A 72,089-nucleotide genomic window follows, 5' to 3' on the forward strand; every position below is an offset into this window, starting at 1 on the left:
TTGTTGACCGCAACGAGCACTACGAGGCAGCCCCTCAACAGCTTGCGTCTAACATTAGCCGTTGAATGTTCGGATGACGCTGCTGTTTGTACGAAAATTTGTCGAGCAAATTTGCGTGCTGAAACTCAACTTACCCATAGTGACGGTGCACAGGCAGTCTATGCTTAAAATAATCGCTGGAGGCAAGGAAACAGACTAAACACTGTAAGCAAGCCACATTGTCCTGTTCAGAATAGGAGACTCAGGGAGAAGTACTTAACAGCACAGGTAACACAGGTTTTATTTTACTAGAAGTGTCAATTTGTAGCAATTTTCTATGGTCAAAGGAGAACTGAGAAAGAAGATATAAAAATACAGTGTCAGTGGAGTCACGTAAAAAGTGTTTGGAGAAGTTTTTCTATATGTGACATGGAGTAGTAGAGGATGTTATATGAAAAAGTATACAGATGTGTTCGCGCAAAGAAACTGAGAAATGGAATGTAGATGTTAGTCAATGCATTTAGGTAACACAGGGTTCGAGTCTTCATCTGTGATGGGAATATTAGTTTAGGATCACAGCATGCCAGAAATACTTAATTATTCACACATATGTAATTTTACATTGATATAAGCCTTATCATCTTAATACGATAGACTTCCTTAACCTAACCGTCGTAGAAAGAGATGTGTCAAATGCTTCGGGCATCCTTCTTCGCTGGACAGCCATCCACTGAACTGGGTAGGCCTTTTACATCCGGCCATGTGTCATCATCATCGTCATCATCATCAGGCACTGTGCAAAGTAATTGTCGGCACTTTCCGTATCCCCTAGGCCTGCGTGAAACGAAACGGACAGATACTCTCAATTTTAAACTAAAAAACATATCGTAATATAATAAACTAATAGTTTTATATGTTATGATAGTGAGGCACTTTAGCTGCCTCATAAACTATTTCCTCTAGAGATTGTATACCTCTCAAACTATACCTCCAGTTAATCATACCTCATATTGCAGACGCTCGATAATAAATTAGCCTTCTTTATTTAAGAAAATTATTTAAAGAAAGTAGTTCACAGTGACTGAGTGTGAACCCACGATCAACCAAAAAGAACAGACTCGTCGCTTGCTCACAGCAAAACGAAGAATAAGCAGTAGTTTACAGGTGAATCATTTCATCTTCAGTCGATTGTGTGCTGTTACGGAACTTTCTGTCGGGATTAGGTCTATATGATGGCCTGTAACCTGAACCCAGAAAATTGACTGTAGTGAACTTTTCCCCTACCAGCTGAGCTACACAGAGACATCTCACGGACCACCACCACCACCATCTGTCTCCCGGCAAGTTACCCCCACATCTTTCTGGACCAGTGCAATTTCTGGACTAGTACAATTATTTCTTGGTACCTCCTCTTATTGTGCCCGAATTTTTCTGAATATTCATGTCACTGCCTCCTGTCTTATTACACTGTGTCCTGTTACAGACAGAGCGGTGACAGCACTGCAGTTAACTTCAGCCTTTCTTCATGACATACAATTTCTTAAAAGATATCGTCTTTTCTTCTGGAAAATTTAGATATTAAAAGTAGGCCGAAATTAAATGGGCATGATTCATTTTGCTTTCATACGATTTTACTTGTGCTGAACGTCGACATGCTTCCTTTATTTCCAATAATTGTAAGTTGCATTCAGTCTGAGCAGGTGCGTCGTCTGCAGCAAACGCACCAGCGACGAGGTGTAGTGCGCTAGCCATAGAATATGTCAAGAGGCAGCAAAAGTAGAGAAGACAAAGGACGGCGGTAAAGCCAAGCGTGAGCTATTCGCACACTATAAGAGCCTACCCCTGTCACAGGAACATAACTGCGTAAACTGTATATGTTTATGCAACCCGGATCACATTGTTCCCATCACCTGTTATAACTGGCGCCAAAGCACATGAGGGCTTTACATGGATCATGTATGACAGGTATATAATATTCGTCACAGCCCCTGCACATATATCATTCACTGGAGTAAAAGATAAAACGTTTGATTTATCCGAGCTCGGAAAAAAAGATACACATCGGCTATCTGGCAAAGGATTAGAGTATTACTAATTAACCCGTTTGCCAGTTGATGGGATGGAATCGTGTACTGAAAGAATCAAAATAGCGGTACCTTGAATAAGTGATGTGCGAGGTACAAAACTTACCAGTAAATTTGCGAGATGCAACCCTATTTATTTATTTATTCGTTATCAAAACGTGCAGTCAGGGTGAAAATTTGTCGGCTTTGTAGCGAAAGTGTTTTTGTGGGTTAAAAGTTGAGTTTTTTTCAACGTATTTCACTTTTGCGTCGATTCACTTAATCCAAAATTCTTCCTAGTGAATAAATGTCTTTTCTGAAAATTTCTAATAGTCTTCCATAGTGCAACGGTATTATCTTCCAATGAAATCAAAAACAACTTCGAGCTAAAAATATCGTTAAATGTAGCGGTACTTGGAAGTATCTGCTGAATCTAATTGGCAGTCTGGGAGTTTACCAGTTGGCGCTGAAAATCCTTCAGCTTCCATGTTGTCAAAGAACATTTGTCGGCATCTACTTTTTTTTTGTGGTTTTAGGGCGCACAACTTCAATGGTCATTAGCGCCCTGACTACTCTAATAATGCACCGCGAGGCACAAGTGGACAACAACCACTAAAATGGAAAACACGATAAAAGAGACTGACAGGCATAGGATTAAAAAACAGCGTCATCAAATGTCCTGAGAGTGGTTTGTCAAATTGATAAAACGAAGAACACGAGCAACTGCTCGTGGGTCATCCGCTAAAATGGCATCGAAAGTACTTGGCAGGTTAAGATCTAGACGCACTGTGTTAAAATATGGACAGGACATTAAAATGTGTCGAACCGTCAGCAAGTACCCACACGGGCAGAACGGCGCTAGCGCAGCCGTCAGCAGATGGCGATGGTTGAACCGGCAGTGTCCAATTCTTAACCGGGCCAAAACTACCTCCTCCCGCCGAGAAGGGCGTGAGGAGGACGTCCAAGCCACGGGAAGAGGTTTTAAGGCCCGAAGCTTGTTGTCTGTAAGTGCAGCCCAATCGGCATGCCACAGCGACACAATGCGCCGACAAATGACCCTGCTAAAATCGGACGAAGGGACACAACAAGAAGCTGTCCGAGGCTGGAGGACCGCAGCCTTGGCCGCGGCATCTGCAGCTTCGTTCCCAGGGATACCGACATGGCCAGGAACCCACATAAAGCTAACCGGAGAACCGACGTCCACCAGCTGCTGAAGAGAGCGTTGGATCCGGTGTACGAAAGGGTGAACCGGGTACGGATCACTGAGGCTCTGGATGGCGCTCAGGGAGTCGGAGCAGATGACATAAGCAGAATGTCGGTGGCGGCAGATGTAAAGAACAGCCTGGTAGAGGGCAAAGAGCTCAGCTGTGAAGACCGAACAATGGCCATGGAGCCGGTATTTAAAACTTTGTGCCCCGACAATAAAGGAACACCAGACCCCGTCATTGGTCTTAGAGCCATCTGTATAAATGAAAGTCATGTTGATGAACTTCGAACGAAGTTCCAAAAAACGGGAGTGGTAGACCGAACCGGGGGTAACCTCTATTGGGAGCGAGCTGAGGTCAAGGTGAACGCGGACCTGAGCCTGGAGCCAAGGTGGCGTGTGGCTCTCTCCCACTCGAAAGGTTGCAGGGAGTGAAAAATTAAGGTATTGAAGAAGGCGACGAAAGCGAACTCCAGGGGGTAGCAGGGCAGAGACATACAACCCGTATTGACGGTCGAGAGAGTCGTCAAAAAAGGAACGATAAGACGGATGGTCGGGCATTGACAGTAGCCGACAGGCATACCGACAAAGCAGTATATCGCGCCGGTAGGTGAGTGGCAATTCGCCAGCGTCAGAATGAAGACTCTCTACGGGACTAGTATAAAATGCTCCGATCGCAAGTCGTAAACCCCGATGTTGTATGGAGTTGAGGCGGCGTAAGATGGATGGCCGTGCAGAGGAGTATACGAAGCTCCCATAATCCAGCTTGGAGCGGACGATCGACCGATATAGACGAAGTAGGACAGTTCGATCCGCTCCCCACGACATACCACTGAGAACACGGAGGACATTTAAAGAACGGGTACAACGGGCGGCCAAATACGACACATGTGGAGACCAGCTAAGTTTCCTGTCAAATGTAAGGCCTAAAAATTTGGTTGTCTCCACGATTGGGAGAGCAACGGGACCGAGTCGTAAGGACGGTGGGAGAAACTCTTTGTAGCGCCAGAAGTTAATACAGACCGTCTTCTCGGCAGAAAAACGGAAGCCATTGGCGACACTCCAGGAGTAAAGACGGTCAAGAGAACGCTGAAGACAGCGCTCCAGGACACGTGTACACTGCGCGCTGCAATAGATGGTAAAATCGTCCACAAAAAGGGAGCCTGATACATCAGCTGGGAGGCAATCCATTATTGGATTGATCGCGATGGCGAAGAGAGCGACGCTCAAAACTGAGCCCTGTGGCACCCCATTCTCCTGGCGAAAGGTGTCGGACAGGACAGAACCCACACGTACCCTGAACTGTCGATCCATTAAAAAGGAACGAATAAAAAGAGGGAGGCGACCGCGAAGGCCCCATGTATGCATGGTGCGGAGAATGCCCTCCCTCCAACAGGTGTCGTAAGCCTTCTCCAAATCAAAGAACACAGCCGCGGTCGGGCGCTTCCGCAAGAAGTTATTCATAATGAAGGTCGACAAGGTAACCAGATGGTCAACAGCAGAGCGGCGCCTACGAACCCCACATTGTACATTGGTAAGTAGGCGTCGAGACTCTAGCAGCCAAACCAATCGAGAGTTAACCATTCGCTCCATCACTTTACAGACACAGCTGGTAAGCGAGATAGGTCGATAACTGGAAGGCAAGTGCTTGTCCTTCCCCGGCTTAGGAATCGGGACAACAATAGACTCGCGCCAGCATGCGGGAACATGTCCCTCAATCCAGATGCGATTGTATGTACGAAGAAGAAAACCTTTACCCGCAGGAGAAAGGTTCTTCAGCATCTGAATATGAATAGAATCAGGCCCTGGAGCGGAGGACCGTGATCGGCCAAGTGCGTTTTCGAGTTCCCGCATGGTGAATGGGGCATTATAACTTTCACAATTCGAGGAGCGGAAGTCAGGTGGCCTAGCCTCCTCTGCCTGTTTGCGGGGGAGGAAGGCAGGGTGGTAATGAGCGGAGCTCGAAACCTCTGCGAAAAAGCGGCCGAAGGCATTGGAGACAGCCTCAGGGGCCACAAGGACGTCATTCGCGACCTTCAAGCCAGAAACTGGGGAGTGGACCTTAGTGCCAGATAGCCGGCGCAGGCTACCCCAGACAACAGAAGAAGGAGTAAAACTGTTGAAGGTGCTTGTGAAAGCAGCCCAGCTGGCTTTCTTGCTTTCTTTAATAATACGACGACACTGAGCACGTAATCGTTTATAATTAATACAATTCGCCACCGTAGGGTGGCGTTTAAAGGTGCGTAAAGCACGTCGACGAGCACGTAAAGCGTCTCTACATGCTGCGGTCCACCAGGGGACCGGTACGCGACGTGGAGAAGAAGTAGGGTGAGGGATGGAATATTCAGCAGCAGCGAGAATGACTTCCGTGAGGTGTGCGACCTGACGATCGCAGCTTGTGAAGGTTTGATCCTGAAAGGTCGCCCTGGAAGAGAAGAGCCCCCAGTCTGCCTTGGAGATGGTCCAACTAGAGGAGCACGGAGAGGGAGTATGCTGCAGGAGATGGATAACACACGGGAAGTGATCGCTCGAATATGTATCAGCAAGTGCATACCACTCAAACCGGCGTGCAAGTTGGGGAGTACATATAGAGAGGTCTAAATGGGAATAGGTGTGAGATGTGTCCGAAAGAAAAGTAGGGGCGCCAGTATTGAGGCAGACAAGATTGAGCTGGTTGAAAAGGTCTGCTAACAAGGAGCCCCTTGGGCAGGATGCTGGAGAGCCCCAAAGGGGATGGTGGACATTGAAGTCTCCAGTTAACAAAAATGGTGCAGGTAGTTGAGCAATAAGTTGCATCATGTCTGCCCTGGCAACGGCAGATGACGATGGAGTGTAAACGGTACAAAAGGAAAACGTAAAAGTGGGGAGAGTAATGCGGATGGCAGCTGCCTGCAGGCCGGTGTGCAACGTGATGGGATCGTAGTAAATATCATCCCGGACCAGCAACATAACCCCTCCATGAGCTGGGACACCTACCACAGGGGGTAGGTCAAAACGCACAGAGGTGGAGTGTGCCAAGGCAATTTGATCGCATGGGCGTAGCTTCGTTTCCTGGAGGGCTACGACGAGCGGACGGTGCAAGCGGAGCAGCAACTTCAAGTCCTCTCGGTTGGAGCGAATGCTGCGAATATTCCAGTGAATAAGTGCCATCGTAAGAAAAGGAAGATGAAAAAAGGGGTCACCTCGAAGGCCGCTGAGGGCATGGCTTCGAGCGAGCACCGCCGCCGCTATCAGTAGGCGGACAGTCATCGTCCATTGGGTCCATAGGTTCATCGGCCATCTCGGGAGAATGGCCGGGAGGGGGAGCTTCCTCCGCCGGTGAACGGCCAGATGTACGGCTACCAGCGGTGCGGCCAGGCGAAACGGATGACGGCCTGGGGCGGCAACCGCTGGGTGGCGCAGGAGAAGAAATGCGCCGTGGCGGAGAAGGAGAACTGTGCTTCCTATGAGCCTTTTTGGAAGGACGTTTGGTGGAAGTACCGGTCGAAGGCTGGGAGGTCGAGGAACGTAGGAAGTCTGCACGGGATGGTTCCTTCTTGAAGGCCCGTGCATCTGACTTCGGGGTCTTCTTCTTAGCAGAAGCTGATGAAGGGGCTGGTGTCTGTGGGGTGATGGGAGGAAGAGGAGACGTCGACCGCGCGATCTTAGCACTGGCCGAACGGACGACCGTGGTGCTGAAGGTCAGATCGCATGTCTGGGTTGCTACCTCCCTGGTAGTCCGAGGAGAGGCGAGGACAGTACTGTATTTCCCCGCTGGGAGCAGCGCGGGCTTCCTACTAGCCAATAGCTTGCGAGCAGCCGAGGTGGACACTTTCTCTTTGACCCGAATTTCTTGGATACAGCGTTCTTCCTTATAGACAGGACAGTCGCGGGAGGATGCGGCATGGTCATCCTGACAGTTCACATAACGAGGAGACGGAGGTGGACAGTCACCCTCATGGGCATCCCTGCCACAAGTGACACATTTAGCCGCATTGGAACAAGACTGTCGAGTGTGATTGAAACGCTGACACTGGTAGCAGCGCGTAGGTGTCGGGACATAGGGGCGAACAGAAATAACCTCGTAGCCCGCCTTGATGCGCGATGGCAGCTTAACACTGTCGAAGGTCAAGAAAAGTGTCCGGGTCGGTACAAGGTCATTGTTGACCTTTTTCATGACCCTATGGACAGCCGTCACGCCCTGCTCAGCGAGGAAAGATTGAATCTCCTCGTCAGTCAATCCGTCGAGGGAGCTAGTATAGACTACACCACGAGACGAATTCAAAGTTCGGTGGGCCTCCACCCGGACAGGGAACGTGTACAGGAGTGTGGCCCGAAGCAGTTTTTGTGCCTGAAAGGCACTCTCAGTTTCTAGTAATAAGGTACCGTTACGCAACCTGGTACAAGATTTGACAGATCCGGCTATGGCATCTACGCCCTTCTGGATAACGAAAGGGTTGACAGAGGAAAAATCCTTTCCGTCCTCAGATCGAGAAACGACGAGGAACTGTGGGGCAGGCGGTAGTACTTTTGTCACTGGTGGCTGGTCACGTTTCCGTTTTTGGGCAGAAGTCGAAAGCGATGGAGTAGAATCCATTGCGGAGGAATCCCCCATGATTGCCAGCGTCTCCGATGGCGCGCTCCTTCCTTGTGGGGACCCTCTCAGAGGGCACTCCCGCCTTAGGTGAATGTTTACACCTCAGGTCACACCTCCCGAGAAACAGACGGAGGGACCAATCGGCATGGTCAGAAGGTATCAGCTCAGGCAATCACCCCTCCCGGGGCCTGGCCTTTACCAGGGGGTACACGCGTGCCTTACATGTCTACCCAGGGCGGGGACTTAAGCGTTACCCCGTCACCGGCTACGCGTGCGAACGCGTGGGTCGGCCTTCAGGCACGCACAGGGAGGAAGGAAGAAGAGGAAAAAGAAGAGAGAGAGGGAGAAAGAGGACAGACTGTCTCAAACGCCGAGGCGGAGACCAGAGAAGGCAAGGAGAAGAAGGCAATGAGAAGGCAAGGAGAAGAAGGCAATGAGAAGGCAAGGAGAAGAAGGCAATGAGAAGGCAAGGAGAAAAAGGCAATGAGAAGGCAAGGAGAAGTCAAGGGAAAGAGTAAGGAAGACAGTGAGGTGGAGAAGAGCAAAGAAAGGAACCAACAAAAGGAAGGAAGAAACGAGAAGTGAAAAACCAGAAAGACCACAATTATAGGTCGTGGAACCGTCCGTCTCCGGACGCAGGCGCTAACTACCCCAGTGAGGGGGATGGACTCCTTTTAGTGGCCTCTTACGGCAGGCAGGAATACCTCGGGCCTATTCTAATCCCCGGACCCGCAGGGGGAGTCGGCATCTACATCCCATAAAAAGTGGTGTTCAAACTGTAAGTTGCTTACATTTCTGAAGTGATGTGGCGCATTAAGATCTGATAAGCAGTATTCAAGTGGCGATAAGAATTAGTTGGATACTTTTTCAAATGCACTGTACGTTTCTGAGAAACTCGTTTTCAATGAATGCAACACGCATACTATGCACAGCATTCGCTATGTTGATAATTCGTGTGAAGTGTTGCGTAACTTTTTCCCGATATGCGTAAGGTGTCAGCTATTTCTGTAACTTCCAAGTGTAGCTCACCCAACACCATTTTGTTAACTTTCGACATGTTTTAGTCATGATTGCAACTTTTGGGACATCGTCCACGTGGATCATCATCATGATACGTATGAATTCAGTCTTCCATTCCATAGCTGTTGAAACAAAGGAAGAGACTAATTTTGAAAGATACTATGTTGCCGATAAATCGCCAAAACAAAAAAAAGAAAATTTATGACGCTACGGTACTTCGCTTTATTCACGTAAATGAAACACACACACACACATAAGCACACATTACAAATGATTTAAGAAGTAAAACAAACGTATTATACCTCAGTGGACAGTGGTTTTGCGTTATGGTATATCATGTACAACCATAAGAACGATAAATTTTCTTTTATACCTAGGACATTCCTGTGCAACACTGGAAAACTTTCACTTAGCACTCTCAGGTTCCAATAGACTCAATACCTCCAAGCACTTTCAAAACCATACATTAAGCGATTTATTCCAAGGGTCTTCTGGGAGAAGGGTAGGAGCACGTACTGAAACGCAGTTGTTCAGGCATATTTACTTTTGAGAAATTAAACAAAAGATGAGACTTTTACGGTTGATGCTGTTGCATGTAGACAGTGGGCACAAGTTTTCGGCCAGTGATTACCCTCACCTCCTGTGCTACTTGAGGCAGGCTTTTCGCCTTGAGAGTTATTTGGAAAAGTAATAAAGGGAATGTATTCTCGTGTTAACGCGACCTTGTAAAATGAGTTGAATGGCATGTCCCATCCAGCCTGAGGATTCCTCTGTCTGGTGCTAAAATCAAAATTCGTCATAGCACATACAATTCTGAGGCAGTACATACATCAGGAAGATTTAACAAATGTCCGAGAATAATTTATATCTAGCTTCTCATGTAACCGATTAGCTGACAAGACTGAGTGCCTGGGGTGCAACTAAAAGATGGATAAATACCTTTATTTGGATGTTGTTATTAAAGATCTTCGAGAGTAACATTTGAAACGCAGTTACTAGTGACAAAAGCAATTACTTATTAATGATTAAACATTGATCGCAATAACTGCTTGCAAACACTTAAAACATGATGAAGATAAACGAAAATATTACAGTTATATTTCTCTTCTAGAAACAAGTAAAAGTACATGTTGACACGATATACTTCCCTATCTTTCAAGCCGACTTAAATTTTAAATGTATTTTAAAATTATTTATGTTCTACTTCTCTAAATTATAACTTTTTGACAAATCTGACAGTATCTAAAGAGTGGCATAAAAACACAGAAGTACAGAAATAACACTAAGTCACGACAATCATGTGCTACAGGGTTGTCCACGAAAATTTTCCCAAGAGGGATCGAAATTCTGAATTCGGTTTTTTTTTCTTTTGTAACTAATCTTTTGAATTTGAACAGTGTCGTACCCCAGGAACTAAATTTGACAAGAATTACACTAAAGTTATTGTACCTCATATAACTCATAGTTGTCCAGTTATTATGCCTACTTTTAACATACATTACTTTGACACCATTACGGTAAGCATATTCTGTTGTACACGAAGAGTACATCTTTCTACGTTATGAATATGAATGTCACCTTTCTGAGTCAACAAGATAAAATTTTTCCTCACGTGATTAAAGCCAGTGTATCCAACGAGTTATGAAATGAACATGGAATATATTTATAAAAAATTATTTGTTGCTACTTAGGTGGTATGAAACTCAAATTAAGACTTTGAGACAGAACAAAGTCAGGAAGACTGACAAAAACCTTTTGGTTTAAAAAAACCTACGTTAATACGTGATCAGGTGTGTTTACAAGCAAGAAAATGTTGTAGATGGCATCAAATCCAGTAAGTCTTTTTCACTGCTCCACTTCGAGGAGTGGAGCAGTGGAGCAGTGAAAAAGACTTACTAGATTTGATGCCATCTACAACATTTTCTTGCTTGTAAACACACCTGATCACGTTAATTGACTTCTTTTTTCACTTTAAAGCTTTCTATTTTTTTATGTTGACTGGCGTAACTGGAACTGAACAAAATATGTTTTGAAAACTACATCTTTTGGCTACAGTACGTAAAGCGTAGCCTTGGGTCTGTAACCGACTAGATGAATGTGAGAAACAGCCCAAAACTACCCTGGAATTAGCCGGTAAAATCGACTTTTAACAGCCTAGGACTGAACCAAATCAGTCCTCGTCTCTCCAATTTCTCATATTGTCGAGCAGCCATACCAAGTCAACGACTGCTCCGTAGCACTATAATTGCATCTAGCGCTGTGCTACGACCCATGGAGTTGGGAAGGTTCCAGTTCCTGGAGAAGACATCTTTTCGACCTCGAAATTTCTCATTTTTTCCGTCTTTTCTAGCTCATGAAGCAGGATTTTCTGGTTCGACTGAAACATTTAGAGTCGTAGATTAGGTACAGTCGGCAGTGTTCTTCAGTGTCTACGGCAATAGTTCTGTTGTGCAAAACTGAATGTTTAATTTGAAAGCTATTACCGGTCTTCTTTGTCCACGGACAAACGGCAAACTACTATTGAGGACCAAGGGGTAGAGTCATTCTTAAGGAAATTTGGGACGGATGGTGGACACGTGTATACTGCTGAAATCTTTACTTTGTGCGAGGAATCCCCGCATAAGAGTTTTTGACCAGTTCCTTCCTGCAGTACGCAAAGGGCTATACGAGAAAGAGACGGAGGAAAGATTGAGGACACTATGCCAGCACTGTTCTGTAAAGGTTTTCATCTAACTTAATTGCAAAATAGCGCCAAAATCGCCACAGAATCAAGGAATCGGCATAGTTTCTCGTGAACGACATGAAAATCAAAAAATAACAAGATAGGTAGCCATTGCTTAGGTCACGGTATTTCCCGTTGCGCAATGTAGTGTTAAATTGTTGTTGATACCGTCGTAGACAATCAGTGCTAGCAATGCGACAGAATTCTATGATGTGTAAGAAGCCTGTGCCCAGGTATCAGGAGGGGGCAAGGAACCCCTCTTGGCCCTTCTTGCCGAGGCTTATGATGTCCTATTTAAACCTTGTGGAACGCTCCCTCAGGACCGGAGATCTGATTCTAGGAAAACGACAGCGCAATAGGTTCGATGTGGGATGAAAAGTCGCTGCAGCTGTACAGTTATCACTGACTTGGTCTATTAAGAGCAGATCGAGTGGATTGTCTACCACGTGCTTTCTTCCATAAGGAAAGTTATCAATGTTTCACGAACTGTTACTAACGAGATTACTGTTGGTCCTGTCACAGAAGACACAGCTGCCGTAACGCTAGTATTTCTCAACATGACAGGCAGCAAAACCCTTACGTATTACACTTGTAATGACTGCTTGAGTAATATCGGATATTTTCGCTTCGATATTCCTGCCAATTAATTACCAGTTCTTTATAAATTCCTCCATTTTATCAATTGAAGGATTCAGTCCCACTATGCCACTTAAAAATCTGTCCCACTATGCCACTTAAAAATCTGTTATGACATATTTTCTAATTTCCTAAACAGAATTTTTGTTAGTACATTCCAGTACTGTAACGATACAGTCGAACGCGATGACAGACAATATACCAAGCATGTACTACAATACGGGGACATTCACGTCTAGTAATAATGTCCAGTCCGTATTACGGTAGCAGTATAGTAAGACAAAAACGCTCTTTGTTGCAGTACTACCTATGAATGGAAGGCACGGGACCTAGTAGTAATCCTTCCACAGCAAGCCTAGTCTCGTAGCCTGCAAAGTGGTCTATCGAGTTGTTGGCACACGTAAATGCACGTGCGGTAGTCATTATGCCCTCCCACTCTCCCGTGTGACGAATCGTTGAAACGGCTCTGGATACTAATTAAAGGACATCACTAGCAGAGGAGAGGAATCTATTTAACTTCCTTGTCTGTCGAACTCCTTTCATCGTATATGCGCGCGGGTCGGCAAACTTATTTCTCTAGCGATTGGATTTCCCTTTCCTTTTCTTAGCGCCGACCGACTCACCACTTAGTTGATTGTGGAACAGAAAGAGCTAGAAAGGGAGACAGTGGCAGATTCTCCATCATTATTGCACCTTGGCCAACGGCCTTGCCGCAGTGATAACACTAGTTCCACCAGACTTAAGTGCTGTCAAGCTGAGCTAGCACCTGGATGGCTGACCGTCCGGTCTGCTGAGCGCTGTTGTCGAGCAGTCCATGTGACGCCAATTGAGGAGCTGCTTGAGTAGGAAGTAGTGGCTCCGATCACGAAAGTTAACAACGCCCGGGAGAGCAGTGTGCTGACCACATGTCCCCCCCCCCCCCCCCCCCCCCCCACATCTGCATACAGTGATTCCTGTGAGCTGACGATGACACGACGGTCGGTCGGTACCGTTGGGCCTTCATGGCCTGTTCGGATGGAGTTCAGTTTTTTTTATTATACCTTGGTCTTAGTTACCTAAAATTTACAGACTTTTCTTGCAGCATCTGCCTTATTCTCCTCTTTTTCCAGAAATGAAGAAGCCGTTGCGTGGTCGCCAATTTAACAACACAAATGACGTCGTTAATGAAGTGGAAGAACGTATAAGGCAGCGTTACTGACTTCTACAGTCAAGGAATTCCTAAGCTGAAGAACAAAATATTCATAGATAACATGTGAGGAATAACCACATCTCAAAATTGCTTCCAGTTTGAGAAGGAATACTGATTACGAAAAGGTGACCTACCAGTGGCATTCCCAATGTCAGGAACACGCAATTGCAGTCATTAACCACATAGAAATGAAATCTTTGATACAATAATAACAAAGACAAGATACAAACATGCTTAATAGTACAAATTTGTGCATGATATTGTACAAACCCTATGATAGCTGAATCAATAGTTAAACATAAATCAACTTTATGCTGACACTAACAGTACAGATAAAAATATCTATTTCACTAAAGGAAAAGAAATGCAAACCAAATACACTTCTTTGATGTAACAATAAAGAGAGACAATAATACGCACAAAGCTACATTTTCAGAAAGCTGACAGCAATTTACAGGCTTTTCGTTTACGACACATTTATATTGAAGGGTACTTTATTTGTCACGGATGATACTCGGGCAGCCTGCAGAGTTAAGGGCTGGGCTTGACACAATTCCTGTTCTGAATACTCATTGCTGTGATTTCTGCGAGGTCTTCTGGTACTCAGATTCCTAAAACTTATGCGTAATTTTTCTGCGCTGTCTGAACCACGTTCTACCCATTATGTACTCGTATATCAAGTTATTTACAATGAGATGTAAAAAATCATGGGATATCTCTTAATATCGTGTCGGACTTCCTTCTGCCCGTCATGGTGCAGTAACTCGACTTGGCATGGACCCAACAAGTGGTTACAAGTCCCCTGCAGAAATACTGAGCCTCTATAACCGTCACAAAGTGCTAAAGTGTTGCTAGTGATTTTGCCGGTGCAAGATTTTGTGCACTAACTGACCTCTCGATTATGTCCCACAAATGTTCTCTGGGTTTAATGTCGGGCGATCTGGATGGCCAAATCATTCCCTCGAATTGCCAAAAAAGTTCTTCAAACCAATATCGAACATAGCGGCCTGGTGACATGTTTATGTTTTCTTTATGTAAGTAGGCTGTTTATGTTTTCTTATTGGCAACGTTACGTAGCGCTCCATATGAAAATCACTGGCTGTGCTGTGTGCAGTCTGTGGCTAGTTTGCATTGTTGTCTGCCATTGTAGTGTTGGGCAGCGGCAGCTGGATGTGAACAGCGCGTAGCGTTGCGCAGTTAGAGGTGGGCCGCCAGAAGTGGTGGATGTGGGGAGAGAGATGGCGGAGTTTTGAAATTACATATATTATGACTTGTGATGATATTAAGACTCTTCGATGGTGATTGTGCACCTGCACAGTCGCAGCAGATGGCTGCTGGCCATCTCTACAAGGACTACAGTGGGTCTACACCTTTGATGACCCACCAATGTCATCATTTCTACAAGGACTGCAGTGGGTCTGCACCTCTGGTGGCCCACCAATACCACAATCTCTACCAGGACTACAGTGGGTCTACTCTGTGATGTCCTGCCTACCAATATTCTTCAAAGCGTCGAATGACATTGCTGTGGGTTTGCTCTGTTGTGGCCCATTACCTGTCTGCATGTCAAGAGTCAGCACTGTCTTTCCGTTGGAAGGACAACACTACTTCTTCAAGATTCCATGGAAATCCACTATTTCCGTGTGCATTTTCTTTTACTGCTCAGACTTTGAGAAAAACACTGCAATGTTACCATGATGAATGATCAGGACTGTCTTTATGGACTGTGAGAAAATTTTAGCTTTTGACCAACATTGTATTAATAAGTGTGTGCATTTGATTTCTTTGCTATTGTAATTACGATTACGAAAAATTTTAACAAATATGTATTGCCTACTGCCCAAAACAATTTGTAAAATTTTTTGTGGGGAGCATGGAGGCTGTTTATGTTTTCTTTATGTAAGTAGGCTGTTTATGTTTTCTTTATGTAAGTAGGCTGTTTATGTTTTCTTATTGGCAACGTTACGTAGCGCTCTATATGAAAATTACTGGCTGTGCTGTGTGCAGTCTGTGGCTAGTTTGCATTGTTGTCTGCCATTGTAGTGTTGGGCAGCGGCAGCTGGATGTGAACAGCGCGTACCGTTGGGCAGTTGGAGGTGAGCCGCCAGCAGTGGTGGACGTGGGGAGAGAGATGGCGGAGTTTTGAAGTTTGTAATACTGGATATCATATATTATGACTATTAAGGTAAATACATTGTTTGTTCTCTATTAAAATCTTTCATTTGCTAACTATCCCTATCAGTAGTTAGTGCCTTCTGTAGTTTGAATCTTTTATTTAGCTGGCAATAGTGGCGCTCGCTGTATTGCAGTAGTTCGAGTAATGAAGATTTTTGTGAAGTAATTGATTTGTGAAAGGTATAGATTAATGTTAGTCAGGGCCATTCTTTTGTACGGAATTTTGAAAGTCAGATTGCGTTGCGCTAAAAATATTGTGTGTCAGTTTAAGCGCAGTCGTGTATAAATGTTCTAAGGGGACGTTTCACATGGCACGTTGTCACCTGTAATAATTCCAACGTTGTTTGGAAAAGTGAAGTCCATGAATGTCTGCAAATGGTCTCCAAGAAGCCGAACATAACCATTTCCAGTCAATAATTAGTTAAGTTGTACCAGATAAGCCACTCCATTCGTCGTGAACACAGCTCACACCATTATGAGGCCACCACCATCTTCCACAGTGCCTTGCTGACAAATTGGATCCATGGATTCGTGGGGACTGCGCACACTCATACCCTACCATGAGCTCTGAACAACAGAAATCTGGACTCAGCCGACCAGGTCACGGTTTTCCAGTCGTCTAGTGTCCAACCGATATGGTCACGAACCCATGGGAAGTGCTACAGGCGATGTTGTGCTGTTAACAAAGGGACTCGCATCGGTCGTCTGCTGCCACATTACATTAACGCCAAATCTCGAACCGCTGTCCTAACGGATACGTTCGTTGTTCGTCAAACATTGATGTCTGAAATTTGGTATTCTCGTCACACTCTTGACACAGTAGATCTCGGGATACTGAATTCCCTAACCATTTCCGAAATGGACTGTTCCACTCGTCTAGCTCCAACTACTGTTCCGCGTTCAAAGTCTGTCAGTTTCCATCGTGCCGCCATAGTCACGTCGGAAACATTTCATACGATTACTGTAGTACAGATGACAGCTCCGCCAACGCACTGTCCTTTTATACCTTACTTACGCAATACTACCGGCGTCTGTACATGTGCATATCGCTATCCTATGACTTTTGTCACCTCAGTGTACATAAGTGTATCAGTCATGCGTCGGTACGCAGCCATATGATGCACAGATGAAACGCATCCCATTGCTGACGTGGAATATCGTGTTGTCTCGTCAAGTCTTCTGGTTTGTCCTGACACAGCCGCTGCTGCTGAAAATGAGCTGAGGCACGATATTCCACTTCACCAATGTGCTCCGCCATGTTATTTTGACTCCTCTATCGGTCAACTACATTTTTATGCTCTTCACGGGTATGCTGCTGCATATGATCGTCTTCTCTACGCGATATTTCGACGATCCATCTGGCCGCCATCTTCAAGTGAAGACGAGCATAAACATGTAAGACGCCGGGAAAATCTACGGAATCACGGTCTACTACATTATTTGCTGCACGTATTTCAATGTGTAGCTTGACTACAGATATGTGTCAGCAAACAAACAAAACGCAGTTACGAAACTTTATTTTTTCGAGTTATTAATAAAGCTTTATGACTTCCTCTCGTTGATGTAATCTTTCCTTTTAATATATACAGGAAGCTTAGTTTTGAAAAGCCTTTTTCGTTTACAAAAAGCGTAGCAAACCTATTTTTTTACTATTCTATTTTTTCCCGGTCCATTCAATTTTCAACTACACTAAATATAAAAAAGACTGTTATAATCTTTTAATACGAGTGGGTATCGTAAAGTGCTAATTATCACCCAGAAATTATGATGCTATATTGATGAAATTTTATCACTCTTATCATTGGTCCCTCAGCGTATGATGTTGAAAATTTCAGTTAACTGTGTCCATATTTTTTTACAGGAAGTGCCAGTAGTGACTGAGGTGTAAGATGGAGAAAACTAAGACTTTATCGCACTACGAAGGGTAAAAGTGCCTGGGAAATCCATGATGAGATGTCGGCTGTTTATAGAAATGCTTGTCCATCTCATAGCGCTATTGTGAGGTGGAAAAGAAATTTCCAAAGTGGTCACATGTCTCTGACAGACGAGCCAAAATCTACCAGACCGTCAATGTTAGACGATGCGGTTACTGAGAAGAAAGTGGAATGCTTCATCCTGGAAAACAGACGAGCAACCATCCAGATGATCATGAATGATCTCCGCTATGGTAGTATGTGTAAAATTGTTCGCGATGATTTGGACATATCTAAAGTGTCTGCATAAGACGTTGTATGTTTGCTAACCCCTTTCCACAAGCAAACATGGTGTGCCCTTTGAAGACGACGTTGATGCTGCTGGAGAGGATGAAGATTATTTTGCCGGCCGTGGTGGCCGAGGGGTTCTAGGCACTTCAGTCCGGAACTGCGCTACTGCTACGGGCGCAGGTTCGAATCCTGCATCGGGCATGGATGTGTGTGATGTCCTTAGGTTAGTTAGTGTGGCGTCCCCGCACTCCAACCGCGTGCTGATATTGTCGACGCCGTAGAGCTGCTATTGCCGCAGCTCTCGCAGTGGAGTTGAGAGACACGATGCGCGATGACGTAGGTCCCCGTTGGTGAACGGGAGACAGAAATGCGAACCCGTACGGTGAATGCTTCTTCTGATTTAAGCTGGTCATTGTTTCCCCAGAGTCGGATGTAGTCAGCAGTTTGTAACGCCGGAAATGCATATCCTCCTATTTCCATCTATTGTACTATAATTTTTTTTCCTTGTTTTGTTACCTCAAGATATGACATTTCTGTCTCTTTATATATTGTAATTGTTTTACTGTTTGTATATATATATATATATATATATATTTATGCATTTATGTCGATGTATAATTGGTTGTTTTGTAAATATTATTTGTATTTTTACGCTGGGTCTTGCCTAGGGAAAACTATGCTATCGAACGAATATGTCGAGAGGTCGTGTGGAGAACCAAAGTGTTTAGGATCTTTGGTAGTGTTAACTCTGTCGCGTGGAGCGCGGGCAGAGAGGGGGAGTCTGGCTGGGGTGGTGCAGTGGAGCAGGTGTGTTGTGTGAAGCTCCCGCGAGTTGCCGCGCTTTCGGGGTTGGGCAGCATGTAATTGCGCTCGACTTGCTATGATAGTTTCTGACACGGTGTCGCGGACGGGAAGCATTAGCTGGCGCACATCAAGAGCCCGTTTCGCCTGGTGACCGTGTCGAGAAGAAGGCGCGCCAACATCCAGCTTCTGCAACAGCGACGGCCGACAATGAGTGACTGTCGCCACTTCCTCGATCGACGGCTTCAAACCTTCAATCAACCAACAAGGAAGACTGGAAGCACGTAAAGTTTTAGAACTGTATGGCAGACCTCAGCTTTTCAAACTGTACCATTTTCGTAACTATAATTACAGCAACTTAGTATGAATATTTGTTGCTCATTGTCCCAATTGCATTACCAAGCAGGGTCCCTTCCTTTTCCAGAATGAACCCGAGTGTCGTTGAAATTCAAACGCCAGCATCATTCGATTTCACTGCTTTAATTTCAAAGTTCAGTTAAGCTACAATATTCAGATTACACAAGCACAAATTAAGAGTGTGAGTTTTGTTACCGTATTTTAGCTTACCTGTGACTGCAGCTCAGCTTGGTACGTACTAAATTTTACTACTGTTAGTTGTTCAGAATCATTTAATTCAAGTTCAAAGTTAAATCCCTTATTTCTAAATTGCGTAGATTCAAGTAGCTTTTGAAATGATTGTTGAGGTAGTCCAAGACTAACCGTATTTTACTGAATTTCGATGTGCTTCAGAAAGAGAGCTCACTATTAACTTCAGTCACTAAATTAACTTTCGATTTTCCTGTTTTATTAATTCTTTTGCTAAATTAAGTCAGAGTGTAGCGAAATTTATTACTTCTGAGAAATTTTCAGTTTTCACACTGCACGTGTCAACCTTCAGTTGCCACGCTTCTAGTGATAATTATATGTGTAATAACCTTTCTTTTTCAGTTACTATAGTAATTGTCCTTAGGACTGGCGACCGTAAATTCCCCCAAATCTCAAATATCTAATTACCGCTAGTTAATTGCTAACATAACGGCCGCACATTTACTTTCTTTATTAACTTTACCCCTTTTCAAAATTAATTTCCACCAGTTTCATTTGCATTTTTCCTTTCATTTAGATGTAACCCTTTCCTCCCTCTTTACCGACAGATTAACTTCGGTGACGATTGCTTTTCCCAAATTTCTATTAGGTACACGCGGTTTAATTTTTCACTGTCATTAAGGACGATAAGTGAGGGGGAGGTTACAAGATTTCACAAGTGAGTCTTGAATGTTCTGACGATCTGTTCAGCTTCTGAACTGGACGTGGGATGGAAAGGGGAGGTGGTCAGGTGCTCAGTGTCACCGACAAAAATCCTGAAACACAGATGCCGTTGATTGAGGACTGTTGTCTAAAATCACGGTGGCAGGCACCCCCTCTATTGTAAATATAATAGACAGGGCACAAATAGTAGCTGCTGTAGTGGTTGCAGCCACTCGTGCGACATATATAAAGTTAGAGAGGAAATCAACTTCAAGCAACTACATCGCTCCCCGAAATGGACGAACGACATTCACATGCATCCTTCGTCAGATGTAGGCAGCGCTTAGCGAAGGGTTCAACAGCTGCGCTGGGGTTGACTGGTTGTGGGCACAGGCATGGCAATTCTGGATGGTACGTTCAGTGACTGTCAAACCCAGGCCAATACAGATAACGTCGCGCTATTGCCTTCACTCTACGCTTTCTTCAATCTGGGGTGTGGAAGAGGTACGGTATTCGGAAGTAGAGTGTGGGTGGAAGTACCACCCAGCTTTCAGCATCATCCTTAGCCAACAAAACGACCCCCTGCAGTGACTTTAAGTCTGTACCATACGGAAAAATAGGTCCGCCATTCCGGTTTGGCATTCTTAGGCAAGTGCTCCAGCCAACACCGCCTTACAGTAGACAGCACTCTGAGGAGGAGCAGATCCTGGGCAGTTTCTGCTGCTACACGCGTACTTGGAAATTCGGCAAGGGTGTGACGCTGGCAAAACACAGGCCTTGTGTCTATTAGATTCGGACTCTGGGTCACACGGAAACAGCACTGGCGGTGCTGATATACCGATAATGGCTTTCATAGGTATAGTTACCGATGAACAACGTCCATAGTTGCGCTGTTTTATCGGGAATTTCGACTGAGGGCTGAAAAATGAAGTATGAGGCTCGTGATCGGCGATCAAATGAAACTTAGCACCGTAGAGGAAATCATGATACTTCTGAACGCCATATACAATAGCCAACTCTTCCGTCTCAATTTGCGAATAATTCCTCAGCGCCGCGTTTATTGTTTTAGATGCAAATGCAGTGGGATGTTCCGCACCATCGTTGTACACTCCTGGAAATTGAAATAAGAACACCGTGAATTCATTGTCCCAGGAAGGGGAAACTTTATTGACACAGATACGTCACATGATCACACTGACAGAACCACAGGCACATAGACACAGGCAACAGAGCATGCACAATGTCGGCACTAGTACAGTGTATATCCACCTTTCGCAGCAATGCAGGCTGCTATTCTCCCATGGAGATCGTAGAGATGCTGGATGTAGTCCTGTGGAACGGCTTGCCATGCCATTTCCACCTGGCGCCTCAGTTGGACCAGCGTTCGTGCTGGACGTGCAGACCGCGTGAGACGACGCTTCATCCAGTCCCAAACATGCTCAATGGGGGACAGATCCGGAGATCTTGCTGGCCAGGGTAGTTGACTTACACCTTCTAGAGCACGTTGGGTGGCACGGGATACATGCGGACGTGCATTGTCCTGTTGGAACAGCAAGTTCCCTTGCCGGTCTAGGAATGGTAGAACGATGGGTTCGATGACGGTTTGGATGTACCGTGCACTATTCAGTGTCCCCTCGACGATCACCAGTGGTGTACGGCCAGTGTAGGAGATCGCTCCCCACACCATGATGCCGGGTGTTGGCCCTGTGTGCCTCGGTCGTATGCAGTCCTGATTGTGGCGCTCACCTGCACGGCGCCAAACACGCATACGACCATCATTGGCACCAAGGCAGAAGCGACTCTCATCGCTGAAGACGACACGTCTCCATTCGTCCCTCCATTCACGCCTGTCGCGACACCACTGGAGGCGGGCTGCACGATGTTGGGGCGTGAGCGGAAGACGGCCTAACGGTGTGCGGGACCGTAGCCCAGCTTCATGGAGACGGTTGCGAATGGTCCTCGCCGATACCCCAGGAGCAACAGTGTCCCTAATTTGCTGGGAAGTGGCGGTGCGGTCCCCTACGGCACTGTGTAGGATCCTACGGTCTTGGCGTGCATCCGTGCGTCGCTGCGGTCCGGTCCCAGGTCGACGGGCACGTGCACCTTACGCCGACCACTGGCGACAACATCGATGTACTGTGGAGACCTCACGCCCCACGTGTTGAGCAATTCGGCGGTACGTCCACCCGGCCTCCCGCATGCCCACTATACGCCCTCGCTCAAAGTCCGTCAACTGCACATACGGTTCACGTCCACGCTGTCGCGGCATGCTACCAGTGTTAAAGACTGCGATGGAGCTCCGTATGCCACGGCAAACTGGCTGACACTGACGGCGGCGGTGCACAAATGCTGCGCAGCTAGCGCCATTCGACGGCCAACACCGCGGTTCCTGGTGTGTCCGCTGTGCCGTGCGTGTGATCATTGCTTGTACAGCCCTCTCGCAGTGTCCGGAGCAAGTATGGTGGGTCTGACACACCGGTGTCAATGTGTTCTTTTTTCCATTTCCAGGAGTGTATTTATTGGACAGCACGACACCAACGCTACAATCCGCAACATCGGTGGCAAGTCAAATAGGGGCTGCGACGGAAAGTTGCTAAACAAGGAGCTGACCTAAGGCACTTTATAATGCATAGCAGCCTTCTGACACGTGCCTGACCACACAAATTTAATACCTTTTTTACACAAATAATTAAGTAGATGGGAACTGTGGGCAGCATTTGGAATTAACTCGGTGTAATAATTTATTTTGCCAAGGTAGTTCTTTGAGGTTCCTAAGAGCTGATAAGTGAGTTATTTCTGCCATATGTTCCTGCATGGGCGTGAGCCCATTTCGGCTTAATATGTGACCCAAGTACTTGAAACTCGGTGGCTCGAAGAAACTACATTTGCCGAGGCGACAGCACACACTTATAGCACAGGCTTATAGACTCTCAGACAACATCTGTAAAGCGCACAGGTGCTGCTCCTGCGTGGTTATGATAATTAACAACTAATTTAAATAATAAATCATCGAAATAATAATCACAGTTCAGGTGTTGGATGACTTGCTCAGTACATCTCTGAACCATCGCAGGAGAGCTTGCAACCCCTAACGGCAACCTGCTTTAACAAAACCTGCCGATTGGCGCATTAAGCACTAAGAACTGTTCTTCTGATCATCTGCAGGCAATTTAAAGTAGGAATCAGCGGGATCTATCTTTGACAAATATAGCCCACCAGCCAATTTAACCAATTCCTCCTGACGAGGAAGTGGATAATTGCTTGAGTATTAACAGATCACCACAAATGCGAAGCGATGCATTAGGCTTCTGAACTAAAACCACGGGCTTAGACCACTGGCTAGACTTTACTGTTGATGGAACACTGACGCTTTGCAATCTATCTAGAGCTGTTTTAGCTTGCTTGCGCGTGGCGAAAGGCACCTCACGAGCTCTACAAAACATAGGCACTGCCTAAAGCTTTAAGTAAATATGGGCCTTGAGCCCTGTTGCAGAACCTAATGTAGGTTCAAACAGCTGCTTCAAATGCGCACACAGCATACCAAGTTCCGTGAACGGGATCGCGGTTGAAACCAAATTAACCTGGTCCTGAATTCGAAAATCAAAAATTGCAAGAGTGTCTAAACCAAATATGTTATTTGTCGTCCAAGAATTCAATAAAAGCAAGGTTAGTTGCCGGGTTGCATTTTTATAGTTAGCTTGGACGACGACCTGACTCCGCACACTGCACTGAGGAGACTACAGCTGCTGGGAGCCAATACGACGGTTTATTTCCTCATTAATCAAAGACACGATCGCGCCTGTGTCGAACTGGAAATCCCCCGTTGTTCCACGAATTTCCAGATGGAGCACGAGACGCTGCATCTCACCTGATGCTGCCATAGGCATCGGAGTGATAGCGTGCAACATGCTGACGGCAGACACTCACGAGGTGCCACGTTTGTGGCTATGTGCCGCAATCTGGAGACGTTTTGACGGCACGAACGCTTTTGAGACCCTTCGACAACTGCCGGGTTGTGGGGGGGAGGGGAGGGAGGGACGTTGTACGAGCCTCTGCTCGCTTTGGGGCACGCTGACAGCGAACAGAGGTCTTCTGTGTCGCCGAACTATCGGACCATCGGGTACTCGGTAATCGGATGATGACGTCGGCTGGAAGTCACCAGTCGATAGTGGAACATGACGGTGAGTAATAACACTAACAACGTTGACACCAGAGGACTCCTGAAATATGTTTGTACTGACGTATCTACTTCGTGAGCTACAGCAGTTGTTAACACAACACCCGATTTGGGATCAGACGCCTAACACCTCGATCCGGAGCGAGACGGATAATAACATCAATGATTAAGGGGTCCGAGCACTGCTTATGTTGCTTAACACGTTGATTAAATTTGAGCCTAGCTACTACGACGTGAGTTTGGTGACTGTAATAGTTATTCGAGCTCTAAGAGAGCTTATGTTAAAAGTTAGGAGACGAGGTACTGGCAGAAGTAAATCTGTGAGGACGGATCCTGAGTCGTGCTTGGGTAGCTCAGTTGGTAGAGCACTTGCCCGCGAAAAGCAAAGGTCCCGAGTTCGTGTCTCGGTCCGGCACACAGTTTTAATCTGCCAGGAAGTTTCATATCAGCGCACACTCCGCTGCAGAGTGAAAATCTCATTCTGGAAGTATAAGCCTTCTTTATCAATCTGTTTTGCATGGTGGCAAATATCCCCTGATGCGTACGCTGCCGTGTATGGCAGGTGTATTGGAGGATTAGTATTGACCCACTTAATTGAACAATGTTGAAGAAGCTACAAGTGTCAATGACCATCGCTGGGGACAGATAGACGAGGGGATGGACAGAGTGAGGAGAGGAGGAAATGGAACGACAGAGGGGAGGTGTGAGAGATGCGTGTGACAGACGGAACGTGAAAGGTGAAGAGGGGTGGTGGGCAGATGGGAAAGGAAGAGGGGGAGGCGAATATGAAAAGATAAAGGAGGATGTGGTCAGAGAGTGGGGTGGAGGAAATTGATAGAGACATGGGGAGGAAGAGATGAAGAAAGAAAGAAAGTGGAGAGGAGCAGATGGACAGATAGTGGTGGGAGGATGAGGTGAACAGACAGGGGAAGGAAGAGGTGGGGACAGAGAGGGGGAGGAAGATGTGTGTACAATACATATGTTGAACACATACGCTGGCAAAGCTGCGAGGAAAAGGCTCTACACAATATGTATGAGAACTAAAAGGAACAAGCCCGCATCTCGTGGTCGTGCGGTAGCGTTCTCGCTTCCCACGCCCGGGTTCCCGGGTTCGATTCCCGGCGGGGTCAGGGATTTTCTCTCTGCCTCGTGATGGCTGGGTGTTGTGTGCTGTCCTTAGGTTAGTTAGGTTTAAGTAGTTCTAAGTTCTAGGGGACTGATGACCATAGATGTTAAGTCCCATAGTGCTCACAGCCCTTTAAAAGGAACAAATAATATCAAACGAGAAGTTTTCGAAGTAAACAAGGTTTACAACAGGGATACAGTTAACTTCCCCTACTGTTCAGTCTTTACATCGAACAAGCACTGACGGAAACGTAAGAAAGATCTAGAAGCGTAAATTCAAGGGAAAAAAGATATCGATGAAAAGATTCACCGATGACATTACAATCCTCAGAGTAGCGAGAAAGAATTTCATGACCTATTGAATGCACTGAGCAGTCTACTGATGATATATTATGGATTAGAGATAAGCTTAACATTAAGCTTAAGGAGACATATTAGATGAAGCGAAGCTATCTACTACACTGGAAGGCAATAACGCATGATGAATGATGCAAAGAGAATATAATCAGCAGACTACCATAGGCAAAGAGAGCATTCTTCGCTAAAAACGTCTCCCAGCATCAAACATAGACTTTCATTTCAAGTATAAATTTCTGAGAAAGAACATGTGCAGCGCAGCATTATGTGGAAACGTATCATGGACTATGTCAACGTCAGAAAAGATAAAATTCGAACCATCTGAGATGTTGTCTCACAGAAAGATGCTGAAAATTAAGTTGTCTAATAAGATAACAAATAGGTGAGGAAAGGAAGACCTGTAAAACATCGACTGGAAGAAGGGACGAAATAATAGCAAATAACTACCATGACACTAAAGAGAGCCAAAGAGCACAAAAATTGTTTGGGAAGATAGAGATTAGTATAACTTATTTACAACAAGCAATCGAGAACATTGAGTATAGGTAGTACACCGCTATGAAGGCACTGGCACAAAGGAATAAATCTACTCGGGACATTATGTCTGCTACAAGTCGATGATGGATACCACTTTGGTAGTAACACAAAGGCGCCACACGTTCGCTCCACGATGAAATTGGTCTGATAGTGGTTGTTAAATAACCAAAACAATATCGATCAATGAAATGTAAGCGATTTGGACTGGATGATCGGTGATCAGATGAAACTGATTTTACGGCAGCGTTGAGCTGCTCTGGCTTCAGGTTTTGGTGCATACCTTAGTAAGAAATGAATTTTTATGCGGATCTATCTTCTTAAGAATTTTCACGTTGCCACATTTTCTTCTGCGATCTGGAGAGTTAACATTCCATAGAACAGGTAACCACTGATTGAGAGAAGTTCTGACAGCGCTAGTAATGGTCGTCATGACCCCATTTAGACGTACATTGTAGTTGTATGTATGCTGTTTTCCCGCGCAGGGACACAGAATTCACCAGTCAAGTACAAAAGTGATATTTCGGCATTACGTATCGTATTTGTAGTTGCTCCGCAGCTGTTTCTCGTTAATGTATGGAGAAGATTTACCCTTTTGCCAAGCTTCTTTGACAGATTCATGCTGTGTTGCTTAAATGACAGTGTCCAATCGAGAATGATACTTAGGTATTCAAGTATATAGTTTTGGATACTTCGACCGTGTCATATAACTCCTGCAGCTTCCTGTGTGCCTCTTTATTATGGAGACAGAATGTTGTTTCATCTGTTTTACTTGAGTTTGGCTGGCGTCTCCATTTCCAAAGTACTCGATTAGTGTCTTGTGGTCACTTGAGAGAGTGCTTTCACAATGCTCGATATCTTTGTTCTGACATATTAATGCCAGGTCATCTATATACTGAATTTGCTTTGAGCTAGCCAGTGGAGTGTCATGGACATACAAATTAGAACGAGAGCCAGGACCGATCCTTCAAGTGGGCCATTTCATAGGGTTCTCTTGTGCTAGTGTCTCCATTCAGAGAAAATGAAAGCCTTAAGCCAGACAGCATGTTGCTAAGTAAACTTGCCAGCTTCTGACATGGAATTACATCAAAAAAATTGTACATCGATCCTTCTCTCTAACGTGTATCGTAAGCTGTCATCAAGTGGACGAGAGCTGCAGCCGATTTGAGGTCTCTCTGAAATCCGGTTTCAGCCAATATTATGAGCGTTAACACTTCATTGGAGCAACTCCAAATTTTTCCAACGGCGCCTTGCTCAACTGGTATTCGATTTCACCTAGAAGTGGAAAGAACGCTGTAATGAACATGCACCCAGAACGTCCACTAAAACAAAACCCAGCGACCAAGGGTGCAGAGTTTGATCTTCCCTGTAGAGTATGGTCGAGGCTAAACGGCATCCGAACGAGCCGAGATAGATGTGGGGTTATTATGGAAGTGCTGCATGTGAATGTAATTCGGAAGAACGGAAAATACATACGTATTACGGAGAACTGCCCTGTCCACGCTAGTAAAGGTAATCTGAAAGATTGACATAAAGTGACACCAAGTACTGTGGTTGTTAACTTTAAACATTGATCTGTAAATTCAGTGCGTGTATTCTTGTATATGGTCTGTTATGTCTTAAAGGGCACTCACACGCTCAATAATATTATCAAACCGTCAATATAATGACTGTCTGAGGACGAGCACGGTCAATAGCTACTAGAAATTTTGGCAAGCATTATTGACAGCCCTCAAAATACTCTTAGTATTGTCAATACACACCGAATGTGAGATCAAGTGTTGACTGGTTGACAACATCCTCTACTCAGAGGTTGACAGAACTTTATGAACCAGCCACTCTTTATGTTTTCAATTCTACTTTGTGCGTGTCATACCTCAGATGCAATTTTTCAAGTAGTCTGTTATCAAAACTTTAATAGGCCTATGTGATTGTAATTATTGTCTTTAGGATGGTCAACTGCAAACTTTGTTAATTTGAAAATGTGGTATGGGTTGGTGAATTGCATAACTGTTTGGAAAACCGCTTTCACTTGGAAAAATACGTCATATACCTGCAAAAAAATGTTCATATGTGTGTGAAATCTTATGGGACTTAACTGCTAAGGTCATCAGTCCCTAAGCTTACACACTACTTAACCTAAAGTATCCTAAGGACAAACACACACACCCATGCCCGAGGGAGGACTCGAACCTCCGCCGGGACCAGCCACACAGTCTATGACTGCAGCGCCTCAGACCGCCCGGCTAATCCCGCGCGGCCATATATCTGCAATGACTAGTAGGAGGCTTGCGAAATGCATGTCAGTTTCATGAAATTATCAAAAAACGCAAAAAAATGTTTTACTTTAATTACTTGAACATATCCTTGTCAGACAGATATAATTGCTTCACATTTTTCCATACATTTTTACTAATTGTGTATGCTGACATTACAGAACTAAACTTCAAATGTTCAAACAACTCCCAAGTTATTCCTAATCTCTCGTTGACTGCGACTGATCCCCCGTTAACGTACTTTCTTTTCTGTTTTATTACGTATCTACGTTAACCCTAGATTACTGAACCCTCGTAAAATTTACCATTGCATTTGGTATATCTTCGTGGTTCCCGCCAATTTGGACACTTGAGCGACACTTGCTCTTGACTAATTTCATAACAAATACTGTTCTGAAGACTGAATGAAATATTTATTGCCTGAGTCCAGTGGTTTCTGACACTGCCGCTCTTGTCCTAAATATTACGAATGTTTAATAATGGTTTGCCTATTTTCTAATAGTCGGCATATATGTTTTATCGCTTATAATTTATCTTATTATGACTACCCATGTGAAATATAAAGCAGTCACACATTGGCCATCTTCAGTGCTGAACTTGTCATTTGCTAGTTAATTTGGCACAATACGAATGGTGCCGAGTTTGATTTTGACACGAACATACTAGGTGATTTTTTTGAAAATTTCACCTGAGCAGCATCTGAAAAACCTACAACAACCATAAGGGAGAAAAGTATGCTCATTTTGTCCTACGAGTAAACGAAGAATGACGACGACATCTTGTAACCACTGCTCAAACGTAATTTGTGGAGAACACCGAGCTAGGTCTTGCTTAGGCTGCATTAATTGCAACTAAAGCAAAAGCCTCTCTACTCATTTTGTGTGTAAAATTCTCTTGGAGCTATAACAATTATATAAATTACGACTTACCCGATAATATTTTGAGTAGTAAAACTGTCGCAGTAAGGTATAAAAAGGACATTTTGTACTTATTTTGTGTAACATATCACTGGAATAAAATTTGTAGTAATAAAATTTACGATGGTATAGTGGCAATTACTTCCCCCCCCCCCCCCCCTTAGTGCGCAAGGGCTAATTGTCATGCGACACAGGAGTGATCTGAAAATAGTTTGAAATCTGTTGAGAACGTGATTAACGCTAGTAATTAACATGTGATAAGTTCCTCCTCTTTTCCAGTCATTTTCCTTCCAGTCTGCTCCTTTTCGTTGTTTTCAGTTGTTACAAGTAGTATAATTACGACATACGCCTTCCTTATGGTGACCCACGTCTTAACTTCATACAGTTACGTTGAAAACTGACAATACTGACACTAATATACGTGAGCTGCTTTAGTAGGTTAAAGACCTGGCAAACTAGTAGTGTCAATAAATACTGAAGTTGTCCAGGCACCGTTAACAATAATACAGATAGATACACTAACGAAACAAAATTAATACGATAAGATTCCTTTAATTTACGTCTATGGTCACGTACTTCTTGTTAACAGATTACCGGTTTCGGTATATAATGACCATCATCAGATCCGTTTTATAAAAACAAAGTCCTAATGTACTGCAGCCATAGTGCAATTGTCAAATGTTAAATGCAAAATCAGCACCAGCATCGTCTAATATATATATAAATAACATCATATGCACGAGTCATGTTGTCAGTGCTATGTGACCATAGACGTAAACTAAAGGAAACTTATTGTATATACGGGTCACTGTTTTGTTCGCAACAATGTCGCAGCTTGTGAAAAATTAATACACCTGGAAAGACGAGTCGATTTTGATCTCAAGATCGCATATGCCACCTGCGGGGTAGTAGATGTATTGGTAATGGTTTCAACGTCGTCCGGCAACAGATAACGTAGTGTCATAGCTAATAGAGCACTATCTGTGTCTACCCTTTAGTAAAATTTGGAAATTTGTGGTAAGATCTTATGGGACCAAACTACTGAGGTCATCGGTCCCTATGCTTACATTCTACTTAATGTAACTTAAACCAACTTACGTTAAGGACAACACACACGCCCATGCCCGAGGAAGGACTCGAACCTCCGACGGGGCAAGGCGCACAGAACGTGACAAGGCGCCCGAGACCGCGCGGCCACCCTTTAGTAGGGAACACTCAAAACCAGAAGACTTAGTGTGGTGCAAACGTGTAAAGCAAGCAGGCAACTATACCACGAAGACACACTCGTGTTTCCGGCAGCCAGTCGAGTAAATTTGAAGGAGGTCAAAGAGCGGCCTCCCGAGTGGCGGGATTGTCCTTCCGGTGCATTGCCTCACAAGCTGGTCGTGTTACGTCAGCTGTGCGATGCTGATATAGGTAGTCACGTGAATATTCTCACACACGTGGACGAGGTTCTGTACGTCCACGCAGCACAGACGCGGGTAGTCGTAGTGTAAGGGCAGCAGTGGCAGATCATACAGCTAACACAGTACAGATGAGAGGGAGTGTGAGCCCAGTCATATAAGATGAACTGTTGCGAACCTTTTATTAGCAGTGGGAATACGGGCACGGTTCCGTCAGAGGGTCACTTGGAAGATGGAATGGCGCACTATGGTCTTCAGCGATGAAAGCAGATTCTGCCTGCATGCAAGTGACAGTCGTTTGCGCTCACGATGTAGACCTGGTGAGTGCTATTTAGTAGAGTGCGTTCGTCCAAGACAAACTGGTTCCACCCCAGGTCTTATTGTACGGGATGCGATAAGCTACTACTATCGATCAAGAATTTTTAACATTGTGCAGCCCTGTCAGCAACTGTGATAATTGAACATGTAACACGTCAGCCTCAGTTGCAAATAGAACCCAGACTTTACCTAGGTTTCGGCCAAACTTTGGCATGCTGTAGTTTAGTGTCACTCGATGTTCAACTATCGTTCACCTTTGGTGTTTCTGCAGGGGACGCTAGCCAATGCTCAGTACGTGCAGAATGTTGTTAGACTCGTTATTTTGCCGTTCTTGCAACAGGATTATGATGTGTTGTTCCAACAAGATAATGCTCGCCAACACACAGCCCTTGAAACTCAACGTGCTCCGCAAGAGGTGCAACAACCCCCTGGCCAACACATAATCCGGACTTGTCTCAAGCGATCACGTGTAGGATATGATGGGACCAGAAGTGACATGTCACTCGTCAACCAACATCTCTTACAGAACTAGGTGAACAGGCTGAACCGGTTGGCATAACGTATCCCAGGATAGTAATCACCATCTGTTCCATCGATTGGATGCCAGGGTCAGCGCCTGCACTGCCGCCCGTGAACGGTACATCACGCACTACTCTGAAGCGCCAAAGAACCTGGTGTAGGCATGCGTATTCAAACACAGAGATATGTAAACAGGCAGAGTACGGCGCTGCGGCCGGCAACGCCTATATAAGACAACAAGTGAGTGGCGCAGTTGTTACATCGGTTACTGCTGCTACAATAGCAGGTTATCAAGATTTAACTGAGTTTGAACGCGGTGTTATGGTCGGCGAACGAGCGATGCGACGCAGCTTCTCCGAGGTATCGATGAAGCTGTGATTTTCCCGTACGACCATTTCACGACTGTACCGTGAATATCAGAAATCTGGTAAAACATCAAATCTCCGACATCGCTGCGACCGGAGAAAGATCCTGCAAGAATGGGACCAACGACGACTGATGAAAATCGTTCAGCGTGACAGAAGTACAACCCTTCCGCAAACTGCTGCAGATTTCAATGCTGGGCCATCAACAAGTGTCAACGTGCAAACCATTCAACGAAACATCATCTATATGGGCTTTCGGAGCCGAAGGCTCACTCGTGTACGCTTTATGCCTCGTCTGGGCCCGTCCACACCAACATTTGACTGTTGATGTCTGGAAACATGTGGCCTGGTCGGACGAATCTCGTTTAAAATTGTATCGAGCAGATGGACAAAACCTCATGATTCCATGCACCCTGCATATCGGCAGGGGACTGTTCAAGACTGGAGGCTCTGTAATGGTATGGGGCATGTGCAATTGGAGTGATATGGGACCCCTGATACATCCAGATACGACTCCGACAGGTGACACGTACGTAAGCATCCATTCATGTCCATTGTCATTCCGACGGACTTGGGCAATCCAGCAGGACAATGCGACAGTCCACAAATCCAAAATTGCTACAGAGTTGCTCCTGGAATACTATTCTGACTTTAACCATTTCCGCTGGCCACCAAACTCGCCAGACATGAACACTGTTGAGCAAATCTGGGATGCCTTGCAACGCGCAGTTCAGAAGAGATCCCCACTCTCTCGTACTCTTACGGATTTATGGACAGCCTATCATGATTCAAGGTATCAGTTCCCTTTAGCAGTACTTCACACATTAATCGAGTCCTTGGCACGTCGTGCTACGGCTCGCGGGGACCCTACACGATATAAGGCAGATGTACCAGTTTCTTTGGCTCTTCAGTGTAAAGACGATCGTGTCAAACCCAGCTCGCGCTATTCGTCCACGAGACTCAGAGGGCCATAGACAAGGGTTACCAGGTAGATGCCGTGTTTCTTGACTTCCGCAAGGCGTTCGATACAGTTCCCCACAGTCGTTTAATGAACAAAGTAAGAGCATATGGACTATCAGACCAATTGTGTGATTGGATGGAAGAGTTCCTAGATAACAGAACGCAGCATGTCATTCTCAATGGAGAGAAGTAAGAGTGATTTCAGGTTTGCCTCAGGGGAGTGTCATAGGACCGTTGCTATTCACAATATACATAAATGACCTTGTGGATAACATCGGAAGTTCACTGAGGCTTTTTGCGGATGATGCTGTGGTATATCGAGAGGTTGTAACAATGGAAAATTGTGCAGAAATGCAGGAGGATCTGCAACGAATTGACGCATGGTGCAGGGAATCGCAATTGAATCTCAATGTAGACAAGTGTAATGTGCTGCGAATATATAAAAAGAGAGATCCTTTATCATTTAGTTACAATATAGCAGGTCAGCAACTGGAAGCAGTTAATTCCATAAATTATCTGGGAGTAGGCATTGGGAGTGATTTAAAATGGAATGATCATGTAAAGTTGATGGTCGGTAAAGCAGATGCCAGACTGAGATTCATTGGAAGAATCCTAAAGAAATGCAATCCGAAAACAAAGGAAGTAGGTTACAGTACACTTGTTCGCCCACTGCTTGAATATTGCTCACCAGTGTGGGATCCGTACCAGATAGGGTTGATAGCTTCGATAGAGAAGATCCAACGGAGAGCAGCGCGCTTCGTTACAGGAACATTTAGTCATCGCGAAAGCGTTACGGAGATGTTAGATAAACTCCAGTGGAAGAATTGCAGGAGAGACGCTCAGGAGCTCGGTACGGGCTTTTGTGGAAGTTTGGAGAACATACCTTCACCGAGGAGTCATGCAGTATATTGCTCCCTCCTACGTATATCTCGCGAAGAGACCATGAGGATAAAATCAGAGATTTTAGAGCCCACACAGAGGCATACCGAGAATCTTTCTTTCCACGAACAATACGAGACTGGAATAGAAGGGAGAACCGATAGAGGTACTCAAGGTACCCTCCACCACACACCGTCAGGTGGCTTGCGGAGTATGGATGAAGATGTAGATACGGCTGTTTCAGCGTGGATCCACACCTGGTACCTCAGAACCGTTTGCGCTATTGATCTGTAAGTGTAATCGTTTCTTTACTCCATACGCCCTTTTGCAATAATAAATTTTGAGTGTCTTGGAAATCTCTGAAAGGGCGCAATAATTTTTTTTTCCATTGTATTTGCCCTGGCAGTCTCTGAAAGAGAAACCAGCGCCAACTGAAGCGAGATGAAGGGGCGCGGTGGCAGCTGTCCACAAATGGGCACAGGCTGGAGGGGACCCGGGTTGCCGGCGCTGCAGTGGGAGCGCGCCGCGGCGTCGCATAAATTGGGCGCTGCTGGCAGGGCCGGGGCGTTGGCACCGAGCCGGTTTGCGGGCGCATTCCTGTCCTGCTCAAGATGGCGCCGCGCGCGCTGGTCAGTGCTCAAGGGCACGGCCCGGCCCGGGCCAGCGGACGCCGCGACCTTGGCGGCCCGCACCTCCGGGAGGACGCGTCAGCTGCGCTCTGCAGCCGGCCCTCGCCTCACAAAAGAAAGCGCTCCGTCTGCACTTCGCCGAGTTCAGCGAATATCCCAAAATGTGCAGAAAACAACATTACCAAAAATTACTGGCGCCAAAGTTGAGAACGTTGTTACTACGGCAGCGATACACAAAAATACGTGTGCGAAAGAGCGGCGCTGTAGTGCGACATCTTACGACCGGTCCCACTGAGGTGACCTCGTGGTACGGCTGCTAGGGGCCGTTATGGCGGCAAAAGTGTCTACACGTGTGCCACCCGAACACAAGGGAAGGCGACGTCAGCTTACTTCACTAGACTGTCGTATCTCTCTAAGGCCCTTATAGGGCCAACTGGAGTAACAGTACTAGATACCCTCCATGTAGCAGGCAGCTAAAGACACTTAATAAACACAAGGCCTCCTGTCCAGATTGTACACCAGTCAGATTCCTTTCAGAGTTGTTGTTGTCTTCAGTCCTGAGACTGGTTTGATGCAGCTCTCCATGCTACTCTATCCTGTGCAAGCTTCTTCATCTCCCAGTACTTACTGCAACCTACATCCTTCTGAATCTGATTAGTGTATTCATCTTTTGGTCTCCCTCTACGATTTTTACCCTCCACGCTGCCCTCCAATGCTAAATTTGTGATCCCTTGATGCCTCAGAACATGTCCTACCAACCAGTCCCTTCTTCTTGTCAAGTTGTGCCACAAACTTCTCTTCTCCCCAATCCTATTCAATACTTCACCATTAGTTATGTGATCTACCCATATAATCTTCAGCATTCTTCTGTAGCATCACATTTCGAAAGCTTCTATTCTCTTCTTGTCCAAACTATTTATCGTCCATGTTTCACTTCCATACATGGCTACACTCCATACAAATACTTTCAGAAACGACTTCCTGACACTTAAATCTATACTCGATGTTCACAAATTTCTCTTCTTCAGAAACACTTTCCTTGCCATTGCCAGTCTACATTTTATATCCTCCCTACTTCGACCATCATCAGTTATTTTGCTCCCAGAATAGCAAAAATCCTTTACTACTTTAAGTGTCTCATTTCCTAATCTAATTCCCTCAGCATCACCCGACTTAATTCGACTACATTCCATTATCCTCGTTTTGATTTTGTTGATGTTCATCTTATATCCTCCTTTCAAGACACTGTCCGTTCTGTTCAACTGCTCTTCCAAGTCCTTTGCTGTCTCTGACAGAATTACAATGTCATCGGCGAACCTCAATGTTTTTATTTCTTCTCCATGGACTTTAATACCTACTTCGAATTTTTCTTTTGTTTCCTTTACTGCTTGCTCAATATACAGATTGAATAACATCTGGGACAGACTACATCCCTGTCTCACTCCCTTCCCAACCGCTGCCTCCCTTTCATGTCCCTCGACTCTTATATGTGCCATCTGGTTTCTGTACAAATTGTAAATAGCCTTTTGCTCCCTGTATTTTACCCCTGCCACCTTTAGAATTTGAAAGAGGGTATTCCCGTCAACATTGTCAAAAGCTTTCTCTAAGTCCACAAATGCTAGAGACATAGGTTTGCCTTTCCTTAATCTATTTTCTAAGATAAGTCGTAGGGTCAGTATTGCCTCACGTGTTCCAACATTCCTGCGGAATCCTAACTGATCTCCGCCGAGGTCGGCATCTACCAGTTTTTCCATTCATCTGTAAAGAATTCGCGTTAGTATTTTGCCGCTGTGACTTATTAAACTGATAGTTCGGTAATTTTCATATCTGTCAACACCTGCTTTCTTTGCGATTGGAATTATTATGTTCTTCTTGAAATGGTTCAAATGGCTCTGAGCACTATGGGACTTAACATCTGTGGTCATCAGTCCCCTAGACTTAGAACTACTTAAACCTAAGGACATCACACACATCCATGCCCGAGGCAGGATTCGAACCTGCGACCGTAGTGGTCGCGCGGTTCCAGACTGAAGCGCCTAGAACCGCTCGGCCACCACGGCCGGCTGTTCTTCTTGAAGTCTGAGGGTATTTCGCCTGTCTCATACATCTTGCTCACCAGATGGTAGAGATTTGTCAGGACTGGCTGTCCTAAGGCCGTCAGTAGTTCCAATGGAATGTTGTCTACTCTCGGGGCCTTGTTTCGACTCAGGTCTTTCAGTGCTCTGTCAAACTCTTCACGCAGTATCGTATCTCCCATTTCATCTTCATCTACATCCTCTTCCATTTCCATAATATTGTCCTCAAGTACATCGCCCTTGTATAGACCCTCTATATACTCCTTCCACCTTTCTGCCTTCCCTTCCTTGCTTAGAACTGGGTTTCCATCTGAGCTCTTGATATTCATACAAGTGGCTCTCTTTTCTCCAAAGGTATCTTTAATTTTCCTGTAGGCAGTATCTATCTTACCCCTAGTGAGATAAGCCTCTATATCCTTACATTTGTCCTCTAGCCATCCCTGCTTAGCCATTTTGCACTTACTGTCGATCTCATTTTTGAGACGTTTGTATTCCCTTTTGTCTGCTTCATTTACTGCGTTTTTATATTTTCTCCTTTCATTAATTAAATTCAGTATTTCTTCTGTTACCCAAGGATTTCTACTAGCCCTCGTCTTTTTACCTACTTGATCCTCTGCTGCCTTCACTTCTTCATCCCTCAGAGCTACCCATTCTTCTTCTACTGTATTTCTTTCCTCCATTCCTGTCAATTGTTCCCTTATGCTCTCCCTGAAACTCTGTACAACCTCTGGATCTTTCAGTTTATCCAGGTCCCATCTCCTTAAATTCCCACCTTTTTGCAATTTCTTCAGTTTCAATCTACAGTTCATAACCAATAGATTGTGGTCAGAGTCCACACCTGACCCTGGAAATGTCTTACAATTTAAAACCTGGTTCCTAAATCTCTGTCTTTCCATTGTATAATCTATCTGATACCTTCTAGTATCTCCAGGATTCTTCCATGTATACAACCTTCTTTTATGATTCTTGAACCAAGTGTTAGCTATGATTAAGTTATGCCTTTCAGAGTATGCTGATAAAATAGCTCCGTACTTAGCAGTCACATACAATACCTCGCTCGTCAAAAGATCCGTACCTAATTTTGTATCCCGCCTGGAAGGCGGCGCGTGGGTCTGCTCCTGTAAACTGAAAGGTAGGCCGAATGTAGGAAGTGAGTAGGAGCAGGAAAAGGTGAAAATCTCTCGGTACTGCTCTTAGAAATGGTTTTACTGTATCACAATATTAACTGAATACATGACTTTACACTGAGGTGCGAAGCGTTAGCCCGTCGTAAGTAGTACATAGTCTCAATAGCAAGTTGAGGTTGAAGCGATCTTTCCAGGCCGTCTGCTCTTGATGAAATGGGGAGAATCTGCAGCGGAGCTCGTAGATCTGGACAGCGCCTGCTAGAGGGCGCTGTCGTCGGTGTCGGTGTCGTAGTGCCAACCTACCACGTGGCATCGTAGCTATCGATACCACACCTAAAGGCTCTAAAGACACACTAACATCCAAGAAAGATAAAGGAGTAATCCGCTCAATTCCAGACCCATATCACTGACGTAGATTTGCTGTAGGATTTTGGAACATTATGAATTACCTCGAAGAAAGCGATTTATTGACAAACAGCCAATGCGGTATCAGAAAGTATCGTTATTGTGAAACACAACTAACTCTTTATTCTCACGAAGTAATGAGCGCTATCGACAGAAGAGTTCCCCATAAGCGACTTCCAATCAAACTGCTTGCCTGTGGATTATTGTCTTAGTGGTGTGACTGGCTTTTTGATTTCCTCTCATAAAGGTCACAGGTCGTAATAATTGACGCAAAGTCATCGAGTAAAACAGAAGTAATCACCGAGCGAGGTGGCGCCGTGGTGAGCACACTGGACTCGCATTCGGGAGGACGACGGTTCAATCCCGCGTCCGACCATCCTGATGTAGGTTTTCCGTGATTTCCCTAAATCGCTCCAGGCAAATGCCGGGATAGTTCCTTTGAAAGGGCACGGCCGACTTCCTTCCCCGTCCTTCCCTAATCCGATGAGACCGATGACCTCGCTGTTTGGCTTCTTTCCCCAAACAACCCAACCCAACCCAGAAGTAACCTCTGGCGTTTCCCAAGGATGTGTTTCAAGCCCACTGCTGTTCCTGACCTACATTAACGACTTAAGAGACCATCTGAAGACTCACTTAGGCTATTTGCAAACGAGGCTCTCGTTTACCTCCTTGTAAAGTCATCAGATGACCAAAGCAAATTGCAAAATTATTTAGACAAGATATCTGTAAGGCGCAAAAGGTGACTACCGACTCTAAGTAATGAACAGTGTGAAGCCGTCCAAATGAGTACTAACAGGAACCCGCTAAATTTCAGTTACACGATATCTCACAAAGATCTAAAGGCTGTCAATTCAACTAAATATTTAGGATGTACAAAGAAGAACAATTTAAATTGGAACGACCACATAGACAATGTTGTGGGGAGGGCGAATCAAAGACTGAGATTTATTGACAGAACACTTAGAAGATGCAAGAGGTCTACTTAAGAGACAGCCCACACCACACTTTTCTGTCCTCTTCTGCAGTAGTGCTGCGCGGAATGGGATCCATACCAGATAGGATTGACGCAGGAAGTCGAGAAATTTAAAAGAAGGGCAGCTCGTTTTGATTATCGCGAAATAGGAGAGGAGGTGCCACGGGTATAACACACAAACATTGAGACAAGGGCGTTTTTCGCTGCGGCGGGACCTTCTCTTGAAATTTCAATCACCTACTTCCTCCTCAGAGCATGAAAATGTTTTGTTGGCGCCCACCTACTTAGGAAGTATCTTCATAATGACATAAGAGCAATGATAGCTCGCTCGGAAAGATTTAAGTATTCGTTTGTGCTTCGCGCTTTTCGAGAGTCGAACGGTAGAGAAACAGGGTGTAGGTGGTTCGTTGAACCCTGTGCCAGGCATTTGTGGATTCCAGAATAATCATGTAGATGTAGACAGCAAGAAGTTCAGTGCCCTGATATTGGTGAACTTATTTACGTGTGCAACGATAAGAATGTGGCGGAAACTACGAACATCATCTGTTGAACGAAACCTATAAAAACAAATACTTCCAACCGACATTTCATGTAAGTCACATACCAATGCAAGTCTGTAACTCAACCATTTGTGTGGCGTGCTTATAATTTTGTATTATTTATATTTTAGGACAACTAATCAATGAAAAACGCACCACATGTTCTAATGAAAGCATGGAAGCCGTCTGACAATGAATTGTAATGATTCGAAACCGGTAACAGTACCTTTTGAATATAGGAACTTAAAATAAATTTGTGGCTGGTTGCTGTCTCAATACCATCAAAATTTGTCTTCAAATAACAACCACTGTCTCCAGTCATGTCATCATATGACAAAATTGCACTTAAACATTGACTTAAAGGGACAACATAGCACCGATTCTACGAAGGATAGGCATACTTGTAACTAACTCCTAAAAGAAATAAAATTGCGCAATTATTTGAAGAACTGTGATGTAAACTATGGTAAGGGACAAATTGGTTGCTTTGAGGAATTGTGCAGTAGAATTTCAATAGAATGTCATAAATAAGATATTTCACGCGCTTCCACTGTGATTTTTTAATTCAGAGATGTCATTCTTTTCAAGTATTTCTAGATAACTCACATATTTTTAAAATAGTAAATTCTATCCAAAATCTTTTTCTTAAAAATACGTCTATGGGTACTTGGCATTGTTTACTTGCAAACTGAGTATCCTTAGTATGGGTTACCATTGACTTATCACTGTTGGCTTGCTGGAGGAGTTAGCAAAGCATCGCAGTGAAATTTCTCAAAAGTGCAAATTTAAGAAGTCCAAATTGTTTCAGTTTGTCATGCTAAGATTTGCATTACCAGTTTTTGCAGTAATAATCAAACATCCCCAAAAATTAATCTATGATTCGTTTCAATACCAAATTATACCCTTAACATTTATGTCATGTAAATTCACCTATACAACGGTAAAGGACACAACATTTTTTACATGCTTCAGTAATTTTTCACATTTACCTGATTAGCAACAACTTCGGAAGCGCATTTGCGTTCAGAAACATATCCAGAATCTTTATCTGAGTCGTAAGTATTCACATCATCCCCGAAAAACATCTTCCTGGGACAAACACAGCATACGTTACTACTACCGGTAGCCAGTTTCCATTAATTGCATGCACGCATTCGGATAAAGTCGCCATTAGTGAGATTTTGAAATCAGAGATAGGGCTGTCATTTCTCTGTTTATCGTGGAAATGTCAACTAATATGGATAAAGCACATTAAGTAGCATGTTTTACATGCAGCAGCTCTGTTTCTCATCGACTGTTGCTTACCATGGTTTATAGACGAGGACTTGAATTGTTTGTTTCTTTGCTGGTACATAAATTCGGTCCTGGTACACACTGGAACCTCCGCGGTTCAAATGGTTCAAATGGCTCTGAGCACTATTGGACTTAACATCTGAGGTCATCAGTCCCCTGGAACTTAGAACTACTTAAACCTAACTAACTTCAGGACATCATACACATCCATGCCCGAGGCAGGATTCGAACCTGCGACCGTAGCAGTCGCGCGGTTGCGGACTGAAGCGCCTACAACCGCTCGGCCACCGCGGTCGGCCACCTCCGCGGTACAGTGCTGCAGTATGTCACAAGAGGAGATAAAGCAACCTAGTACAGCACACTGGTAATGTGGACATCGTGTGGTAATTTGTCTTCTGCATTTGAAGGTGGCAACGCTGTAACAGTCAATACTAAGTTGGGTCACAAGAGGAGATAAAGCAACCTAGTACAGCCCACTGGTAATGTGGACATCGTGTGGTAATTTGTCTTCTGCATTTGAAGGTGGCAACGCTGTAACAGTCAATACTAAGTTGGGTCACAAGAGGAGATAAAGCAACCTAGTACAGCCCACTGGTAATGTGGACATCGTGTAGTAATTTGTCTTCTGCATTTGAAGGTGGCAACGCTGTGACAGTCAATACTAAGTTGGGTCACAAGAGTAGATAAAGCAACCTAGTACAGCCCACTGGTAATGTGGACATCGTGTGGTAATTTGTCTTCTGCATTTGAAGGTGGCAATGCTGTAACAGTCAATACTAAGTTGGGTCACAAGAGTAGATAAAGCAACCTAGTACAGCCCACTGGTAATGTGGGCATCGTGTGGTAATTTGTCTTCTGCATTTGAAGGTGGCAACGCTGTAACAGTCAATACTAAGTTGGGTCACGAGAGGAGATAAAGCAACCTAATACAGCCCACTGGTAATGTGGACATCGTGTGGTAATAAGTCCTCTGCATTTGAAGATGGCAACGCTGTAACAGTCAATACTAAGTTGGGTCACAAGAGGAGATAAAGCAACCTAGTACAGCCCACTGGTAATGTGGACATCGTGTGGTAATTTGTCTTCTGCATTTGAAGGTGGCAACGCTGTAACAGTCAATACTAAGTTGGGTCACAAGAGGAGATAAAGCAACCTAGTACAGCCCACTGGTAATGTGGACATCGTGTGGTAATTTGTCTTCTGCATTTGAAGGTGGCAACGCTGTAACAGTCAATACTAAGTTGGGTCACAAGAGGAGATAAAGCAACCTAGTACAGCCCACTGGTAATGTGGACATCGTGTGGTAATTTGTCTTCTGCATTTGAAGGTGGCAACGCTGTAACAGTCAATACTAAGTTGGGTCACAAGAGTAGATAAAGCAACTTAGTACAGCCCACTGGTAATGTGGACATCGTGTGGTAATTTGTCTTCTGCATTTGAAGGTGGCAACGCTGTAACAGTCAATACTAAGTTGGGTCACAAGAGGAGATAAAGCAACCTAGTACAGCCCACTGGTAATGTGGACATCGTGTGGTAATTTGTCTTCTGCATTTGAAGGTGGCAACGCTGTAACAGTCAATACTAAGTTGGGTCACAAGAGGAGATAAAGCAACCTAGTACAGCCCACTGGTAATGTGGACATCGTGTGGTAATTTGTCTTCTGCATTTGAAGGTGGCAATGCTGTAACAGTCAATACTAAGTTGGGTCACAAGAGGAGATAAAGCAACCTAGTACAGCCCACTGGTAATGTGGACATCGTGTGGTAATTTGTCTTCTGCATTTGAAGGTGGCAACGCTGTAACAGTCAATACTAAGTTGGGTCACAAGAGGAGATAAAGCAACCTAGTACAGCCCACTGGTAATGTGGACATCGTGTGGTAATTTGTCTTCTGCATTTGAAGGTGGCAACGCTGTAACAGTCAATACTAAGTTGGGTCACAAGAGTAGATAAAGCAACCTAGTACAGCCCACTGGTAATGTGGACATCGTGTGGTAATTTGTCTTCTGCATTTGAAGGTGGCAACGCTGTAACAGTCAATACTAAGTTGGGTCACAAGAGGAGATAAAGCAACCTAGTACAGCCCACTGGTAATGTGGACATCGTGTGGTAATTTGTCTTCTGCATTTGAAGGTGGCAACGCTGTAACAGTTAATACTAAGTTGGGTCACAAGAGTAGATAAAGCAACCTAGTACAGCCCACTGGTAATGTGGACATCGTGTGGTAATTTGTCTTCTGCATTTGAAGGTGGCAACGCTGTAACAGTCAATACTAAGTTGGGTCACAAGAGTAGATAAAGCAACCTAGTACAGCCCACTGGCAATGTGGACATCGTGTGGTAATTTGTCTTCTGCATTTGAAGGTGGCAACGCTGTAACAGTCAATACTAAATTGGGTCACAAGAGGAGATAAAGCAACCTAGTACAGCCCACTGGTAATGTGGACATCGTGTGGTAATTTGTCTTCTGCATTTGAAGGTGGCAACGCTGTAACAGTCAATACTAAGTTGGGTCACAAGAGGAGATAAAGCAACCTAGTACAGCCCACTGGTAATGTGGACATCGTGTGGTAATTTGTCTTCTGCATTTGAAGGTGGCAACGCTGTAACAGTCAATACTAAGTTGGGTCACAAGAGTAGATAAAGCAACCTAGTACAGCCCACTGGTAATGTGGACATCGTGTGGTAATTTGTCTTCTGCATTTGAAGGTGGCAACGCTGTAACAGTCAATACTAAGTTGGGTCACAAGAGGAGATAAAGCAACCTAGTACAGCCCACTGGTAATGTGGACATCGTGTGGTAATTTGTCTTCTGCATTTGAAGGTGGCAACGCTGTAACAGTCAATACTAAGTTGGGTCACAAGAGGAGATAAAGCAACCTAGTACAGCCCACTGGTAATGTGGACATCGTGTGATAATTTGTCTTCTGCATTTGAAGGTGGCAATGCTGTAACAGTCAATACTAAGTTGGGTCACAAGAGGAGATAAAGCAACCTAGTACAGCCCACTGGTAATGTGGACATCGTGTGGTAATTTCTCTTCTGCATTTGAAGGTGGCAACGCTGTAACAGTCAATACTAAGTTGGGTCACAAGAGGAGATAAAGCAACCTAGTACAGCCCACTGGTAATGTGGACATCGTGTGGTAATTTGTCTTCTGCATTTGAAGGTGGCAACGCTGTAACAGTCAATACTAAGTTGGGTCACAAGAGGAGATAAAGCAACCTAGTACAGCCCACTGGTAATGTGGACATCGTGTGGTAATTTGTCTTCTGCATTTGAAGGTGGCAACGCTGTAACAGTCAATACTAAGTTGGGTCACAAGAGGGGATAAAGCAACCTAGTACAGCCCACTGGTAATGTGGACATCGTGTAGTAATTTGTCTTCTGCATTTGAAGGTGGCAACGCTGTGACAGTCAATACTAAGTTGGGTCACAAGAGTAGATAAAGCAACCTAGTACAGCCCACTGGTAATGTGGACATCGTGTGGTAATTTGTCTTCTGCATTTGAAGGTGGCAACGCTGTAACAGTCAATACTAAGTTGGGTCACAAGAGTAGATAAAGCAACCTAGTACAGCCCACTGGTAATGTGGGCATCGTGTGGTAATTTGTCTTCTGCATTTGAAGGTGGCAACGCTGTAACAGTCAATACTAAGTTGGGTCACAAGAGGAGATAAAGCAACCTAATACAGCCCACTGGTAATGTGGACATCGTGTGGTAATTTGTCTTCTGCATTTGAAGGTGGCAACGCTGTAACAGTCAATACTAAGTTGGGTCACAAGAGTAGATAAAGCAACCTAGTACAGCCCACTGGTAATGTGGACATCGTGTGGTAATTTGTCTTCTGCATTTGAAGGTGGCAACGCTGTAACAGTCAATACTAAGTTGGGTCACAAGAGGAGATAAAGCAACCTAGTACAGCCCACTGGTAATGTGGACATCGTGTGGTAATTTGTCTTCTGCATTTGAAGGTGGCAACGCTGTAACAGTCAATACTAAGTTGGGTCACAAGAGGAGATAAAGCAACCTAGTACAGCCCACTGGTAATGTGGACATCGTGTGGTAATTTGTCTTCTGCATTTGAAGGTGGCAACGCTGTAACAGTCAATACTAAGTTGGGTCACAAGAGGAGATAAAGCAACCTAGTACAGCCCACTGGTAATGTGGACATCGTGTGGTAATTTGACTTCTGCATTTGAAGGTGGCAACGCTGTAACAGTCAATACTAAGTTGGGTCACAAGAGGAGATAAAGCAGCCTAGTACAGCCCACTGGTAATGTGGACATCTTGTGGTAATTTGTCTTCTGCATTTGAAGGTGGCAACGCTGTAACAGTCAATACTAAGTTGGGTCACAAGAGGAGATAAAGCAACCTAGTACAGCCCACTGGTAATGTGGACATCGTGTGGTAATTTGTCTTCTGCATTTGAAGGTGGCAACGCTGTAACAGTCAATACTAAGTTGGGTCACAAGAGGAGATAAAGCAACCTAGTACAGCCCACTGGTAATGTGGACATCGTGTAGTAATTTGTCTTCTGCATTTGAAGGTGGCAACGCTGTAACAGTCAATACTAAGTTGGGTCACAAGAGGAGATAAAGCTACCTAGTACAGCCCACTGGTAATGTGGACATCGTGTAGTAATTTGTCTTCTGCATTTGAAGGTGGCAACGCTGTAACAGTCAATACTAAATTGGGTCACAAGAGGAGATAAAGCAACCTAGTACAGCCCACTGGTAATGTGGACATCGTGTGGTAATTTGTCTTCTGCATTTGGAGGTGGCAACGCTGTAACAGTCAATACTAAGTTGGGTCACAAGAGGAGATAAAGCAACCTAGTACAGCCCACTGGTAATGTGGACATCGTGTAGTAATTTGTCTTCTGCATTTGAAGGTGGCAACGCTGTAACAGTCAATACTAAGTTGGGTCACAAGAGGAGATAAAGCAACCTAGTACAGCCCACTGGTAATGTGGACATCGTGTAGTAATTTGTCTTCTGCATTTGAAGGTGGCAACGCTGTAACAGTCAATACTAAGTTGGGTCACAAGAGGAGATAAAGCAACCTAGTACAGCCCACTGGTAATGTGGACATCGTGTGGTAATTTGTCTTCTGCATTTGGAGGTGGCAACGCTGTAACAGTCAATACTAAGTTGGGTCACAAGAGGAGATAAAGCAACCTAGTACAGCCCACTGGTAATGTGGACATCGTGTGGTAATTTGTCTTCTGCATTTGAAGGTGGCAACGCTGTAACAGTCAATACTAAGTTGGGTCACAAGAGGAGATAAAGCAACCTAGTACAGCCCACTGGTAATGTGGACATCGTGTAGTAATTTGTCTTCTGCATTTGAAGGTGGCAACGCTGTAACAGTCAATACTAAGTTGGGTCACAAGAGGAGATAAAGCAACCTAGTACAGCCCACTGGTAATGTGGACATCGTGTAGTAATTTGTCTTCTGCATTTGAAGGTGGCAACGCTGTAACAGTCAATACTAAGTTGGGTCACAAGAGGAGATAAAGCAACCTAGTACAGCCCACTGGTAATGTGGACATCGTGTGGTAATTTGTCTTCTGCATTTGAAGGTGGCAACGCTGTAACAGTCAATACTAAGTTGGGTCACAAGAGGAGATAAAGCAACCTAGTACAGCTTACTCGTAATGTGGACATCGTGTAGTAATTTGTCTTCTGCATTTGAAGGTGGCAACGCTGTAACAGTCAATACTAAGTTGGGTCACAAGAGGAGATAAAGCAACCTAGTACAGCCCACTGGTAATGTGGACATTGTGTGGTAATTTGTCTTCTGCATTTGAAGTTGGCAACGCTGTAACAGTCAATACTAAGTTGGGTCACAAGAGGAGATAAAGCAACCTAGTACAGCCCACTGGTAATGTGGACATCGTGTGGTAATTTGTCTTCTGCATTTGAAGGTGGCAACGCTGTAACAGTCAATACTAAGTTGGGTCACAAGAGGAGATAAAGCAACCTAGTACAGCCCACTGGTAATGTGGACATCGTGTGGTAATTTGTCTTCTGCATTTGAAGGTGGCAACGCTGTAACAGTGAATACTAAGTTGGTGAAAGTGAACAACAACAATGCACCATCATATCGCATCCCGGAAAGATACCGCAATTTTTAGTTTATGACACCGAAAAATACGTGTGAATTGTCCCATCGTGCAAGAAAAACGTCACGTCTCTATCTCACAGTTTGTCCACTTCAGGGCAGTTGTATCAGTTTTGTTGTAGACTACTTCACGATTTGCCCTGGTAAGAATAGTGTCGCTTCAGCGTGCCTACTGGTACGTGTGCATTGCTCACTCAAGTAGAGCTGCACATCCGATGTTGTGACACTTCTAATTGAGTTTAACCTAATATACATCACTGATTATTACAATGTCTGGTTTTATGTAGTGTCCATATCACACGTGCAGACATGCGTACATTTACTTCTACATCTACATCGACACTCTGGAGTGCACCCCGTATACCACTACCAGTCACTTCCTTTCCTGTTCCACTCGCAAACAGAAGAGGGAAAAAGACTGTATCAGTGCCTGCATATGAGCCCTAATTTCTCGTATCTTAATTCGGTGGCCCTTACGCGCAGGAGGCTACAGAATCGTTCTGCAGCCAACTTCAAATGCCAGTTCTCCAAATTGTTTCAACAGTGTTCTTCGAAAAGAATGTTACCTTCGCTCCAGGGATTCACATTTGAGTTCCCGAAGAACCTCCGCAGCATCTGCGTGTTATTCGAACATACCAGTAACAAATCTAGCAACCCGCGTCTGAATCTCTTCGATGTATTCCTTTAATCCGACCTGGTATGGATCCGAAACACTCGAGCAGTACTCAAGAATAGGTCGCACCAGCGACCTATATGCGGTCTATTTTACAGGTGAACCACGCTTGCCTAGAATTCTCCCAAATAACCTAGGTCGACCATTCGGATTTCTTACCGCAATCCGCACGTGTTCATTCCATTTCATATCGCTTTGAAAAGCTACGTCCAACGTGACTGTGTCAAGCAGGACACAACTAATGGTGTATCCGATCATAAGGGGTTTGTTTTTCGTACCCATGCGGTTTAACTTACTTTTTTCTTTCGTTAGAGCTGAAAGAGCACGCCCTGTACAGACGATTTTGTGCACTGCAACATACACGAAAAAGTGGAAGTTTCTGCTATCAAGAAAGTTCATACTGAATTCCTTTTCTCGGCGAAAAGTATCCCTACGTTATAAAAGCCCATTTATGATTCTATGATTTGGTAAATTGTTTTCCTTAAATTGTTCCTAATTGATATCCCTTATTAACTGTATTACTTATCATAAATTATAATTTTGCGTTTTGTATTTTTCTAATAAAACAATTTCAGTTTCCTTTTAACTTTTTACTGTAACTAAAGTACTAATTTTGTCTGATGAATGTTGGAATGCCGTATTACATTACAGTAGGTAAACATATAAATATATATAACTTGGGGGCGGAAAAATGGCAAAAGTATTACATGTGGGATCATAAGAAAAACAAAAATGAAGTTTTTAGAAAAGCAAGATGAGTTACACTATTCAGAGAAATGATTTAACAATTACATAATAACTCCTCAGATTTGACAAGAACAGAACTACATGTCCGTATTACTGTTATGTAAATATGATGGAATTTACTGCAGGGAATACTTACTTGAAATCTAAAAAAAGCTTATACTATTTCACTAAAGGTTTAAGCTGATTTTTCTAAAATATTGCATTTTTTAGCTGTGTCTCTGTTCTTGCCGGCGAGCGATATGACACAGTGGTTAGATGGTCACGTACATCCATTTATGTCCAACAAGCCAACAGAACCAAGGCAGCAGCAGTTGTGTCAGGACAATCCAGGTGACTGCTCTACCAATGTCACCCCTGTGGACTTGTGCTGAGGTGTATCTCCGCCACCCAGATACAAAGGGCAAAGCAAGCACTGAAAACATGTGGATTCACCACCGCCGAAAAAGGCGAACATACGGCCGCCATCGGATAAGGTGGTGTTGGGAGTTGGTGCGACTGCTATGGTGTGGTGCTAACAGGTTACGCGTGTAAGGGCCAGAGCGTTACAGGAGCATACTACAGGGCTCTTTTCACGTGGTTAGGTAGCTTTCACAGTGGCACCGACAACAGTCGTCAGATGCTTCCGCCAGATGTCCCGGATAACATCGGTCGGCATCTTCGTTATAGCGCGTCCGAATCCTCTTCATTAGTTTTTAGCGGGGTCCAGGAGGTTGGGTTAGATTAGGTTAGAATCTATTCCGTGTATGAAGTATGGTTGATTTTAACCTTCTAGAGTGGGATGTATACCAAGACACCTCAGCGCTTAGAGACGAGAGCTACGTTGCTGCTTTTGCCATTAAAAAGACGCTGAATGCATGTGAATCAGCAATATCTTTCTTGAAAATGAAGTGGCGAGTGCTGTACACTTCGTTCTCAGTTATAGGAATAACCAGACAGGTTTTAATAGTATGTGAAATGAAGGAAGAAACGTTCTGTTCCATACTCGACAGCTCAGTTGGTAGAGCACTTGTCTGCGAGAAACAAAGGTCCCCGAGTTCGAGTCTCGGTACGGCATACTGTTTTAATCTGCCAGGAAGTTTCATATCAGCGCCCACTCCGCTGCAGAGTGAAAATATCATTCTGGAAACATCCCCCAGGCTGTGGCTAAGCTATGTCTCCGCAATATCCTTTCTTTCAGGAGTGCTAGTTCTGCAAGGTTCGCAGGAGAGCTTGAAAGGTCTCTGTTGCATTCCTTTCATGTTAATTTCTTAAATCTGTTGTCATTTACGGCATAAATTCCTCTTCTAAATTTACTGTGGCGTTTCTGACTGTCTGGGAGGAGACTGAGTAGTGGAACGTGTTACTTTTACACATAAACAAGAACGATCTATCACACTACTACACTTTAAAACACAGTTTATATGTAATTCATGTCACACAGCCTCATACGGAACCTACATCCGCTTTCTTTTATATGCTGTATATGATAAGATACTGTCATCCCCCTTCCCTACTGTGTGAGAGGATGAATGAGCAAATGTATTTCTAGTTGCATGCTTGAGGGTAGCAGACAAGCCTGTCTGCTAGAGAACAGTAGGACCAACGTCGGAACAGGTAGCTACGCTTTCTAAAAGCAAAGAGGTTTCTATCCTTAGTATGGTCCTGTCCGTCTCTTGTCATGTTGGTATAGGAAGCTGCCCCTCTGGCCACTTCCGTTTGTATTTGTGAGCCACCCTCAGAAAGGGACCAGGTCAGTCTGTCCGTGGCGAGCGTCTGAAGTGGTAAGATCTCCGGCTAAGCGCGTGTCTGCTAAGTCTGTAGGACAATGGATTTCTTAAGTTCAGCCTAACTGAAAATTTAATCACCTTTATTTCAGGTTTAGCTCTAAAATATCTAATGTTATCTTAAATTGCAGCGCAGTGTAATTCTCGTGTGAAGTTCAGAATATATTCCGGTAGTTGCTTTGTCACTACTTTGTGAGTAAAGTGGAACCACGTGTTGATCAGTAACTCTAACTAAGTTCATCAATCTTAAATGCGAATGTGCGTGAGATTATAACGTCTCGTCTTGACAATATTTTTCAATATAGCAACTTTTCTTTATGTTCAACGCACGTGGGGTGTACTTTGTGAAACCAGTACCACGTGCTTATACAATTGTTTGACCCATCAGGTTAATAGTAAGACGATAGTAACCAGTTCGAGGTTTTTCTTTTGTAAATTGCTTTTCGATCTCATTTATTTTAATTATCAAAATTATTGTGGAGTTACACTCTTTGTGTAAACCAATTTGACCACGTGAAGCATCAAAGTAGCCCTCAGCTATTGTTTTCGGGAAGATTTCACAAAGAGTTAATATGAATTTAGTATACCAGTGTGTGGTAATCACATGACGGACAGGATTGTGCTACGAACGTAACTTCTTTGGGTGAAAATTGAATCGGTTGGTAGTGGTTAATTTTCTCTTGCATATGTTTCAACGTTCTTTGTGTGTTGTTTTATGAATGCAGTGTTGTATGCAGTCTCCCAATCTTGGCTCCATATTTGATGTGTTCCGTAAGATTACAATCTCACATTTTCACAATCCTAAACAAGGCACCAGTTTATTTATGAATCAAATTTAATATGCTGAAATTTCAATGATCAATGTTAAAATAAATTTCCAAATATAAACTGATTTATTTCTTTTTATTTAAATTCTCTTTTTTTATGTATATATCACCGGTTTTCGTATGACTATCAAAAGATTATAATTAATGTTAGTCTGGTTGGGAATTTGGTAAGCTAGACTGGATACCTGGTGAAACAGTTGCGCAGTAATGCAAGGTTAACTTCCCCAGACAGCTCACAGCTTCTAACCCGCTTTTATTGGCTATCAGCTGCGGTCACACTACAAATAAAGCAACAACGTTATAAGCTTCTGTAAAGTTTGGAAAGTGGGAGACGAGGTACTGGCTGAAGTAAAGCTGTGAGGACGGGGCGTGAGTCGTGCTTGGGTAGCTCAGATGGTAGAGCACTTGCCCTCGAAAGGCAAATGTCCCGAGTTCGAGTCTCGGTCCAGCACACAGTTTTAATCTGTCGTTTTCTTATTTTTAGTCACAATCCTCTTCAATGACTGTCTATCACGATCACTCGACCCACACTTTCGCTCACTTTCTGACTTAGCGGATCATGTTTTCCCCTTTCCTTGTATGCGGTAGGGCTCTTTGACACGGTGCCTCTTGAAACACCAAACACTTCGACTACCTTGGTTATGGAAGCACCATCATCAGCAAACTAGCACAAACCACTTGCCCTCATTCGAAACCACTTTCCTCCGACGTAATGCACTCACAACTACACAGAAAGTTGTTCTCTACCACGGCTCACACATGCAACGTATTATGGGCATTGCACAGGTACCGTACTGGTTAAATACAACACCGCAGCCTGCAGGCTTGATTAGTATCACCAGTTATGTTGAAGAGTGCTTTTCCCGCGGTGTTTCCATATTTTTGAGAAACCACGGTATATTGATGTAAGGTGCGCAATAGAGATTTCCTTTCTTCATCTATTGTTGAATTGTAGAGGTCTCACATACCTGTCATCAACCACATCTTAGTCAGGCAGCAGAAGCCGACCCGAGACAGACACAGCAACGGGGAAGTAACTGCTTTTGCGACATTTACGAGTTTCTAACCAGGAGCGAATTTTATTGTATCATCTGTGTGCTTTAATAGTTTAGTTTCTTGAGTTTCTGCGTGTAAATTTAATATCTAATAGCCGCAGTTGTCGTGTTTCCGTTTGCGTCGGAAAGTAAACCGATTTTGTGACATATTACAAGTTCCTAATCGGGGCAAATTATTTAGTTTCACCTAAGTGCTTCGGTAGTTAGGTTTTTGAATATCTGCATATTACTAGACACAGTTCGTGCGATTTCGTCAGGGTCTACAGTAGAGTTGCGCAGCACGTGCCGCTAATCCGTTTATCTGCATAGTTCAGTTTTCCACGGTCTTTAGTATGGACAGGGACTGCGGTTGTTGTTTGCAGATGCGAGCCGAGTTGGTGACACTTTGCTCTCAGCTTCAGGCTGTGATGGCTTCGGTTACACAGCTTGAGGCTGCAGTCGATGGGCACCACTGTTGTGGGCCGGCAGTGGGGATCCAACGGACGTCCAGCACGTCCGAGTCCTCCGATCGGTCCTCACCGGTGGCCAACCCAGTTACTGCTCGCACTGGGGCTGACCCCTCACCTGTGGTCGAGTGGGAGGTCGCCCAGGGACGAAGTAGGCGGCGAAAGACTTCCCAGGCGGCCACACGTAAGGCCTCCCCGGTTTGTCTGACAAACAGTTTCCAGTTGCTGTCTGTGGCTGAACTGTCGCTGAGCCAGATGCTGTCACCTGTCCTGTTTCAGAGGAAACCACTCAGCCTGCAAGATCCGAGCAATCGCAGTGGGTGGAATTATTGGTAGTTGGGAGCTCCAACGTTAGGTGCGTTATGGTGCCCCTTAGGGACTTGGCTGAGAAGAGGGGTAAGAAATCCAACGTGCACTCCGTGTGCATACCGGGTGGAGTCATTCCAGATGTGGAAAGGGTCCTCCCGGATGCCATGAAGAGCACAGGGTGCAGCCAATTGCAGGTGGTGGCTCACGTCGGTACCAATGATGTGTGTCACTGTGGATCAGAAGAGATCCTCCCTGGTTTCGAGCGGCCAACGGAAGTGGTAAACGCTGCCAGTCATGTTTGCAAGATGAAAGCAGAGCTTACCATTTGCAGCATAGTCGACAGGACCGGCTTTGGACCTCTGGTACAGAGCCGAGTGGAGGGTCTGAATCAGAGGCTCAGACCGTTCTGCGACCGTGTAGGCTGGAGATTCCTCGACTTGCGCCAAAGGGTGGTTGGGTTTCGGGTTCCACAGAATAGGTCAGGTGTCCACTATACGCAAGAGACAGCTACACGGATAGCAGGGGCTGTGTGGAATGGACTGGGCGGTTTTTTTAGGTTAGAGGGTATCGGGAAAACACAAGAAGGGCTTCAGTCACAAAGGATGCAGGCTGAACACAGAAAGAACGTAGATACAGGAACCATTGGTATAACAGTTGTAAACTGTCGTAGCTGTGTTGGGAAAGTACTAGAGCTCCAAGCGCTAATAGAAAGCACTAATGCTCAAAACGTTATACGCACTGAAAGCTGGCTAAAGCCGGATATAAGCTCAGCCGAAATTTTTGCGAAGAAGCTAACGGTGTTCCGAAAGGATAGGCTAAACACGGTTGGCGGCGGCGTGTTTGTTGCTGTCAGAAGTAGTTTACCTTGTCGCGAAATCGAAGTAGATACTTCCTGTGAGTTGGTATGGGCAGAGGTTATTGTTGGCAACCGAAATAAAATAATAATTGGATCCTTTTACCGACCTCCCAATTCAAATGATAAGTTGATGAAAGGTTCAAAGAAAACTTGAGTTTGATTTCAAACACGTACAACACTCATACGATAATAGTCGGTGGTGACTTTAATTTACCCTCGAGACGTTGGCGAAAATACGTACATGTTTATTTCCGGAGGTAAGCATAAAATATCATCCGAAATTGTGCTAAACGCATTCTCTGAAAATTATTTCGAGCAGTTATCTCATGATCCCACGCGAATAGTAAACGGCTGTGAAAACACACTTGATCTCTTAGCAACAAATAATCCTGAGTTAATGACGAGCATCAAAACTGATTCAGGGATTAGTGAACACAGGGTTGTAGTAGCGAGATTGAATACTGTAATCCCCAAATCCTCGAAAAATATACCTATTCAAAAAAGCAGATAAAAATTCACTTGTCGCCTTCCTGAGAGACCATCTCCACTCATTCCAAATTGATAATATAAGTGTAGACCAGATGTGGCTTAAATTAAAAGAAATAGTATCGGCAGCAATTGAGAGATTTATACCAAATAAATTGACAAACGACGGAGCTAATCCTCCTTGGTACACAAAACGGGTTACAACACTGTTGCAGAAACAACGAAACAAACATGCCAAATTTAAACAGGCGCAAAATCCGCAAGATTTGCGATCTTTTACAGTAGCTCTAAATTTAGTGCGGATTTCAATGCGAGATGCCTGTAACAGTTTCCACAACGAAACTTTGTATCGAAACCTGTCAGAAAATCCAAAGAGATTCTGGTCGTGTGTGAAGTATGTTAGCGGCAGGAAATAATCAATGCCTTCTCTCCGCGATAGCAATGGAGATACCATTGAAGACAGTGCTGCCAAAACAGTGTTACTAAACACAGCCTTCCGAAATTCCTTCACAAAAGAAGACGAAGTAAATATTCCAGTATTCGAATCGAGAACAGCTGCCAACATGAGTAACGTAGAAGTAAATATCCTCGGAGTAGTGAAGCAACTTAAATCACTTAATAAAAGCAAGTCCTCTGGTCCGGACTGTATACCAATTAGGTTCCTTTCGGAGTATGCTAATGCATTAGCTCCATACTTAACAATCATATACAACCGTCCGCTCGACGAAAGATCCGTACCCAAAGACTGGAAAGTTGCACAGGTCACACCAATATTCAAGAAACGTAGTAGGAGTAATCCACTAAATTACAGGCCCCGTATCATTAACGTCGACATGCAGCAGGATTTTAGAGCATATATTGTGTTCGAACATTATGAATTACCTCGAAGAAAACGGTATATTGACACACAGTCAACATGGGTTTAGAAAACAGCGTTCCTGTGAAACACAACTACCTCTTTATTCACATGAAGTGTTCAGTGCTATTGACAAGGGATTTCAGATCGATTCCGTATTTCTGGATTCCCGGAAGGCTTTTGACACTGTACCACACAAGCGGCTCGTAGTGAAATTGCGTGCTTATTGAATATCGTCTCAGTTATGTGATTAGATTTGTGATTTCCTGTCAGAGAGGTCACAGTTCGTAATAATTGACGGAAAGTCATCGGGTAAACCAGAAGTGATTTCTGGCGTTCCCCAATGTAGTGTTGTAGGCTCATTTGCTGATCCTTATCTATATAAACGATTTGGGAGACAATGTGAGCAGCCGTCTTCGGTTGCTTGCAGATGACGCTGTCGTTTATCGACTAATAAAGTCATCAGAAGATCAAAACAAATTGCAAAACGATTTAGAAAAGATATCTGAATGGTGCGAAAAGTGGCAGTTGACCCTAAATAGCGAAAACTGTGAGGTCATCCACATGAGTTCTAAAAGGAATCCGTTAAGCTTCGGCTACACGATAAATCAGTCTAATCTAAAAGCCGTAAATTCAACTAAATACCTAGGTATTACAATTACGAACAACTAAAATTGGAATGAACTCACGGAAATGTGAGGAAGGCAAACCATAGACTGCGTTTTATTGGCAGGACACTTAGGAAACATAACAGACCTACTAAGGAGACTGCCTACACTACGCATGTCCGTCCTCTTTTAGAATACTGCTGTGCGGTGTGGGATCCTTACCAGATAGGACTGACGGAGTACATCGAAAAAGTTCGAAGAAAGGCAGCACGTTTTGTATTATCGCGAAATATGGGAGAGAGTGTCACGGAAATGATACAGGATTTGGACTGGAAATCATTAAAAGAAAGGCGTTTTTCGTTGCGATGGAATCTTCTCGCGAAATTTCAATCACCAACTTTCTCCTCCGAATGCGAAAATATTTTGTTGACATCGACCTACATAGGGAGGAACGATCACCACGAAAAAGTAAGGGAAATCAGAGCTCGTACGGAAAGATATAGGTGTTCATTCTTTCCGCGCGCTATACGAGATTGGAATAATAGAGAATTGTGAAGGTGGTTCGATGAACCCTCTGCCAGGCACTTAAATGTGATTTGCAGAGTATCCATTTAGATGTAGATGTAGACTGGTTTCTTGGCAGCTGCCAAAGATGCTGCTAATAATAGTCGTGTAATTGTCTAATTATATGACAGTTTTAATCAATTTGTAATTGTCAACGTGACGTGCTTTACATCCACAGACGTAAAAGTGATATTTTTCCGACATCTGCAAGCTGCAGAGCACTGCATGTACAAGACATTCCTCGTACGTGTGTTTTCAAAGCCGGGTGGCTGGCGTTAGCTATGCTTTTAGCACCGACAAGGTAACCTGACACATTAATTTCTTGGCGTTGCTAACGCTGAACTCTATTACATGGAGGATTGTCAATACGCTTGTTCCACAGTGCCCATGTTCTTCATAACTCCTGACTGTGTTTGTGTAAATTTCTCTCAACTAGTTACTAAATACCAAAGCTGTCGTCAACCCGAATGTTTGTTTGAATACGACGATGTTTTGTCAGTCGTGGTCTTATTGCGTTCTTCCAACCTGAACTAACCCCTGAACTAACCTGTTCAGTTATTTACAAGGGGATCTACCAGTTAACGTATGGTCCACACTTCCGAATTTCTTACACATATAAATTATTGCCAGCGGTGAGAGAAGTGTTGTGACAGCTAAAAGTTCTGCGCTTACCGATTATTGAACCCTGACAATTTGAAATTGTTGTGTGAGAATTTTTTAATTATTTCAAATCTGTTATTTATTCAGACGCTTCATTTTTACGATATTAATGCCACATCTAAAAAATTTACGAGGTTCATATTTTCAGTGACAAAAATGCTCAATTAAAGCACATTAAACACACGTTGCTACACATAATTCCTGGCTACAACTGTGCATTCCTCTTTCTACATCCACAAGACTATTTTGATTCTAGAGTAGCACAGAGGATAAATCAATACACAAATATTTCCATGTGATCTCTGATATGTCTTATTTTAATCCGCTGAGGCTTTTGCAAGTAAGAGGAAATGGCTGGGCCTATTAAAAGGTAACTCAGTCACAAGCACTCGTGTGTATCAGTTTTTACAAAATATTTCCAACCTGACTTCAAACTTAATTACCACACAAAATTTTGAACTGTAGGTAAATGTGGAGCTCGCAGTAACTGTATTGAAACTAAACAGTAAAATTATTTAAGTGAAACTTGAGAAACATAGTCCGTAACTAAGTACTACTGCGGCTTACGACGTCTGCCATTAAGCTCTGCTTGGGTCTGAAGATCTTCAAACTTATAAACTATGGCGTGCCTTTATGGCGTGTTGAAAATCTGTTTATAAAAATTTTACCTTCCCAGAAATGAGACATAAGAGAAACTGAAATACGAAATTCCCTTGACTGTGGAACATCTAACAGTATGAATTCAGATTCACGAGAGTACAGAGGATCCGGTTCTGCAATTCCATCTTCTCGAGACTGTGTGTGACCTGAACATCTAAGTCTGTATTAAGGGAGCGAAGTTTCATTTACTCCTGTTTGTATGAAATCTCGAAAGGCTGTTAGACCCAAGCTGTATGATCCAAGCCTATGGACCTTGGGTTCTTGATCTGTTCCAGACTTGAAGGTAAGTACCTGGAATCACAAGAACATGTCTGCTCTTAAATTTGGATGGAGGATGACGTGTTTCCGTATGCATAATCTCTTGAAGTGATCCTAAACAATGTATCTATTCCGACGGACCCGACATGATCTGTGACTATGTACACCGTCTCACGTGGCTGTCGCCGGTCTGAATCGTAAGACCTTTTTTCCTAGGTTTGATAGAGGTACTCACATATCTAGGGTCGACCCCTAGTCACAGATTATATTTTGTACTACTCTCTGTTGTCGGTTCTACTATTCTTTATCAATTAATTAATGAGTTTGTTGTTACGTTTGACTCCTTTGTTTATGTAATTGAAAGAAAAACATCCATCTCTTCGTGATGTTAGGTCAAACGACTACAATAATACACAACCGAAAATGAAATACTGGAACGAGCTCGGTGAACAAGCATACGAAAAGTGTCTTGATTTGATAGCTGAAGAGAAAGATAAAGAATGAGAGATTTAAAATAAAAATATTGGTTTGGAAAATCTCATTACAAAAACATAGATAAGTGATAATTAAACTTAAGGGAAAATGCTGTGAACCAATAACTAAATGCTCTTTTGGTTCTCGTCGGAACATGACAATATTAACAAATACTTCCTTTATTTTCTACAATTAATATTTATTTAGTCACCAAACGGTTTTTGGCTACTTAGATTATCTTGAAGCAACCAATGAATGTCGCAACCACAGATAAAGTGACGAAGGGCCCCATTTAGTACCTATAGACCCTTTTTTGTGGTAAGTAGACCGCAAAAGTTGCACATCACAGAATTTTTTGGAATTGGAAGCCTGTAACGAAGTATTAAAGTTTCATTATTATGAGTGTACTATAAAAGGTAAGTTACGCATCATTATGGAAGGCTAAGTAACTTTCACTGCGAGGTGCACTACACTTCAGAGTGGCACAAATACATGCCACTATTGTTCAATAGTCTCTGTAAAGAACTGTCAGCACGTTCTACCAATCGACAACTTCTCGACGACATAAATCCACTTCATGGCCACGAAACCTTTCGAGAACCGTTGCGTGAACGTCCACCATCGTTCGAAAATCTCTTCCCCCCCCCCCCCCCCCCCCCTAGGCGATCTTTCAGCTTGCCGAAAATATTGTCTGGATCCAGAATGAGATTTTCACTCTGCAGCAGAGTGTGCACTGATATGAAACTTCCTGGCAGATCAAAACTGTGTGCCGGACCGAGACTCGAAATGGGGACCTTTTTCCTTTCGCGGGCAAGTGCTCTACCAACTGAGCTACCCAAACACTACTCAGGCCCCGCCCGCGAAAGGCAAAGGTCCCGAGTTCGAGTCTCGGTCCGGCACACAGTTTTAATCTGCCAGGAAGTTTCATATCAGCGCACATTCCGCTGCAGAGTGAAAATCTCATTCTGGAAGCATTCCCTAGGCTGTGGCTAAGCCATGTCTCCGCAATATCCTTTCTTTCAGGAGTGCTAGTTCTGCAAGGTTCGCAGGAGAGCTTCTGTAAAGTTTGGAAGGTAGGAGACGAGATACTGGCATAAGTAAAGCTGCCAGGATGGGGTGTGAGTCGTGCTTGAGTAGCTCAGTTGGTAGAGCACTTGCCCGCGAAAGGTAAAGGTCCTGAGTTTGAGTCTCGGTTCGGCACACAGTTTTAATCTGCCAGGAAGTTTCATTGTCTGGATATTGTCGTTGGTGGTCGATGTCGATAGCTTTAATTCCTGGTCAGCATCATCCACGTCCGTATGGTTTTGGTGAAATACTAGCACCATTTCACAACGACAGAACACTACATTTAATTTCTCCACTTACTAACAGAATTACTTGTTGAATCTGTGTGCAATTTAGACGTTTTGCCCACAAGAACTGTACTGTCCCACACACTCCAAGCTTTGGAGCATGTTTCCAGCTGCCTTGTCACTTAAGGGTTTCCTTAAGTTGAGACGTCCATAGGAGTATCTTAGTAAAGAATATATGTATTAACACTTCATGCGTCGTGAGGCATTGTTTCAAGCATCTCGGTCTTATGATATGTCTCTTGAACTATGTGCCGTACAATGATATATTTGGATACTTCATTCAGTGGCATATTGGATACTTTCTGCGAAATATATTGCGAATACAGTCAGTAGCAAAGAAGTAACTAATTTATACGCCATGCATGATGCGATGGTTTTTCACGCATCTCAGTGTCTATGACGTCATATCTCCTGATCTCAGTGTCATACAATGTTATAATTTTGTGGATATATTCAGCTGCGTATGTGGATACTATCTACAAAATGTGTTGCAAATACAATTAGTAACAAAGAAGTAAAAAATTTAAACGTCATGCACAATGTGAAAGTTTTTGAGGCGTCTTCGTGTTAATGACGTCATTTCCCATGGACTAAGATATACCGCTGACAGGTGTCAGAGATTGTGTTAAGTTGATAGGTCCGTAGGAGTATCTTAGTATAATATAATTTCCAGATGCATTTAGCAGCATATATGAATATTTTCTGTGAAGTTTATTGCGAGTAGAATTAGTAGCACAGAAGTAATAAATTTAAACGTCATGCATGATACGGCAGTTTTTCACGCATTGAATTATGATAGATAGGTTATTCTACCACAGTGATTGCTGTATGACAGAAAGAGAATTGTGCATCAAGTGTGGTTGAAATCGGTGCAGTGTTTAGTAAAAGATGTGGAAAACACACACACACTCATACATGCATATATTTTATAACACATATAGATTACAGCAAACATGATGTGATGTCGCAAACATTATTGTTTTCTACTGACACACAATTAATAGAATCAGACCACTGACCCTTTATCCAGATGCGCCAAGACAATACTTTGATATTATCATTGTTTGTCAGATGTTCTAATTCGTGATTTAGTGTAATAAACTGAATTAATGGTAATTCTTGTTTATATCCGTAGCTAATGAATTTCGAATGTATATAATAATACCTGAGTACCCAGCATTACACAGGTATGTATTTATTCCAGTGTCCTTCACTTCCTCCATATCCATTCCACCAGCACTCTCTGCTCACCTCCACTACCCCTCCCCACTCCCCACCCCACACTCTCTGTCCACCTGCTCCTGCCCCTCTCCCTGTCCATTTCCTCCTCCCCCTCTCTCTGTTAATCTACTAGTCCCTTGTCTGTCCATCTGCTCCTTTCCGCTCTGTCAATCTCCTTCTCACTCCTTTCTCCAACCATCTCCTCTTCTCCCCTCCCTTTGTCTATTTCGCGTTACGTAAATGTTTGAAATTATGTAGAAAGTACGTTGCAAGTGTCTTAAGTGCTCGCCTTCTCAAATACTGGATGACTAAAGCATAGGCATTTGCGCATCGTGGGTTGCTCTGCTTTCTCACCCCCAACGCCATCTCTTCGACGTGTGGGTGGTTCTTACTCCCACAACTACTCTTTCCAGACAGTAAGTGAAATTCAGGAATACAGAAATACGAGTAACTTAGGAATGAAATAAATAGGAAGTGTAGGGAAACTAAGGCGAAATGACTACATGAAAAGTATGAAGGAATCAAAATAGAAATGATTGTCCGAAGGACCGACTCAACACACAAAAAATTCGAAACAACCTTCGGTGAAACTAAAATTAATAGTGGTAACATTAAGAGTGCAAGGGTAATTCCACGTTAAATGCAGAGGAGAAAGCAGGAAGTTGCAAACAGTACATTGAGGGCCTCTATGAGGGGGAGCACTTACCTGGTAACGTGACAGAAGAAGAAACAGGAGTCGATAGGCAAGAGATAGGAGATCCAGTATCAAAATCGGAATTTAGGAGAACTTTAGAAGACTTAAAATTAAATAAGGCAAAAGGCATAGATAACATTCCACCGGAGATGCTAAAAACATTGGGGCAAGTGGCAACAAAACGATTATTCACCGCCGGCCGGTGTGGCCGAGCGGTTCTAGGCGCTTCAGTCTGGAACCGCGCGACCGCTACGGTCGCAGGTTCGAATCCTGCCTCGGGTATGGATGTGTGTGATGTACTTAGGTTAGTTAGGTTTAAATAGCTCTAAGTTATAGGGGACTGATGACCTCAGATGTTAAGTCCCATAGTGCTCAGAGCCATTTGAACCATTTGATTATTTATTCATGGTGTTGTGTAAGTTGTATGAGAATGGTGATATACTATGAGAGTTTCAGGAAAACATCATCCATATGTTTCCCAAGATTGCAAGAGCCGACAAGTGCGAGAATTATCGCACATTCACATTAATAGCTCAAGCATCCAAGTTGCTGACAAGAATAATACACAGAAGAATGGAAAATAAAATTGAGGATCTGCTAAATGACGATCAGTTTGGATTTAGGAAAGGTAAAGGCACCAGACAGGCAGTTCTCACGTTGCGGTTGATTATGAAAGCAAGGCTGAAGAAAACTCAAGACACGTTCATAGGATCTGTCTTCCTGGATAAAGCGTGCGATACTGTCCAATGGTCGAAGATGTTCGAAATCCTAAGAAAAATAGGGGTAAGTTGTAGGGAAAGTCGATAATACACAATATGTGCAAGCGCCAAGAGAGGACAATAAGAGTGGAAGACCAGGAACGAAGTGCATGGTTTAAATTTGTGTAAGACAGGGATGTAGTCTCCAGTTCCTGCTGTTCAATCTATACATCGAAGTAGCAATGACGGAAACAAAGAAAGGTAAAGAGTGGGATTAAAATTCAAGGTGAACATATGTCCGTGAAAAGATTCGCTGATTACATTGTTGTCTTCAGCGAAAGTGAAGAAGAACTACATAATCTGTTGAATGGAATGGTCTATTGAGTACAGAATATCGATTGAGAATAAACCGAAGAAAGACAAAATAAATGAGAAGTAGTACAAATGAGAACAGAGAGAGACTTAACATTAGAATTGGAGATCACGAAGTGGATGAAGTCAAGGAATTCTGCTACCTAGGCAACAAAATAGCCCATGACCGATGGAGCAAGGAGGACGTAAAACGCAGACTAACACTGGCAAAAAGGGGATTCTTGTCCAAGAGCAGTCTACTAGCATCAGACATAAGTCTTGCTTTGAGGAAGAAATTTCTGAGAATTTACAGTTGGAGCACATCGATGTATGACAGTGGGACATGGACTGTGGGAAAATCGGAACAGAAGGAAATCGAAGCATTTCAGATGAGGTACTACAGAAGAATGTTGCAAATTCGGTGGACTGATAACGTAAGAAATGAGGAGTTTTTCTGCAGAAACGGAGAGGAAAGAAATATATGGAAAGCCGCAACAAGGTGGATGGACAGGATGATAGGACATCTGTTAAGTCATTCAGCAAATAATTGAGGACATAGGTTGCAAGTGTTATTCTGTGATGAAAAGGTTGGTACAGGAGCGGAATTCGTGGCGGGCCACATCAAGCCAATCAGAATACTAATGACTCAAAAAAAGTGATTTTTGTACAAAGTTTAGTTGAAATCGGCCCAGTGGTTTAGGAGTAGATGTGGGACATACACACATACAGTATATACATTCGAATAGGCATACATATATATGCATCTCGATTTTTATAATTTGTATGGACACACATGCTGCAGCAATGAAGTGCCAGTTGCCCCTGGGAATTTGATGCAGTGGAGCATCAGGTTTAAGAGCCTAAATTTGTCTTGATTCATATCAGCTATCGACTAAAATATTCAGCTGAATCAGTCCAATGAAAACAGTTACGTATACGTCTTTTACGAATATAAGTGTGCATGCAGCGCTGTACTGAAACACAGACATTTTTGTCTTAAACTAGCCTTTTCACTGCGGGTTCACACGTGTACATCTTCGACACATGTTTTGCTCACATCCCCTTCGCCCCCATCTCTGTATCAACATCTTCCTGCCCCATCTCCTGACCATCTGATCCTCCCCAATACACTCTCTGTCCACCTCCCCCTCCCCTCTCTTCCTATCTCTTTCTCTCCTCCCCAATCTCTCTGGGCATCTTATTCTCCTCCTCTCTATCTGTCCATCACCTCCTCCCTTTCTCTGTTTGTCCATCTCCTCCTCTCCCTTTCTCTGTCCATCTCATCCTCCCCCCTCGCTCATTACCCACCTCGTCCCCCCCCCCTTTGCTTAGAGTAGCTGCAAGGTATGCCTACCTGCGTAACATGCCTCCTCACATCACTTTCTGCCTATGTCCTAACCTCATTCTGGCCATCTCATCCTCCCTTTCGCAGTCTGTCTATTCCCTCCTCCCCTTTCTCTCTGTCCATCACCTCCTCCCCACCTTTGTCCATCTCCTCCTAACCCTTCCTCTGTCCACCTCATCCTTCCCCTCTCTCACTATCCATTGCCTTCCCCTCTCTCTGCTCAGCCATGCCCATCCCTTGCAAAGCATTCCTGTACCACCCTCACAGTGTACCTGTCATGTATGGTAGCCTCATGTTAGGAGCTGGAAGATGGTTTGTTGGCTGTATCTCCACTACTGTTGGAGATAGCAGGTTTCAACATCCGACAATGCTGATTCTCGCAGGGGCAAGCAATATGCATACGCAATTTGGTTGAAATCGATACTATGGTTTGGGAGGAGATGCCTGACATATAAGCATACATTTTGTTTTACATGTAGATAGATTTTTGCGCTGTAGGCCCTCAGGCTGTGGCACAGATAGCCTGCACGTAAATAGAGCCCTCAGGTGAGGAGGACTCAGACATCAGGGATAAAAGCACTACATTTTTAAAATATAACAAAGGTAATGTTTAAATCAAGTAAGTTTGTTTTGATACTGCAATCAGCTTGCCTGATATAACAATAGCTGAACTTAATTTAATCTACAACAAAAGGGAAATTGCGTCTGTTGACACAAAACTAAGCTAGCGGTGGCAAACGATTACGGATTTCACATATCTTGAGCAGTGTCAGGAAGCTGTTGTTCGACCCATGTCGTAGAGAGTGAGAATTCTTTCGAGAAGATCCTCTTCAGTCCCATGAGGTGTCTCGTAGTGGCCATATGACAGGGACCCACGTAGTGATGCCCCTGTCAGGGAACAATTGACGTAGTTGTTCATGAGCAAAACGAGCAAAGTAGATGGGACACCATCTCACTGTACCAGCATACATGCATGACGAACGAGCTGTACATCTTCTGATAACGTTAAGAGTCTCTCTCATAGAAATACAGTGTACACTTTCGAAGACAAGTGCGAAGTAAGCGGATATGGAGGTACTGTAACAGTACGGCTTTTCACATGTACTGTGTGCCACAACCATTTCATGTGCAATGGACAGAGTGCTGTTTTTTATACTCTACTGCAATCGTACACTTTACGAAGGTTTGGTAACCAAGGGTTAAGGTCCTCGCGTCAGTACTGTCGACCGCAGTGCCGCAATGTTGAGACGTTTGACTCGTATCTGAAGGAGGGGGGAGAGGGGGGAGGGGGGCAAGGGGACGAGGGGAGGGGGCCGCCGTTCAAATCCCCATCCCTTTATCGAGATTCAGTTATTCTGTAATTTTCTTAAATCTTTTCAAAGGCAATGTTCCATTTTCTTTTCTACAATTCCTCTATCAAAGCTTGTGCCATGTTTCTTTTAACCTCACCATCCACGAAACATTAAATTCTGGCAGAATTTTGCCCTGTGCGTAATTTAATCATCACTAACATTTTGTTTAATAATTATGTAGGAATATTATGTACATGGAAGAAACATGCAGATTAAAACTGAAGGGCTTGAAAAAACGTAACGAGTTACGGAGATGAGATATGGACAAACTGAAAAAAGCAGAGGATATTTAGTGTTTTAGAAGGAGCATTAGAGAAAAATTGACTTAAATAGGAAAAGGAATTAAATAGAAGACCAATGGGTTGCTTTGAAAGAAGACATAGTGAAGAAGGCAGATGATCAATTAGGCACAAAGGCAAGACCTAGTAAAAATCCTCGGATATCACTGACGGTATTGAACTTTACTGACAAAGGGAGAAAATATAAAAATGCACGAACAGGAACAGACGAAAGAGGATACACACATGTAAAAATTGGATTGACAACAAGTGGAAAATGCTCAAGACAGATACCATCTACAGAAAAATTAAAGAGACTCTTAGAGAAAAAAGAGGCAGCTGTATGAGTATCAAGAGCTCAGATGGCAAGGCAGAACTAAACAAAGAAGAGAAAGATGGAGGAATGAATATGTAGAAGGGTTGTACAAAGGAAATGAAAACAATTTTGTAGAAATGGAAGACAATGGAGAAACAAAAGTCGAAATATTGCTCCTCTAGGAGACGATATTCCATGAGAATTATTGAGATCATTGTGAGGAGCAGCAGTGACAAAAGTTGTCCATCTGTTACGCGAAATATATGACACAGGGGAAATAAATACCCCCACACTTCAATAAAAATGTAATAGTTACAATTCCAAAGAGGTCAGGTGCTGGCATGTGCGAATGCTACTGAACCGTCAGTTTAATAAGTCGTAATTACGAAATATTGACACAAATTCTTTCTAGAAGAATGAAAAAAAACCGGCAGAGGATAACCTCAAAAAAGATTAGTCTGGGCAATATTGGCCCTACGACCTGTCTTAGAAAGTAAGCAAATCAGTGTTTATAGCATTTACACATTTCAAGAAAGCTTTCGACTATTTTAACGGGAAAACACACTTTGAAATTCCGGAGGTAGCAGGGATAAAACACGGGGAGTGAAAAGTCATTTACAACTAGTACAGAAACCATGGTGCGGTTGTAGGAGTCGAAGGACATAAAAGGGAAGCAGTGGTTGACAACGACGTGATGCAGGAATGTAGCGTATCCCGATGTTGTCCAATCTGAACATTAAACAAGCAGTAAAGGAAACCACAGAGAAATTTGTAAAGAGAAAGTTCAAGAAGAAGAAATAAAAAATTTGAGACCAGAATGAGATTTTCACTCTGCAGCAGAGTGTGCGCTGATCTGAAACTTCGAGGTTTGACGATGGCTTAAAATTCTGTTATAGGCAGTAAAGGATTTGTATGAGCAGTTGAAAGGAATGGGTAGTGTCTTGAACAGAAGTTTTAAGATGAATATCAACAAAATTAAAACAAAAATAATGAAATATTGTCGAATTAAATCAGGTGATTTTGGGGGAATTACATCAGGAAATGATACGCTAAAAGTACATCATTAATTTTGCTATTTGACAGCAAAATAACTAATGATAGCCGATCATTTACAGACCAAATCATAGAATTATTTGCCTTTAACAACTGGGATTTTTACTATGCGACATTAAGAGTTAACACTCACGCAAAATATGTTAAGACAGGTAATTTATGATCACTGTTATTGCCAGATTCTGACTCTGATTTCTTCTAGACCCATTTCATTCCTACCCCTAGCGGACAAGGCGGGATGTTTACAGTTCTCGGTCCATTATGGTGCACGGACCTTTTCATTGAAAAGCCAGGTGAAATTGAGGTGGAGGGTTCCAAACTGAGATTATTTGAGAGGACACTAGCTCCGGTATCTGCCTTATAATTAAGGAAATACTCCTAAAACCGTACTAGGAACTTAGCGATTAGAAATGTTTTTAATGCAGTTCAGTCCTAGTCAAAATATGTAATCCCTCTGCTTATGTCAAAGTGTAAATGCAACGACTTGCTTGGCATGTACTGATGTGCTTCTAAAATTTTTTTTTCCATTTTTCATCCCGTACTCAGATAGGCAGAACAGTTTTTTGTAGAACTGTAGACTTTTTCGGCCAAATCCCAGCGAGCTGGGAATGAATCAAAATTATGTGTGTGTAACTATCATCTCTGTTCACCCTGGTAACCAATCTTTCACTACAATTTAATTCATTTCATATGACACCAATCTACTCAACGTTTCATTTCTCATAGTGCTTTTCTTTCTTTACTGTTATTAGCACAAAGTCACAGGCCAACGACGTCTTAGCTAGAATTATGTTGAATATCTTACCCTCTGTGTATTTTCTTCCATGGATTGCAACTCAACGAAATGTCGCAGTGGCATTTTGGTAATTTGAATGATGATCTAATATTTACTGAATATCCAGGACTCCCTAAGATGACGACAATATGTTTTTAAGTATACTGGAAGTGAATTGGACTAGAACAAGCTGGGGCTTACACAGGGTCGTCAGAAACTGCCTGAGAAGCTTGTAAGGATGTTGCAGGGAAGGTTGTGCTGAGATACAATTGTTAAGAAAAAATTCGATACGGTGTGCCGTTTCCGAATTAATTGGTATTGAACTTAGCCAGTCAGTCCGTTGCGTACGCAAGTTCAAGCGGCTCGCCAGAGATGGTGTCGCCAAACGTGTTCTCCGTTTGGTTTCTTAAAATCGAACAGGAGAGCGATATGAAAAATGGATATGGGACGGTAGTAAGGATCGAACTCAAGCCGAAGGCTAAGCAGTTTCGTAAGCTATCACCTACGCTATGAGAACAACTGACATTAATTGTATCCGGCGAGCCGCTCGCATTTGCGCGCGCAACGAGCTGATTGGCTAACTTAAATACTAATTAACTAAGAAACGGTGCAACGTATCGAATTTTTTCCTTGACAGTTACTGCTCAGAACATCCCATCCCGCAACACCTTTATACGCTTTTCAGACTGTTTCTGGTCACCCTGTATAATATGAGCAACTCGGTGACTCTTTGGATCGTTCGCAGACGCCGTAATTTGAAATAGTTACCGCTGCGAGATTATTAAAACAATTTATGCACGAGTTAAACTCAAGCAATTGCAGGTTAGTTTGCCAACAGAACAACATTCACACTCTTTCGTTCTCGGTGCAGGAAAACTTCTGTGTCGATATAAACTTTCTGGTAATGATCCATCTGGGAATGTTCTTTACTAGTAAATCGAACGTAAGACGTTCGAGATTATTACGTGTCAACAGATAGTTTCCGTATGCTCAGACAGATAACTGAATACTTAGGTATCGTTGTGAGAATAAACATTTACTGATTTCGTGAGAATTATCCAGCAATACTGACCTATATTTTCTTCTTTCTTTACACACACTCACAGACATTGAACTTTACAACAGTGCTAAAAACAGTCTTTAGTCGTAAGACATTTCCTTTCAACTACCTATTTTGCAGCGGCAAAGTTTCTGTTTTAAGATGTATTATATTGTCTTTATTTCAACAAAACAGATATTAGAATACAATTTCCTCTAGATGTTGCGTGAAAACGAATGTCTGTATAAATCTAGGAGCTGCATACCAGGACTCTCCTCATGCTCTTGTTGTTTTTTCTTTCCCTTTCAGTCCCTCCTTATTTCCACCCTCCTGCTCCACTGCTATTCCAGTCTCATGCCTCAATAAAAAGGTCAACTTTATTTTCCTAAACTATGGTGTGAGATAAATGATAAGATTTGCTAATGATATTGCTATCCTAAACGAAACTGAGGAAGAATTTTATAGAGCCTGTAGAATGGAATGATCTCTACTGGATACAGAATATTGACTGACAAGGGGACCCTCCATACTGTAAATAACGGATTTTGATGCGCTTCTAGTATGTTGTAGGGGCGCTTACCCTGAGTACCTGACTATCCGGTTTTTTTAGCGACGGGACTTGGTTTTTGTGAAAATCGGTTTTGAAGTTCATTGCGCGCTATTTATACCCGCAACATTACATATATTTTGAGCAACGCGGCGTAGCGCAGCGTTTAAGTTTCACGGCCACCGCGCCGTGTTCGAATCCTGCTTGTGTACTTTTTTTTTCAAAATCGACCGAATTTTTTCAATTTTATTTCAAAGAATATCAACAAACAGTGTAAGGTGTGCGAAATTATAAAGATAAATTCAGTTATTAATTTTTTCAAATATTCATTTCGTTCGTGGTTCGCAGTTGGAGTTCCAAATGTTCATAGAACGGTCGCTTCTTGTGTTACCTGAAATAGATCTCCGCCATTATCGTCCCAGCCTCCCGTGAATACCGTTAGCCATAATGGGAACCCCAGCTCCTAGGCCAATGAGGATGAGAGTTGCATTCCTTTACGTTCGCATCTAACTACAGCGTCAGTTGCTTGCAAAGCGTCTCTAGTGCCGTGTGTTAGAAAAATTCTGTGAAATGGAAGAACCAAGTGTTTCCGCAGGAGTGCAGCCAGAAGAAGATCCACAAGTAGAGGATCTGAACGAAGAATCAAAAGGCGAAATCACAAATGCCATTAAATACGCCGAAATCTACTCCGCGATTTGAATCTCGTAACGAATACACCGCCTAGCGTGATCTATGCCAATTCCGTTGCAATTGGCGATGAGATATGTATCGCAATACAGGATCTCTAGGCCGAAAGACATCATTATTGATGATGAATTGACAGATTTCAACGCAGAAGATGAATTGAGACAATACCATGCGAACCACAAACGGAATGAAATCTGAAAAAAATAATGACTGAATGTATCTTTATAATTTCCCACACCTTACACTGTATGTTGATATTCTTTGAAATAAAATTGAAAAATTTGGAAAAAAAGTACACAAGTAGGATTCGAACGCGGTACCTCCAGCGGGGTAGCCGTGAACCTTTACCGCTGCGTTACGCTGACCTGCTCGCAGTATGTGTAATGTTACGGGTATACAAACCGCGCAATGAACTTCAAAATCGATTTTCTCAAAAACCAAGGCCCGTCGCTAAAAGACCGGATAGCCAGGTACTCAGGGTAAGTGCCTCTACAACATATTTGAAGGGCATCAAAATCCGTTATTTACAGTACGGAGGGTTCCCTTGTGAGAGGAGACCAAACCAAAGGAGCAAAAAGAGATTAGTGATAAACTTAACATTAATACTGGAGTCCAAAACTAGTAAACGAAGTGAATCATTTCTGCTGTCCTGGAAGGAAAATAATGCCTGAAAGATAAGGAGTGTATAATGAGAGGCAGACTAGAACAGGCAGAGACAGCTATCCTAGCAAAAAGAATTCTACTAGCATCAGACTTAGGCTTTCTGGGGAAAATCTAAGAATACTACTGGAGCACAGCATCGTATGGAAATGAGTTATACACTGTAGGAAACCCGGAAAACAGAAGTATCAGAGTGTTTGAGATGTGGTGTTACAGAAGATTGCTGAATGTTAAGTGGAATAATAAGAAATGAGGAGACCCCATACAGAACTGACTAAAAGAAGGAACATGATGACTGTACACTTGCTAACACGTGAGAGAATTGCTCCCTGCTACTAGGGATAGGGGTGGAGGGTGAAAACTGTAGTGGAATACAGAGAGTGGAACTTATCCCGTAAGTGCTAAACAAAATAAAATCTTCATTCCACTGTCGCTCTACATCTACCAGTATCAAAGTTAATATTGCCAATAATTTATTTTAATACTTATAAATCATAAAACGAGCAATATGAAGAACAAACTAGGAATATAGAAGTAAAAGATGATCTGGATGTAATAATTCCCCAATTGAAACAAAAAGCTGAACAAGTAGCCCCAATAAATCCTAGGAAAAAACACCAGTGATGGAAAGATGAATGTGATAAAACAGTGGAAGATAGACACCACAGAAGAATCTTACTTGGAATTCACAAAAGGAAGAAAGATGACTCAAAAAACATTAAGGAGGGTTTAACGTCAATATCAAAAAGATATACTTTCTATGACAGAAACAAATAGTAAGAAAACAGACTCACGAGATTACTACAAAACATTTAGTAGACAACTCGAAAGACATGATCCCCATACACTCATGCTAAAAGATAAAAACAATAAGGTGGCCCATAGTGATAAAAGAAATTCAGAAATTTTAGCAGAAACATTTAACAAACTAATAAATTGCGAGGATCCTCCTGCTCTTCTTGAAATAAACACAGAAACTCCAATAAAAACTCCACCAGAAAATATAAACCTACCGGCAATTCAGGAAGTATACAAAGCTTTGAACGAGCTCAGGAACTACAAAGCAAGTGGAGAAGATCAAACATTTGCAGAACTCTGAAAATACGCAGCAGAGCCCGTGAAGATACCATTACATCAATGCATACTTAAAATCTGGATCGAAGAAGAGCTACCAGAACATTGGACTACAGCTATCATACACTACTTACACAAAAAAGGAGAAAAATATTCCATACAACTACAGAGGGATTTCCATATTGAGTTGCACTTATAAAATATTATCAAGAATTGTCAACAATCGCTGTAAAGATCAACTTGTAAAGGAGCTATGAGAATATCAAGGAGGATTTAGACCCTGGAGAAGCTGCCCAGAACAGATCATCACATTAAAATTAATAAAGGATGCCTACAAAAGGAGACAGAAGCAACTAGTCATAACCTTTGTTGACTTCAAAAAAGCTAATGATTGCATCCACAGATCTTCTATACTGGACATATTAAGAAATTTTGGACTTCATCCCAAATTAACAAAAAATGATAAAATTAACCCTTGCAAACACCAAGTCCAAAGTAAAATTCAGAGAAGAACTATCTGAGCCATTTATGATTAAAACAGGATTATGACAAGGAGGTGGTCTATCACCTCTGCTCTTCAACTGTGCTCTTGA

The sequence above is a fragment of the Schistocerca cancellata genome, chromosome 3 (genome assembly GCF_023864275.1).
Source record: "Schistocerca cancellata isolate TAMUIC-IGC-003103 chromosome 3, iqSchCanc2.1, whole genome shotgun sequence".
NCBI classification, from domain to species: domain Eukaryota; kingdom Metazoa; phylum Arthropoda; class Insecta; order Orthoptera; family Acrididae; genus Schistocerca; species Schistocerca cancellata.